The 56757-nt window shown below is 40.5% G+C and overlaps 1 protein-coding gene across 1 annotated transcript; it reads right to left on the bottom strand.

Annotated features, from left to right (window-relative positions):
• Positions 1 to 17952: 17952 nt before the first annotated feature.
• On the bottom strand, positions 17953 to 35390 carry gpr176 (G protein-coupled receptor 176). Its single transcript, XM_034162558.1, has 3 exons — positions 35165 to 35390; positions 24874 to 25126; positions 17953 to 19591 (listed from the first exon to the last, which is right to left on the bottom strand). Exons 1-3 carry the CDS (start codon positions 35334 to 35336, stop codon positions 18364 to 18366), a joined length of 1653 nt encoding a protein of 550 aa, XP_034018449.1. The 5' UTR covers positions 35337 to 35390; the 3' UTR covers positions 17953 to 18363.
• Positions 35391 to 56757: the final 21367 nt, after the last annotated feature.

Genomic DNA, 56757 nt, shown 5'->3' with positions numbered 1-56757 from the left:
CGTGCCCAGTCAAAAAAAAAATTTTTAAAAATGGTCACGTGACTCAAGGTGCCATCTTGGTTCCAAAATAGCATTTGTTGTTAACGCGTCTGCATGTAAATCCAGCTATTTTATTCATTTATTCCCTGAAAATGACGGGTTGTTGTGTATTTGGATGCACAAATAGACACAACAAGGGCTTCAAGATGTACAGATTCAATTCAGATCTGAACAGAAGAAACCTTTGGGAAAATAAAGTCAGCTGTGTGGGATGGAAACTTTGACTTCATCATCAAAGTTTTGAGAGGTAAATTTATTGTTCAGTCCCATGTACAGTAAAACTCACCTAAACCGTCACTGTATAAACCAGATATTCACAGTCACCAGACAAAAAAGTCCCAAAGTTTTTGTATTTTAGATGTAATAAACACCGTGCATAACGGATTTTGTACAATAGATTTTGTATAACGGGTTTTTCGCTCACATAAGATAAAATGTCCATTTCGATCGCAATGTATTTCCATTATAAACCCCGAGCAGTCTGGATGTGCACAGTAACAAAGGTACAAATTAAAGTTCAGCTGTGACACTCACTGATTTGAGTAAAGTGAGACCGGAGTCATTTCCCTGATTAAAAGTCTGACCATTTATTTTTTTTCACACCATGTTCAGACTTGGACCTGAAGCCTGACATGCACCTGTTAAATCAGACACAAAAGGCTGTCATTTGACACTTTGCTGCTTTCACTGCTTTGTCTGCCATCATATTATAACAGTTTTTGCAGTGTGCATGCTGATTAAAAGTGGATCAGAAAAGTCCACTTACAGCACCAAGTCAGTAAAAGAGGAAAATGTACAGCTTACCTTTGATTTGGAGGTGATGATTGTACAAAGAAAAGCTTGTTGAGGGTCAAATTAATCCAGAATAAAGTATAATCCAGAGATGGAGAACTTTAAAACTGTCACATGCGTCAATGCATGACATGGAATTACAGAACTGCAGAAACATAAAATCAGGCTTTAAATTAATTAAATAAATCATTATAAATTGTAACTTTTTTGTAAATTTGATAGCATAACTATTTTTATATTTATTTTGATAAGCACCTGTACCTGGATGTGTTGCAGTATGTAGTTAAATGATTTTAAAAATGTTAAAAACATAAACGGTTCATTCAGTTGTTCCACGCAGTATACACACCATAATCTGAGTTGACGTCACTCTTTCAATTAAGGAACTCTACCCAGATTTACTCCTCCTCTGTTCTGTATTAAACATGTGTAAGATCTTAATTTTGCTCTCTGAAGGACTTATTTTTAAATAACCTCTTAAGTTTGCTGTCTGAGTGACACACCAGGGACACAACTTTAGATAAATAAATCTAAATTTATCTTCCTTAATGCAAACTGAAAGCAAATCTCTACAATTTGACATACTGTAAATTAATTAAAAATATAAAATCCAGCTTCCTGATGAAGTGGTGTAGAGGAGAATTTTCTTAAAAAGAGGACTTGATTTGATAATTTGATGAAAGAAACTTTTGTATTTCTTCATAATTGATGTAAATAAAGTCCAAGACATATTCAGTGACTTGGAAATGTTCATGTTTCTATCCCCTGACTTGTCTGAAGAAAATTGGCAATAAAACTGATTATAATTTACAGGAATTATCAGGTTTTACAGATTTGCTTTCAGTTTGAGTTTGTGGAAGATAATTTTAGAAATTTTTATTCTTTATATATATATATATATATATATATATATATATATATATATATATATATATATATATATATATATATATATATATATATATATATATATATATATATATATATATATATATATATATATATATATGGTTAGGTTCGGGGAAAAGAGTAAGATTAGGTTATGGTTAAGGTTAGGGTCGGGGGTAGGAGTAGGGTTAGGAATAGTGAGGTAAAAAAACCTGTCGTGAAAATTTGACTCATTTTGTCACGGGAGCACCAAAAAAAAAAAAAAAAAAACATGAGACTGGGCTGCCACAACATATACATTTTTAATAAATTCGCTAAAATCTCATAAAACCTTTGTCCCATTGTTATTATGGGGTATGGTGTGTAGACTTTTGAGGAAAAAAATGAATTTCAGGGCATCATAGTGGCTTAGTGGTTAGCACTGTTGTCTCACAGCACGAGACAACAGTGCTCCACACATTGTTCTGTGTGGAGTTTGCATGTTCTCCCCGGCTTCCTTCCACATCCAAAGACATGCAGGTTAGATGAATTGGAAACTTTAAACTGACTGCAGCTGTGCATGCCACTTTGAATGTGTTTGTCTGTACGTGACCCTGCGACGGACTGGCATCCTGTCCAGGGTGTACACCCCCTCACAACCTGTGACTGCTGGAATAGGCTCCAGTCCCCCCGTGACCCTTAAATGGAGTAAGCAGGTATAGAAAATGGATGGATGAAGATTAATTTTGGAAAAAGGCTGTCACATTAAAAAAAAATGTGGAAAAAGTCCAAGATCAGTGTTAGCTTCGCTTTCGTTTTGTTCCTCTTTCATTGCTTTTGCGCTCTTCATCTGCAGGCTGTTCGGTGATAAAGCTCGTTCATCCACCTTTCTGTGACTTTTTTATTTTTTTCCCTTTGTATGCTGTGTGACCGGCCATTAACACACATCTCCTTGTACTCCTGCCGACGGTCTTCATGTTGCTGACTATCCCAGTTCTTTTTAGCCAACCCCCACTCTTATGTCACCTTGTGCTCCTCCTTTTTCTGAAAGTATTTACCAAATCCATTTCCATCATTTTTGCAAAATAAACTATCATCTGTCCTTCCACATTCCTCTCCTTGATCCCATATGTATATGTTCCTCCAATTTCCAACTTCACACTCATCATCTTGTCAGACAGTCGCTTAACCTCCAACACACTCTTAACATACTCTTCCATTAAAATGACCCCAACTCCACTTCTCATCTCATTCACACCATGATACAACTTCAAACCACCTCCGATGCTCGTAGGTTTATTTCCCTTCCACTTGGTTTCTTGTACACACATTATGTCTACCTTTCTCCTTTCCACACTCTCTGCATTTACCAGTCGTACTGCCAACATTAAAAGGCCCGACTCGCACTGACTGGCACCGGTGCAGTGTTAACCCAGACCTCAATGATATGGTATGTAATTTGGATTTCTGACCTGCATATTTTTTGTGGTTCTTTTACGCTGGATGACCTTCCTTTGTCAGGATTCACGGTGTGGGACAAACCGAACGCTGGACACAGACTCGGAGGTGGAGTAATAAAAAGGCTTTATCTTGAAAAAACAGGCACAGGTTCAATACACTGGTAAACAGTCAGCATGGCAAACGGAATCGGCAGATGTGAGACTGAGGTGTGGTCAAAAACAAGCTGGGTTCAGAGGCAGCAAGTAATAAAGTTATCAGAGTTGAGACAAAATCAGAGTAAATAAAGACGCAAAGTCAAAAATGTCTGAACAGATGATCATGGGGAAACAAGAGCAAAGCAAAAAAGCTGGGATGAGGGCTGTGGCATGAGGAGTAAGCTCAACGAACTGGCAAAGAACACAGAAAGATGCCAGGCTTTAATAACACAAGACGTGATTAAAGAAACGAGACACAGGCGTGTGAGAAAGTTCTGGAAGGGGACGTGGTAGAAAGTGACACAGATGAGGTGAGCAGGTGCAAAGGAATGAAATAAAAAACACAAACCAGATGAAATGAAACCAGGAAAACAAAGGTGAGAACTGAAAAGTGAACAAGAAGACAAAGGCTGGAGCTGAAACTAGAACGGAACTAACGTGTGGCAAAAGTATAACAAACAGAAATTACACATAATAACTACAGTAGTAAAATGCAAAATAAAACCAGTGACTAAAGAATTCATAAACAGAAAATCAAAGACAGAGGATCAAAGACACATGGACACAGACAAGAGACAAAACCAAAATGAAAACCCAGACACAGGGCAGATCATGAAAGTATCTCCCCCCAAACGTCCGACACCGACTCGCAAAAAGATACAAACACGGGTGGAAGGAGGAGGCCCGGAGGAGGGAAACATCAAACAGGAGGACCGGAAGGAGGTTACAGGACCCACCCCCCGCCCCAAACTGACGAGGGCAAAGATGTGGAAGAAAGAGACAAAGATGAGGTGATCCAGTGCAAGAGAGTGTAGTAAATTGAACACTAAGCAGAGAGAAATAAACTGAAAGGGGAATTGCAAACATAATGCAAAAAAAGCCTAGGAAGGAACAAAGAGACAAAACCAGGAAAACAAAGGTGAGAATTGAAAAGTGATCAACAAGAAAATTAAAGGCTGGAGCTTAAACTAGAATGGAACAACAGTGGGAAGAGTATAACAAACAGAAATTACAGGCAATGACTAAAGTGGTAAAAACACAAAATAAAACCACTGAAAAAAAAAATAAAAAATCGTAAACTGAACATCAAAGACAGAGGATCGAAGATTGGGACATGGACACAGACAAGAGACAAAACCCAGATGAAAACCCAGAGACAGGGCAGATCATGACATCCTTACACAACCCTACTCATTTATCTGGGCTTAGAACAGGCACAACTTAACAGAATTTAAGGTGAACTGCTCCATCTAACCTCCTCATTTGTCTGGGCTCGGGACCAGGACATAGAATGTACTGGCTGTACTGTACTTAAGTGTCATTGGGCCTCATGTATCAACGTTGCGTACGGCGATATTTGAGCGTATATGGGGTGTACGCCAAAACGGCTGCGCTACTTGGCATTTATCAATGTGGTCGTTGGCGTACGCTGCGCTGAAAATATACACCAGGTCGAGAGGTGGCGTAAATTATACACCAAAATGAACCAGCACTGGAATCCACATAAAAATGAAGATGATCATACAAATACAAATCAATGCATATGTTACATAAATAACACTTTCCTGATTATACTACATAATAATCAATACAAATCCTGCTTTTGCGGGATTGTTATGGCGCACGATCCGTGGCCACAGCGCAGACTGCAAAGACAGCGCTGCTCGCCTTTTTCTCCAGACTTTGAGCCTGGAGCCAGAGCAACATTTGTCAACAACTGTAGTTTCGTCATTCCCTTAATTCGCCCGTATTGCAACCAGGTTTTGTCGTCTCCATTCGGTTGTCACAATAAAATAAATACAGAAATACATTTAAAAAATAAAGAAATCTGACAGATTAGGCGTGTCTTATTAATTGAGCGAGCAAATATCCACATGTCAAGAATTATTGACATGTGAAAAGAGAATACAGTGGTCCCTCGCTATAACGCCGTTCACCTGTCGTGGCCTCGGAGTCTCACGGAGTATTTAGTCCAATTTTGCAGGCCTTTTTTTTTTTACAGTGTTCTGTGTTCTGCGTATCTGTTTATAAGAATCTTGTTGCCCAGAAGAGAAAAGAGCGCCAACAACTACTCATAACTGTGTTTGTCACACGGAAACAAACACCTGCTGTAGCGAGATGTGAGTGGAAAAGGTGCGGCATCAGGACGCAGAGGCCCGATCTGTGACATACTGGAGAGTCACTATTAATAATTTCTTATGTGTCCGACCTCGTTCGTTGATCGTTAAAATTAATTCGTAGTTCTAAATGCCATCATAATTATTTATAGGAAAACGTTCTATTTTTATTTCTCAAACAAATGTTTGGGCCTGAAAACAGTTTGGTATTATTTTCCTACTAAGGTTTGAACTTTGAGAGTGTTTACACACGAGAGAAAAGTGAGAAAATGTTCATGGCTGATTGAGAAAGTGTATAAACTGTGTAATGAGGGGTTTTACAGCTTTGAAATGTCTATAATAATTGTAAAAAATAACGCTGACTATGTCGCGGTTTCACGTATTTCGGGCTATTTTTTAGAACGTAACTCTGTAACACTTTATTGATTATATACTACAAGCCGCGTGGGTTCGATCCCCCACCGTCGTCCCGGCCACGAAGGTCCTGCTGCTTCAATCTGGCATCACGAACAGGATGTGGGTCACAGAGTATGCTAACATGCACCTGTGACTTCAGGACGAAGTCAAAAATGGTGGGGAGATGTGAGATGTGTAGCGGGATGAAAGTCCCGGGTCCCAATTGAAAAGACGTTCCCGCTAGCTTGGCTAACAGGGAGTTCCCCTTTGGCTGACCTGGTAGAGGCACAGTCTTTTGTGTGAGCCGTGTAGGTTCGATCCCCACCGTCGTCCTGGCCACGAAGGTCCTGCTGCTTCAAATGTATATCATACATCATTAATGACTTTAAAAAATAAGAAATAGGTGTACAACTTTGAATTATTTTGGATCTTTACACAAGGTTAAAACTATGCAATAAAGAATAATAATAATACAAGCAAAGCTCGCTCTATGGCACAGGGAGTCCCAAATAGCAAGTGCCAAATTTTGAGTCCACGATGAAACAGGAAATGTCAAATGTCAAAGATTTTCTGGATTGACACTTCCTGGATTGACAGATGCGATCTCATGGAATCTCGCAGGAACTCAGTGTCAAGTTGACACTGAAACAGGAAGGGCCAAATTTTGACTCCACAGTGAAACAGGAAATGTCAAATGTTGAACACTTCCTGGCATGGGTGGAGCTAAAGCAGAGGCCAGGGTTGCACTGGACTCCCCTGAAATCTGATTGGACACAGATGATTGACATATCACAGCACCATAAGTCTGGTTGAAATTTAAAATCTGTGATTCATATTGACTGCTAGGTTCCTCCTGTCCAGTAGTTGTTGCTGTGTAAAAGTTCTAATCCACCTTAGTAGAAGAAGACAAATGTTTGCCTCAGATTTGAACTGAACACGTCGTTTGAACTATGACACCAGAGTTATATTTGTGAGTAAACGGCCGTATTTTATGCCAGAAATGAGGCCCGGGTTGTTTAAAGCAGCATTTCTCCTTTAATTTGGGATAACTTATATATACGTGTTTCTCCAATGATTTTTAAATGAGCAGGCAGCTGTTGATTAAATAACCTCTTAATTTTGCTGTCTGCACACCAGTGACAACTTTAGATAAATAAAAAAGAAAAATGCTTAAAAAGGCAGGGGGCCTGGGGGGAGGGGGGTTGGGGGGTCTGCCTCCCCAGAAGCTGAAAGGTTTTAGCCATGCTAATGCTTCCCTGAAGCATTTGTTAAAAAAAAAAAAACAGTCTGAAGGACCTCAATGACATGGTGAGATGCTGAAGAGCTTCACTCATTCATGTCTGCAGCATATACATATTAACAATAATTTGGTTTGATACAATGATACAATGATTTTTTTATCATAGGCTTGTATGTTTCCTCATTACAGGCTGGAAAGTCTTGAGTTTATATAACTCATAATACAGAAAATGAATTGTCACTTTCAAATGTACTTTAATATAGAATATAAAAGTGTGAATAAAATATGTTTATTAAAAACCTAAACAGCAAAAAATTTTGAAAACTAGTAATTTCATTGTATCATCTTCCAATGAAGTCAAATGTCAACAACTGTTATTCTGTACTTGAATTTTAGGACGGGTGGTGTGGAGCCAATAGGCGAGAAGCAAGGGTAGAAGTGTGAGCGTGAGAGCCAGAAGCCTCAATATCAGAGACAGTGAATCAAGAAGTGTGGCATATTAGTTAGGAGGAAATGAAACAGGTATAAAGAGGATGAAGAGTGGAAAAGTGGTAGGTCCAGATGACATATTTGTGGAGCTACAGAAATTTCTTGGAGAGGTGGCAGTGGAGTTTTTCACCTGACTGAAATTTTTGGAAATCAAGAGGATGTCTAAGGAATACAGAAGTGTATTGCTACCTATTTGTGAGAATAAGACTAAATGTTCATAACTGCAGAAGGTACAGAGACATAAAGTAATCACAACAATATGATATTTAGGGAAAAAGTAATTGAAGCTAAACTGAGAAAATAGGTGTGAAGATTTGTGATTTCATGCCAGGAAATAGCACAACAGATGTCATGTTTGCTCTGAAAGTCATTTCTTGGAGCATGTGCCAGTGGATTGCTTCACTGCATCCACCATACAAGGTCATGGATAGAAAGCACGCAGGCCTATAACTAGTCCATCCCGCACTTATCAAATGTAGCATCTGCCTGTCACAGCCAGGTAAAATGTAAGTATCCGCTTGGCCTTTTTCAGTTTCTGTGGTCTTCACCTCTGCAGCTAGATCATACACAGAGAAGCAGCCAAAACGCACAGCTGATATTCCCTCACTATGCAAGTGATACTCCTTTGTATTTCCTTCTATTGCTCGTTTGGGGGTTTCAACAACGAAAACATGCATTTTCTTCTCACACATCTCCTTTCGGCTGCTCCCGTTAGGGGTCGCCACAGCAGATCAATCATTTCCATCTCACCCTGTCCTCTGTATCTTTCTTTGTCACACCAACCACCTGCATGTCCTCCGTCACCACATCCATAAACCTCCTCTTTGGCCTCACGCTTCTCCTCCTGCCTGGTGGCTCCATCCTCATCATTCTTCTCCCTATATACCCTGGGTCCCTCCTCTGCACATGTCAAAAACATTTCAATCTCTCCTCTCTTTGTCTCCAAACTGTTCCACTTGTGTTGTCCCTCTGATATGTTCATTCCTAATCCTGTCAATTACTGTTTTGTAAACTTTCCCCTTCACTCTTGCTGATTTTCTTTGGTCACAAATCACTCCTGCCAGCTTTGTCCACCAACTCCACCCTGCCTGCACTCTCTTCTTCACCTCTCTACCATCCTCTCCATTACTTTGGGCATTTGACCTCAAGCATTTAAGCTCATCTACTTTCACCACTTCTACTCCTTGTAATTGTACTATTCCACTGGGCTCCCTGTCATTCAGACATTTGAACTCAGTCTTACTCCTACTGACTTTCATTCCCCTTCTCTCCAGAGCATATCTCCACCTCTCTAAGCTAGATTTGTGTGAGATTTTGGTGGTAGCCATCACTCAGCATTTTCATAAATAGACTTCTTATCTATTTTGGCCCTTCTGAGCTGGCAGCATTGCAACCACTTCTCTCTTGTTGCTGTAAAATTGCACTCTGACTGATAAAGAATGGCAGTTGTAGCTAATGTGACAAAGGGGTGATGGGGTCCCCAGCCATGCTTGACAGCATAGCAAATGCTTTCTGAGCACCCTCTGCTGGATAACCCATGTAATGACACCATTTCCAACAGAAAGTGTTTCACTGTCTTGTTTATTTAGTAAAATAAGTTTTACATGTTTGAAAAATAACGCAAAGACCAATATAGTATGTTAATAAGACTCGTATCGGCTGTCATTATCAGACAACCATTATATTTTTCAGGATCGATGTTTAGGTTTCTTAAGAATAGGTTGGATGACTGCAGATGGAGCCCATACCAATAGTCACAGGGCAGGAGACATTTACACCCTGTACAGACTGCCAGTCCATTGCATGACAGACATATATATGTAACATTTTGCTGGTCTGCCACCTCAAATGTATACGGTATATACATAGCAAGTCTGTTTGGGTGACCTTTTTTCTGTTCCTCTTGAAGTTCAAAGTTTTGGGGTTGGTCCACTTCTGTCTGACTGAAGTGAATGAATGATCAATTGAATGACCTGGGGCCTCAGGTACAAAGACTTGCATGGATTTCCTACTAAAACATGGCATATGCCAAAACCCAGAAACTGGCATAAGCACAAAAATACTCAGATGTATCAAAATGTGCGTGGAATTGAATGTGGAACCAAACTCCTCCCTGGCCACACCCCATTTAAATATGCAATTTCATGCAAATTGGCCCTTTGAGCAGGGATTCCCCATGACAACGCATCAGACAACAAGAACACAGAAAAGAAATTATACTATAGATGACTGGAAATGACGTGGAGACGTGCAGGGACAGTTTATTCGGTATGCAGTTAAACAGATTAATCATGAAACTGGACAAATGTTTGTGGGGGCTACGGAGCGTGTGTGTGTGAACCTGACACGCAAAACAGCGTACACACTGATGTTAAAAAGGTGAGGCACGCCTCTGCTGCAGTGTGACATTCACAATTTACACACGTGTTTATTGACAAATATGGAATACAGGAAGCCTGTTAAGAAGCTCTGAAGCTCACCATCGAACAAAAATAAAAAAAAAAACCTTAATAATAATAAACATATTTGAATGTGCACATGCCCAAATGTGGCCACGCTGGTTTACGTTTGGATAAATTACACAAATACACTATTTTCACAGCGAGCAGCTATAATTGCCCCGTGTGGGATTAATAAAGTTGCTTGATTAATTGAGTAGCTGCCATCATGCACGGTGCCAAATACCAGCCTGATGCACATTTGCACATCACATACGATGTGAACGTGTGTGCATTCAATAACTCAGATTACATGGAAACCGGCTCTCGTTGCAAATGGCACTTTGGGATGGGATGTACCTGATGACCTCAGGTACATCCCATCCCATCCATGTGATTGCGTTCCACACAGCTGGCATGGCTCGGCTCAAAGTTGACTGGCACACTCCTGACTGATCGGACAGCTCACACTGGAATGCCTGTTTCCAGGAAGTGCAGCGTGGTCAGCACCTGTGTGGGCACAGACAACCCCTAGCTCCTCGCTGTATTGCGTGCGTGGAACTCCAGTATCAGTGGCTTTGGTAAACATCATTGGTTTATGAGGCAATTATTGTCATTTGCAAGTAAATCCTTACGTTCCCTGAATACACACTCATGTCAGATTGCACTATTTGCAAGGTCCTCTGACGCTAACGCAGCAACTGTTCGTGCCATTTTCCTCATCACTTTGCACATGGTTTTATAGCCATCCATACAATTGCAAACACATGGGTGTGTTAATTGCTCATCACTGTGTCTCTGGTGTGCACATCACTCTGATGACTTCATGTTTTCACACTATTAACGGTTCCCAGCATCACCTTTTCATGTCTACAATGGAACAATATCTGAGAAACGTGCTTACGCCAGGCAGGATTTTTGCGTGACGCATCACACATTTCCACGGTCATTTCACTTTTGATACATATGAACGTTGGTGTGGAGACGGACAGACGCCATGTTTTTGTGCATAAGCACACTTTGTACATGAGCCCCCAGGTGTGAGTGTGTGTGTGGGTGCGCGTGATGTTCTCTGTATTGTATAGGATTACAAATAATCCAAAGCCAGTAACAAACACAGACTTTGTTCACTGATTCAGTTTCTCAAAACCTCATGTGCTCCTGGTCACGTCTCCATTTCTAATGAATGCAAGATTAACCTTTGCTTGATATTTCCTACTATGTAAATGTTTCAATTATGATTGTTTCTGTTCATTTGAATTTTGATGAAAATATTTTAAAACCTAAAAACAAAATAACTTTACAGTTCTATTGCTATTTTTTGGATGTAAATATTTGAAAATACACAACAAAAGATTTCATTAGTCAGCTCAAAGGACAGCCACATATGTTACATGCCTTCAAAAGACTACTACATATATGGGTATATTATGGACTTTACCAGTATTTTACTACTTCATTCCACAATCAAGAATGTCAGTGGAAAAATATCTTTTCATGCAAGGCATTAGCTTTGCATACAGTAAGGGAGAAGCTGCATGTCATTATCTGGATAAGTATTTGCCCCAAATTCCAGTAAGAAATGAAACATTTTCTCCTTTCTTTTGAGAAATGAGGATGATGAATGTCATCACTACATATGCCCCACAGATAGGTTTTGAGATTAATGAGATAGATTTCTTTTAGGTTAGGTGGTGGAAAGAGTAGTGATTGGGGCAGATGTTAGTGGGCATGTTGGAGAATAGAATAGGGGTGAAGAGGAAGTAATGGGAATGTGGAAGGGGAGATTGTGGTAGATTTTGTAAAAAGGATGGAAATGACTGTTGTGAATTTTTACATTAAGAAGAAGGAGCACTGAAGTGTGGAGGAAGGTGCACACAGGTGGCTGGGGAGAGCATAGCTAGACAGCATCTGTACAAATTTTCTTCCTCCTTTTGAGAATTGGTGATGTCAGAACAGCTTTTCTGCTTGATTTTTATGAATATGCATTTATCCTGGCATGATGGAAACACCACCAAAATCACTGTAGATTTTATAGACAGCAGAATACAAAATATACTTTGTCATTGCAACAAAAAAAAAAGAGGGCAGCCACAATCCTGTGCCTGGAGACCAACTCATGGTCTACAGACATTAGGACCTTTCACACTGAAGTTATTTTTTTCATAAGTTCTTAGGATTGTTGGAGTAAGAACCTCTTTTTGTGTTCACATCTCACAAATCTGGGGGTGCTCATTCTTTCATTTTCTATACCTGCTTGCTCCAGTCAAGGGTCACAGGGCCACTGAAGCACCTCCCAGCACTCATTTAAATAACCAGAACCTGTAATTAAGAGAAGGAAAACACACAGAAAAACCCTGATGCAGGTGTGGTGAGCCACATCAGTATTCAGCTTCTAGAAAAGATGACAAATACGACTAATAGCACCATGGTTAAAACCCATGACCTACAAGTTCCAAACACGACCAGCTTCAGGAACGATCCATGATGGAGCACCTGAAAATGTCTTAGGAAGAGATACTCCTGATTGGGGTCTACTAAAAGCAGAAAGCCCATAAAAATCAGTACCTTTAACATGTACACTGAACAAACCTCTCCACTTAGAAGAACTCGTGCACTGTGCCAAATCCAACATCAACATTACAGAGGCTTGCAAAAGTATTCAGCCCCTTGGTATTTCACACATTTTAATTTGTTTATGGCATTTCAAAAGCAAAAACTAAATCAGGCTTCTCAATATAAAAATTTATAAAATTATTGTCCCTTAACCCAAACTCAAAGCAAATCTGTACAATTTGATGTAAATTAATAAAAAAATATAACAGCCAAGACGATGGGTTGCATAAGTAATCAGCCCCTTTGGTATAATACCTGTAAATAATCAGTTTAATTACCAGTTTTCTTCAGACAAATCAGGGGATGGATACATGAACATTTCCAAGTCACTGAATATGTCTTGAACTTTATTTACATCAGTTATGAAGAAATACAAACAGCATGACACTCTGTGGTAGAAACACCTTGGTTATGACCTCATCTCTTGCTTACTTAGGGTCTGCTCCTTTCTCTGCCCCTGAGCAAGGCAGCATCATTTGGAGTTGGTCCCCGGCCGCTGGACTGTGGCTGCCCACTGCTCCTAGTGGTTGAATTGTGTCTAACTGTAATTAGGATGGATTGAATGCAGAGGACAAATTTCTTGGTAAAGGTTTGGGCACCCCTGATAATTTTCATGATTTTCCTTTATAAATCATTGGTTGTTTGGATCAGAAATTTCAGTTAAATATATCATATAGCAGACAAACACATGGAGCAACACAGACAAGAGAACATACAGAATACACAGAAAGGACCTGGGTATTTGTTAGGACCAAACCTACAACAGTCTTGATGTGAAGGTTACAGAGCCTGGTCCCACTGTGGAACCAGGCTCTGTAACCTGGGACAAGCTCAGGCTAAATATGCAAAATATCTACAGTAACTCAATATAAAACAATGCAAAGAACTGTTTAAGTAAACATGGAACCAAAATCAGTTTGTATTCAAACAGCCCATGAAACAATATTTGAAAATCATTTTAGTTGTCAAAAGTGCCTTGTCATTTCAATTTAGGATTCTTCACCATTTTAGTGAAAGTGATTTTCATTAAATAAACAGATTAAATTATCATCGAGTTTGTGCCATATTGTTGTGAAAATAAAAGGCAGCATACAGCTAAATGCTGCTTGAGGTTTCAGCATTAACACAAACATCATGACTTTTTTATTACTTTAGCAGAAGCATCACTCTCTTCAGTGAAAAGCAGCATTTGAATCAAACTCCACTTTTATTGGCGTAGCTGTCAAAAACTATGAGAAAAGTAATGTAAAGGACTCAGAGGTTAACCAATACGCACAGTGGCAAGAAAAAGTATGTGAACCCCTGAGCTGTTACATGTCTGAATGTTACATTAAAAATATGTAAAAAGAAAAGAGTCAGGCTTCTGCATATAAAAAATTCTGAAATAACACCATTAAAATTAATTGTAAATCTCAACAACTTGGCATGAACAGAATAAAAATATAAAAGACAAAATGATGGGTTGCAGAAATACTGTAATTGTCACTTTAGTATAACACAAATAAATCACCACTTTTACAGCCAGTATCCCAGTCCGAGGATGGATACATGAACATTTCCAAGTCACTGAATATGTCTTGGACTTAATTTACATCAGTTATGAAGAAATACAAACAGTATGACATTCTATGGTAAATCTGCATGGAGCAGGCAGTTCTCAAAAACTGAGTGACTATGCAAAGAGACGAGTGAGGAAAGCCACCAAGACACCCCTGGAAAAGCTTCCGTGGCTACAATTGGAGACATTGTGCGAAGTGCAAGTTTTGCATTTTCCATCACAGCTTCATGATGAAGTGGTATAGAGGAGGATTTTCATAAAAAGACGATAATTCAGGCACAATATGCCAGAAGGCACATGGGAGATGCAACCATAGATTTGAAAACCTGTTTTGATGTGTGAAAATACATCTATGGTCTACTCCACTATGGACGTGTGAGTCTTGATGCCAAAACTTGCACTTGTGCACAATTTCTTCAATAGCAGCCACTGAAGCCGAAACTTCTTAAGGGTTGCCTGGATGTCTTGGTGGCTTCCCTCATTAGTGTCCTTCTTATACAGTCACTAAGTTTCTGAGAACTGCCTCCTCCAGACAGATTTACCATTATAGTACCATCCTGTTTGTATTTCATAATAATGGTAAATGAAGTCCAAGACATATTCAGTGGAAACATTGGTGTATCCATCCCTGACTTTTCTGAAGAAAACTGTAAAAGTGATTACTTGGTTCCAGTAAAGGAGCAATTACTTCTACAACCCATCAGTTTGGCTTTTATATATTTGTTTTTGGACTTAATTTCTTGTAGAAATTAATTTTCATTTTGAGTCTAAAGAGCATCATTTTTGAAATTTTTACATGCAGAAGGCTGATTTTTTTAATGCCGTTTCAACATTTAGATGTGTAACAGTTCAAAGACTTACAGACTTTTCTATCCACTGTCATTTGTCCAGCTTGGATTTAGCATCCTGACTATTTATGAATGAAAACATCAGCTGGATGTGGACATTCCCACTGCGCCGGTGCTGTTTCTGTCACTAAGATCAGACTCTCAGACTGTCTTTGTTGAACTATAACATCTGTGTACAGTATTATTTCACAGTATCACAACAGTAATGTCCAATCAGGTGAGGAGTAACAGTCATGGCCAGAGTATTCTTCAAAACTTGACATGTTTGAAATCACTGTTAGCCAGGTTGATCTGCTCTTTTCAATTGCAAATATTATCTGGACTCAAGTCCTTCAGCTCTCTGCAGCCAAAGTAGTAGTATGATAACTGTTAAAAAATAGTCCTTGCTTACTTCCCTCTTTAATGTAGCAACAACAAATATTGGTACCAGTCAGTGATTGCACAGTTTTTCCCGATAGAATATTGGCAGGACGTAGCATTGATTTAGGTTCTTTGTGTACATAGGAAGGGATCGTGGGTAACTGCTTTGGAGTTACAGCTTTACAAATATTTGTACTGCAGGCCAGCTGTGTTTATCACAGTCAAAGCTTCAGTCAGGTGTTACTACTGCATTCTGGATTACAAAAAAAAAAAACAGCCAACAGTAATAGTGCCAGTCAAAATTTAAGCTGTAAACTAACCATTTTAGTTATGGAAAAATCGAGGTTTATACACACACATACAGTCACCAGCCATTTTCATTAGGTACACTTTGCTAGTACTGTGGTTGGACCCCCTTTTGTCTTCAGAACTGTCTTAAATCTTCATGGCACAGATTCCACAAGGTGTTGGAAACAGAGACTTTGGTCCATGTTGATGTGATAACATCACGCAATCTCCCATTCTACCAGTCTGCCCATTCTCCTCTGACCTGACATCAACAAGGTATTTTCATCCACTCACTGGATGTGTTCTCTTTTTTGGACCATTTTCTGTGAAACCTAGAGATGGTTGTGCATGAAAATCCCACAAGTAATTGAACAGGTGTACCTAATATAGTGGCCGATACATATATATACATACATATACATATATTATATTATATATACATATACATATATTATATTATATATACATATATATATATTATATTATATATACGAGGGCTGTCAATAAAGTTACGGTCCTTTTTATTTTTTTCAAAAACTATATGGATTTCATTCATATGTTTTTACGTCAGACATGCTTGAACCCTCGTGCGCATGCGTGAGTTTTTCCACGCCTGTAGGTGACGTCATTCGCCTGTGAGCACTCCTTGTGGGAGGAGTCGTCCAGCCCCTCGTCGGAATTCCTTTGTCTGAGAAGTTGCTGAGAGACTGGCGCGTTGTTTGATCAAAATTTTTTCTAAACCTGTGAGACACATCGAAGTGGACATGGTTCGAAAAATTAAGCTGGTTTTCAGTGAAAATTTTAACGGCTGATGAGAGATTTTGAGGTGATTCTGTCGCTTTAAGGACTTCCCACGGTGCGAGACGTCGCTCAGCGCTCTCAGGCAGCGTCATCAGCCTGTTCAAGCTGAAAACCTCCACATTTCAGGCTCTATTGATCCAGGACGTCGTGAGAGAACAGAGAAGTTTCAGAAGAAGTCGGTTTCAGCATTTTATCCGGATATTCCACTGTTAAAGGAGATTTTTTTAATGAAAGACGTGCGGACGGGTCCGCGCGTCGGGACGCAGCCGCCGCGACGCTCCGCCACAGGAAAAACACCTCTGTTGAAAGCCTTAAGGACAAGTTGGAACATGTCCTGCCTGTTAAACAATTTCTCATATACTCACTCCACTGAAAGCCATCAAAAGCCGCCTGGATTTTACAAATGGTTATCAACACGGAGGTGTTTTTCCTGTGCCGCCGCACCGCGTCGGCTGCGTCCCGACGCGCGGATCCGTCCGCACGTCTTTCATTAAAAAAATCTCCTTTAACAGTGGAATATCCGGATAAAATCGTGAAACCGACTTCTTCTGAAACTTCTCTGTTCTCTCACGACGTCCTGGATCAATAGAGCCTGAAATGTGGAGGTTTTCAGCTTGAACAGGCTGATGACGCCGCCTGAGAGCGCTGAGCGACGTCTCGCACCGTGAAAAGTCCTTAAAGCGACAGAATCACCTCAAAATCTCTCATCAGCTGTTAAAATTTTCACTGAAAACCAGCTTAAAAAATTTTGATCAAACAAAGCGCCAGTCTCTCAGCAACTTCTCAGACAAAGGAATTCCGACGAGGGGCTGGACGACTCCTCCCACAAGGAGTGCTCACAGGCGAATGACGTCACCGACAGGCGTGGAAAAACTCACGCATGCGCACGAGGGTTCAAGCATGTCTGACGTAAAAACATATGAATGAAATCCATATAGTTTTTGAAAAAAATAAAAAGGACCGTTACTTTATTGACAGCCCTCGTATATATATAATATATATATATATATATATATATATATATATATATATATATATATATATATATATATATATATATATATATATATATATATATATATATATATATGAATGACACACACACACACAGTGGGCCATTAGAAAATGCACAGATTTCCATAAATAAAATGGAAATGGTTTGTTCAAATTCTTTAATATTTTATAGTTGAAAGTTTCTTCAGCAGCCAAGTGCACAGTGGCCTCAACCAAACATTTGTCAGACCTACGGTGCACGCACTATTCCTATGCTGGCTAGGTTTTTAAACTATTGATGTACTTGTTTTTTTTGTTTGTTTGTTTGTTTGATTTTTGAACTTCATAAACAGACAATTATAAAACACAACTAAATGCTTATTTGACAATTTTCTTTACATGTAGTTGCATACTAGGCATTTGCATGTTTAATCTTATCAAATTCACGTAAACCTGAAAATGAACCTAAACACAATGTATTATAACATTCAAACAGTAGAATCTGAAAAAGGTACAACAAAGAACAAATAATTCACAAAATTCAACATGATTACAAAAACAGTCACAACAGACACAAAGTGTCTCATTCCATCATTGGCATTTTAGTACTTGTTAAAGGATAATATCCTTGTTATTTGCTACAGAAATCTCTTCTAGTGCCAGTGCATTCTCAGGAAAATTGGAAAGTGCATTTTATATTCATGCTTGATTTAAAAGTCCAACAAGAGCAAAATATATGCTTTTGTGCAGTGAAGTGGGCAAAATGCCCTCAAAGTTGCACTAAAGCTCTCAAGAAGTCACTGACACGGTATATCAGCATCTCTCATCTTGCCTGTTGTGTTCAGCAGTCAACATAAACCAGGAGGTCATGGGTCAACACTAGGAATGGTGCTGACCTTGTTGTTTCTGCTGATCCGCCGTTCTGGCCGCGGCCTGGGCAACTTGGTCTGGATTAATTCTTCGGGTGTGTTGCCCAATGGAGGCAGCAGCCTCTTCTTACTGTTCCTGGTTTCAGGTAGCCACTGAGGCGGCAACTCAAATGGACCGAAGCCAAACTGTGTGGTGTCTTCAGTTTCTGTCGGTGTAATTGGTGCCACTTGTGAGGAAGAAGCATAAGCACATGTGTGTCCCGGAGAGGCCCTGTGCTCTGTGAGAGGAGGAGGAGTACCCTCCTTAGTGATGACCAGTCTGTCCTCACTACTCTGCAAAGTATCCACTTCTTCTCCAATGCTTCCAGATCTAGGACCACCCTTGCTGTCCACTTTTGTCCTGGAACTTTCCCCTGAAGCTTGACAATGAATTTTCTTCTCCATCTCTCTCTCTTCCCCTTCTTCCTCAGATGGACTAAAGATCTGTTGCTGGCCAATGTTGAACATCTCTAGAAGTTGGCTTCCAGAGCGGCCAGCTGTCTCCAGCCCGACTGGCTCACCTACAACATCCTCTCCCCTCAGTGACGCCAAACCCACAATGCTGACCACATTACGACGGCTGTAACGTCTCTGAACCCTGGCCAGCAGGTCCAGCCAACTCTGGCGTGCAGAGCGGTTAACAAGAAGAAAAAACAGTGGGTTGGTGAGCAGAGACATCTTGGGTAGCCATAGAGCTGTGAGATATAAAGAGATTGGGATCTCCTTGGTGCTCGTTAAAATGCTGCGATAAACTACCAGCGCCCCATAAGGAGTACTGCAGGCAAAGAAAGCAGTCACCACTGCTAGCAGTGTGGCGTGCAGCTCAGCCTCTCGTTGTGACACATACGGAATGGAGATGCTGTTCTGAGGAGTCCTCAAAGCAGCAATGATTACCTTCTTCTTCTGGCTGGCACTGAGCGCCCTGCGGATCAGCAGCATGAAGATGAAGACCAGCGCCAGCGGCAGGATCACAGTGGTAACATTATAAATCAGCACATACACCATGTGACCCAGGGAGCGTGCGTTGTCATCCGAGCAGGAGGATGTGACAAATACGTCAGTCACGTTGGTCACAGCAAACACAGGGAGGCTCACCACAGCTGCATGGACCCAGATATAGATGACCAAATCTCTGGATCTTGCATCTGAAATCTTCCTCTCCAGTGGGTAGAGCACAGAGTAGTATCTAAGGACAAATAAATATACAGAAACATTTTCATATTGTGTAACTAGGAGGAAACAACAGATGAGTGGTATGAAAACACAGTATGGTGGAAATACTGCAAACACCCAGACAAAGTATCCTGAATAAAATGAAGGGATGAATCTGAGAGATTTATCCTCCAGCCATTGTAAAGCTGTGCACAGCAACAGTGTCACTGCTAATTCCAGACAACACAGTTATCATTTTCATGCGCAGCACCAGGTCAGGTGATCACACCAGGTCAGATATCACACACCATCCAGAGATGGGTGTGATATCTGCTCCAGAAACGCTCCTGTCCTGTGCACCGCCAACACTTCTGTATGAAATGCTGCCGGTGCGTTTTGTGAATTGTTTCTGTAATTTATGTCTGTAGCATGGCCCAAGCGGAGGGTCACCCCTTTGAGTCTGGTCTGCTTGAGGTTTCTTCCTCAGAGGGAGTTTTTTCTTACCACTGTCATCTGTGTGCTTGCTCCAGGGTTTGGTAAGGTTAGTCCTTACTTGTGTGAAGCACCTCGAGGCACCTTTTTTGTGATTTGGCGCTGTATATTCATGAAAATAAACTGAAAATTGAATCCACCTGATATTCTGGATGAAAACCATCTGTGAAGACAACCAGTGCATCCCCATCTATCTGCCACAGCCAGGTGAAACATGGACCCTCTGGAGGATCTTTGGATACCACTGGAATGACTGTCTCAAATGAATGGCTACTTAAGGAGACATAGATGATGAATGCCATTTGCATTGTGAGAAAACATCAGCGATAACCTTTTGGCCAAGTGACACTTTTCTCTGGGAATGAGACAGTACACTTGAGTCTCAATGTTGTGGATCCCAGCAACTAGAACAGGATGCCCATGTTTCACTTGGCTGCAACAGACAGATGGTTATTTTCAATAGGTGGGGTAGAAGCAGTTGTCTGCTTGGATGGTTGCCATCCAGGAGCCATAAATTAATAATACTGTGTTAATACTGTGCAATAATAGTTTCTAATTCCATAAATGTTTACCTTGGAAAAAATGTTTTTTTCATAAGCTAAATTAGATGTGATCAAATATCAGGAGTATGTATTTAGTTTTTTTGTGGTGTTGTCAGGCTTGTTTGTTGTTTTTTTCAGTTTCTGAATTCTTTTTTGGATAATGCTCACAGATCATTGGTTATCTCTTCTGTGCACAATTTGTCATTGCTTTTTGGCACTTGGTTTCTGATTGATAACTGGAAGACAAACAGGCATAAAATTGGAGCCTCCATCAGATTTCGGTGGTGTCGGTAAATCCATAACAGAAAAATGAGAATGATTGCGGCACTATTCATTTAGATATAATGCATTAGCACAGGTCACCTGCTCATAGGGCAAATAATAAGGTACTGCACTGTATTAGTTATGATGGGTCATTTATCTGTTTATCCAGATCATTCTTTTATTAATTATCTGATCAATCAACCACTTAATGAGTAACACAAGAGTTGTTAACATTGAATGTCAAAGGAATCACCTGTGCTGTTAAGAGACATAAAATACTCTCCATGCTCAAAAAAGACAAGGTACAAGTACAAGTGGCAGTACTGAAACTCATCTTATGGCCCCTTCACACATAATACGACTGAGGCCGAACTGCATATGAAGGAGGAATCGAATGCCACTTGTGAAAATTCGGAGCCGCCCCGAACGCCTTGTACAGCAGTCACCACAACTATCGTCAGTTGGCACAGCACATGCACTCTACATTCGCATGTCGCTCGTGCCAGAAACCCATTTGTATGACGGGCAAGATGAGGTCACACTGCCCTCTGATCGTTCTCACAACATTCACAAGGCATGTCAAATGCAGGTCGAACACATCGGGCCACAGCTGGGGGGCTGCACGTAATTATCAGCCACATCGAACCCTGGCCGAATGGTGCAATTGAGTCAGCCTTCATATCAGTGACCAAATGAAGGTGAATGGCGGGCGAGTACACATTCGACTCAGTCTCGGCCGGAGTCCAGGTGACACCCACGAACATCCAAAACCACTCATGGGGCAATTAGAAAATGCAGGGCCATTTGCGCAGCCAGCAGGAAAGCAGAGTGTATGCGACCACTTTCAAGCTGCAGTCATGGTGACAAACACTCAAAAGGTGGTCAGTGTGTCGTGTCCGCCCCCCAGCAAAACGAATGGTGTGAGTGTGCCCCCCCGCACCATGATCTGACATGCAGCTGAGATGGCGAAGGCTCAAATGGTGGCTGGAGTGCGATCGCTGTCCAGCGCAGCATGCACATCTGGACAGCTGTCATGTTCATGATAGAACAGCTGACTTTGGAACACCCATCATGGCATATCCAGCATGTCCCACTGGAAGTGGAATCACCAGCCCACTACACAACAACAAAAATAAAAACCCAGCTGTTCCAGCTGCATGTCACAGTGCCAGCGCACCATCTGACTGGACAGGCACGTCACGTGTCACGTGATTGCTGATGATCATGGCCCCGGCGTGCCCACAGAGGCAGTCAGATGATGCCACCTTATGCGTGTGCACCAAAGCCATCAGATGATCACACGGGCGTTCACCAAGGCAATCAACATGTCGCAGCTAACCACTGTGTCATCGCTACTCACAGCTGGAGAACACATATCGTGCCATGATAACATCACCTATCAACATGCCACCACAATGCACATGTGTGGGCAGGCTCTCATGGACATAGTAAAAAATAAAAACAGCTCACTGGCCCGCTGCGCCTCACATAACACGCGATCACAATGTCCACACAGTCCGTCCATCATGTGACAGCCTGACTGACAGTGTGTGCAGCATATTTGCCCCACATCCTGGAGCTGTGAGCGCTTTGCTGCTCCGGGCAGGTGGGCATGTCATTGGCGAGCCAGTCATGTCGCAGTTGACCGCTGTGTCATCACTACTCACAGCTGGAGAACACATATCATGCCATGAAGAACATCACCTCTCAACATGCCACTGCGATGCACGTGTCGGCATGCTCTGATGACATGGTAAAAAATAAAAACACATATCACCTTCTGCGCACTGCAGACACCATCAGCCAGGCTGCTCTATGTGAAAATATTTGTCTGATCATGTGAGGCAGCTGGCGAGGTAAATGTCACGTCTGCCACATGAGTTTAGTCCACATGATGTGGTGTCCTTCAGCGCACCACACACTGGACACGCAGAGCTAGCTGATGTGTTCATGATATGAGCGCATCATTCATGTCAGGTCATTAATTCCTTGTTTACATCCATGACCGTGGTTCATGAACACAGAGGAACAGAAGGATGATAATTTCTATTTTGTTCCTTATAACAGGAATAAAATATTTTAACAGACAAAACAAAATCCATTTGTTTCCTCATTTCCAACACAGACTGTCAAGTCATCAGGCATCAATTACACATCATTACCAGGAACATGATTGTCTTATATTTAAACAGTACATTCATTGTTCTTATAATGTTCTGTGCTGTCTCATTATTTGGTCCTTAGACATTTTCTTTGATTTATGTACATTTGTACAACATTTAATTGCTTCTGCTACTGTGTGAGCACGATGTGGTATCACACCTCTCATGTGGTCATACTGTGTTTATGTGCATGCACACAAGCGTGCACGAAACCGTCGCTGGTGGATCATACGGCATCTGTACATGGCTGTCCGACCATCTGTCCCTCCTGACAGCGGCTGGAATTTTTCGAGGTTCATCAATTTTGCATTTTCTGCCTTTTTCGGCCGGTTTCAGCCTCATTCGCCCAACTTCACATTATGTGTGAAGGGACTATTATGGACTCTGAACATTTAAAATTAAAGCATGATTGGGTTGGCCAAATTTATAATTATTCTTTCAACTCAAAAAGTAGACGGATAGCAATACTTACCCACAAATATATATCCTTCACACTTACCAAAGTCATTCGAGATACAGACGGAAGATTTATTATAATTACCGAGTTCTTATTTGGAGAGATAGTAATTATAGGAAGTGTCTATGCGCCTAAGACTTTTGATAGTACATTTTACCCTAAATTACTGGCTAATGTTTCCTCAGTCTGCCCATCTGATGTAGTATTTTAACTGTGAGGGTATTTTAACTGTGATCTGGCTCCAGAAATAGATTACAGTCCACCTACAGCCCAAAATCCCTCAAAAATTGCAAAAGCGATGGTGGACCTTTGCCCAGACCTTGGCCTATTTGACATCTGGAGAGTCACTAATCCCAGAGGGAAAGATTTTATATTTTTCTCACATCCACACCACTCACTTTCTTGACTTGATTATGTTTTTGTTTCCAGCTCAGCCCTCGACAGGGCTGGAAACTGTTCCAACAACACCTGTGTTCTGTCAGATCATTCATCAGCATCTACAGAACCCATGACACCTTATTATGACCTTTTATCTAGAAACTGGTGTCTAACCCCATCTCTTTTTAGTGATTCTGCATTTTTGATATATTTAGTAAATCAGTGGGAACTCTTTATCGCTACAAACGATTCACCAGAGGAGAAGAGGAGAAAGAGGATGGAGAGAGAACAGAAGCTCTTTACAGCAAACACGTGCAACGTCTATCAGAAACAGTGTGAGTCAAGACTGGGCCTGTTCAGTCACCCCCACGTCCTTGGTCAAGGAATGTCACAGCTGTCATTTTAGAGAGTGAAAATATCAGCTATATGTTTTAGTTTTAATGGCACTTTGAGATTTGTTTACAAATGTAAAGTGCAATATAAATAAAATGTATTATTATTATTATTATTATGTAATGCACTAATTTTGAAGGTTTTAGCGTTTTAGCACACATGCCGCAATGCATTATGGGAACATTGTCTGTCTGTCTGTCTGATACAAAACATGTAACAGGTAGGCACTAAAATCCTTGATTTCAGACTTTACAAATGTTTTTACTGTTAACTTTATTCACTATGCCTGAAAAAATGTTACCGGTCTAAATGTTATCGGAACTAAATTCATCAAAAGCTAATTGGTCTGCTGATGGCTTTCAAAGTTATCTGGAAAGCTAATCTGCTAATGAAAACATTAGCTTTGATAAATAGCGGTTAGCGGATTAGCGGAACTGCCCACCACTGACAATGAATAACAATAATTAACAGTAAAATATTATTATTAATGTGGTTATTACAGAAAAAAAACTCTTTCCTTTATGGTTATTTTTCATTAAAGGTTAAAGGAGAAAACAAGTGGACTTCTCCATAACAACAGTTGATATATTAGCATTCTGCAGTCATACTCTTCATTTTTTGAACTGACCTGTCGAGTGCGATGGCAGTGAAAGTCAGGAGAGTGACGGAGCAGAAGAGCTTGTGGAGGAACTTCATGAACTTGCAGAGAACCAATGTATGAAGCCACCAACAGCAGCGAGTATTGGCACCAAGGACGGCGTCGAAGGGAATACACACCAGGCTGGCACAGATCCCAGAGCACGCCAGGTTCTTGATGAAGCGGTTAGTCACAGATTTGAAGACATTCGTGCAGCAGGTGCACCATAAAACCATGGCATTTCCTGCATGGGAGAGAAAGAGGTGACACGCATCAGGGTGAAATTAAACACACAACATGTGTTCTATTTCAAAACTTAACAGGAAAATGTGATTTGTTGTTTTTTTGTGTTTGATTTCTTGTTTCGGTTTTGCGCCATAGTTATAATGCCAATATTCATTTGTGAACTTGTACTGGCAACCTCAGTGATACACCTCCCTCACTGTGCGGTACGAATCACGGTTTCAAGATAACAATACAAATCAACTCACTGGACTTTCCACTCAGGTTTCTTGCTACAGTGAAAGAACAAAACATGTACTTGTTTGGGAGATCCTGTAACTTATTTGTCCAACAATATGGATGTAACAGTATACAAAAATCATAGTTCGTACATTTTCAGGACAATGGAAACACAACTTTAACCCTCAATCGACCAAGCTATTCTAGCGACTGATATGGTAGGATAATTATAGCATCAAATATAGAAGTACTGGCAAATGTGCCAATTAACACAAATCTCAATGAACCGATCAGTCATCCTCTGTAATAATCATGAGCTATTTTCATCCTCACTCTGGGCATTAAGAATCAGTCTCAATAGTAAATGGACTGCATTTATATAGCACTTTTCCATTTGCATCAAACGCTCAAAGCGATTTACAATAATGCCTCACATTCACCCGATGTCAGGATGCTGCCATACAAGGCACTCACTACACACCAGGAGCAACTAAGGGATTAAGGACCTTGCCCAAGGGCCCTTAGTGATTTTCCAGTCAGGCTGGGATTTGAACCAAGGATCTTCTGGTCTCAAGTCCAACGCTTAACCACTAGACCATCACCTCCTCAATGTTTGTGCAATTGTACATCTTGCTATTCTAGGTCTGTTGGCCAGGCTTCCCTGCAAAACAGTAAAATATAATGATTAGAGTTGGCAATTTATAATACCATCCGAAAATCTCAGACACCGCACAAGTTTGGATTATGCTTGCCACACGGATCAGCTGATCCTTGCAAAATTCTATGACCAAATGCAGGACAAATACAGGAAACTTTTTTCGATTAAAATTAGAAATATGGTGCACAAAAATATAGGGTGTCCCAAAAAAATATACATTTAAAACACTCGGTTTGACCCTTAAATGCTACAAACTTAATCACTTATGTTTCTTTTTTACTTGCAGAGACCCTGAAGTTTATGTTGATGCCAAGCAAGACTCAGGAAAATGCCAAGATTAACCAAACTACAGCAAACAAAAATTAATGAGTTTTGGCACCAGACTAGAGTGTCAAACAGGTGCAGCGACTTTATGCTAGACTGACAAAATGCAGGGCCAATATTGACATTGGTATGAAAAACTTTAACCTTTCAGCTTTCTATCCAGCCATAAATTTATTTCCTAGACTTATGCTTTGACCATTTTCTTTGCTGATAAAATGGTGCATATTTTTTGGGACACCCGATATATGTCATAAATGAATGACCCCACTCAATCGCTTGAGGGTTAAAGATATTTAGCCAGAGTTCTTTAGGCTATTGGTTGTAAAGTATTACAAAGACTGTAACACAGTAATGTAAAATATTACTGTTCTAAATTCCATATGTGCAGAAAGACTGCACGTGAACTCAATTGGCTAAACAGTAACTTTGTTCAATCTCACAACAATGGAAAGGTTTGACCAAATAACTCTGTTGACGTCCATTGTGATGGAATGCTCAGGTGGACAGTGCACGCTTCGAAGGACAATAAATCATATCAAGAGGCAAAAATGTATGGATTAAAGAGCTTCATTCAATTCCAGTCAGTGTATCCTGGTTTCTCTACAACTGCCGAAGACCTTGTTACAAGGTTCATGTCACGGTTCATGTCATGTCATGGAAGAAAAGGCTTCGATGTGGTGTCGCTGTTCAAATAACACCACACCTGAGAGGCATGGTGTTATTTGTATGTCTTTTGCTAATGTTCTGAGGTAAGCAGATTGGAGGGGGGGGGGGGGGGGTTCTAGCCTGAGGACCACTACTGGACTGCATGTTCTGACTGAGGTTTGAACCCACAATCTGTTGTTTCAAAGACCATAATTCAGCCATTACACTATCCAGCTGTTAAGGAGGCGATATCATGGAAGACCAAGTCCATCCATGGGATGTACCATTGACAGATAGAGGAAGTGGTTGGCAACAAGAAGTCCGACTAGTAGCTAGAAAAGGCCGGTGTTGCAGACTGAACAGTCCCCCCTACTGATCGGGGCGCATGCATCATTTCAGAGCGTCAGCAGCGATTCACTGATTATCACCTTGTTTCTGCTTAAAACTGCACACCAGTCATCATCCATCTCAGCGACACATATCTGAAGCTTTTGTATAACAATCATTTCCACATAAATTCAGCGTTGTTTCATAATAACCAGTCCCAGCAGAAGACTGCCCCTCGCTGAGCCTGGTTCTGCTGGAGGTTTCTTCCTGTTAAAAGGGAGTTTTTTCCTTCCCACTGTCGCCAAGTGCTTGCTCACAGGGGGTCGTTTTGACCGTTGGGGTTTTTACGTAATTATTGTATGGCCTTGCCTTACAATATAAAGCGCCTTGGGGCAACTGTTTGTTGCGATTTGGCGCTATATAAATTGATTGACTATAATAAAAGGCGGGGGACCGATCAGAACGCGACACCAGCACATCCGAGACTGACTCTCTGAGTCTGACTCTCTACACCCAAGCCGATCAAAGGGAATAATGTGATTATTAACAATTATGCTCGAGATCGGCGCTACATCAAAAGGCGAGAATTCATGCTTCTGTGATTGGCCACTCGGTGAAAACACGATCGGTCCATTTGCTGTTCTATTGAAATTCGCTGTTTTTTTATTGTCTCTTAATTTGCTTCTAACGGCCAGCTAACAGCTCTCATTGCCTGGAATGATGAGATGTATACACCAAACTGACTTGAAATGAAGACCTTGCAGCGGCTCTGTAATCAAACATTTCTGCAGCGCGACTCCACTTTGAAGCATGAACCAATGCTTCAATCCGCTGGCTCATTGGTTCTTTGATTCGCTGCACTTCAGAAGCAGCAAGTCTGCTTTTTAACCCCTATCAAAGCCATTAAATGTGTCAATCGTGAGTCACTTTTGTGTGGATTAAGTCACTAACTGGGACTCTTGTCTTGTTGCAGTCAAGAAACGAGAATCGTCCTCCGTTCAGTTGGCACAGCTCCAAACGCTGCGCCGCTCTCTGCTGAGACAGAGTCCAGTCGGAATTAATAACTTCAAAATGAACTGCCGCTTTAAATAAAATGACACCTCTTTCCAAACGCTGTAATACGGACAATAAACTACAATCGACTAAAACGTTTTTTTCCTCCCAAAATGAGACGTCCTGCATTCTTTATGAATTACATCCTGACGTGCAGCACAGCCAGCTGCAAGAGCTCAGCTCAGATGTATGGAAACACATTCATGCCAAAAATGTCTGAAAGGAATGCTTTTGACAAAACTACAGATTTTGTTTGTTTTATTTATGTCCAGAGATCAAGGATTCAGTGACCAATTTCATATTTATTTACTTTAAGACTAAATAAAATATTGTTGACACAGAAAACCTGTAAAGCCTACTTTTAGTACACAGAAAATTCACAAGAGGTATCGATAAGGAATCAGATCGATGAGCAGAATTGATAATTCTATCGATAACGATAAAATCTTATCAATACCCATCCCTACTTCTGCTCCCTCCGAACACTGGAACTTGGAATGAGCAGAATTCAATTCAATTCATTATATATTTATTGCACCAAATCACAACATAAGTTACCCCAAGTCACTTCACATGAGTAAGGTCTAACCTTACCAACCCCCTTAAGCAAGCACATAGGGAACAGTGACAAGGAAAACCTCCTTCTGACATTTTTGAGGAAGAAACCTTTGGCAGACAAGACTCAGAGGGATGACCAACGTCTTCGACCATATTAACAACAACAAGAATCAGGTGACGAAGCAATTGGCGAAAGGGCAGCAAGTGATATATGGGCAAACTCTAGGAAGCTCTGACGCAGTTTACAATTCTCAACATGGCCCACATGTTCTTCCTTGTTTGTGGAGAAGAACAAAATGTCAGCAAGGGTATGCAAAGATAAAAACATCAAGCAAATTGCCTAGACGATCGTAAACAATGTATTCAAAGACTGCTCGGGCATTGGAAGTCCAAACGCCATTCCATGGAGCGATAAATGCCATTTTCCCTCTTCTTCCTCCCTTTTCCTCACTAAATAATTGTTCCTTAAGTCTAGACTGGTGAAAATGGTGACGTCCATCGTGTTGAAAGGCTGAGGATATGAGAGGAAGAGGGTATCTGTTCTTAACTGTAATATCATTCAAATCCCTATAATCGATGCATGTCCAGAGTGGCTTGTCCTTCATTTCCACGGCGTTTCTGCTCCTTGCGAAAGATATGAGATCGCCCGATCTGCATTCAGTACTTTAACATTTCCCATAATCCAACCGGTGGCCCCCTGCGCTTCCCAGAATGCACTGCAGCACCAGCAGAGTTCCGGCATCTCACAGCACATATACTCAACAAAAATATAAACGCAACACTTTTGGTTTTGCTCCCATTTTGTATGAGATGAACTCAAAGATCTAAAACTTTTTCCACATACACAATATCACCATTTCCCTCAAATATTGTTCACAAACCAGTCTAAATCTGTGATAGTGAGCACTTCTCCTTTGCTGTGATAATCCATCCCACCTCACAGGTGTGCCATATCAAGATGCTGATTAGACACCATGATTAGTGCACAGGTGTGCCTTAGACTGTCCACAATAAAAGGCCACTCTGAAAGGTGCAGTTTTGTTTTACTGGGGGGGTACCAGTCAGTATCTGGTGGGACCACCATTTGCCTCATGCAGTGCAACACATCTCCTTCGCATCATCCGAGAAGAGAACACCTCTCCAACGTGCCAAACACCAGCGAATGTGAGCATTTGCCCACTCAAGTCGGTCACGACGATGAACTGGAGTCAGGTCGAGACCCCGATGAGGATGACGAGCATGCAGATGAGCTTCCCTGAGACGGTTTCTGACAGTTTGTGCAGAAATTCTTTGGTTATGCAAACCGATTGTTCCAGCAGCTGTCCGAGTGGCTGGTCTCAGACGATCTTGGAGGTGAACATGCTGGATGTGGAGGTCCTGGGCTGGTGTGGTTACACGTGGTCTGCGGTTGTGAGGCTGGTTGGATGTACTGCCAAATTCTCTGAAACGACTTTGGAGACGGCTTATGGTAGAGACATGAACATTCAATACACGAGCAACAGCTCTGGTTGACATTCCTGCTGTCAGCATGCCAATTGCACGCTCCCTCAAATCTTGTGACATCTGTGGCATTGTGCTGTGTGATAAAACTGCACCTTTCAGAGTGGCCTTTTATTGTGGGCAGTCTAAGGCACACCTGTGCACTAATCATGGTGTCTAATCAGCATCTTGGTATGGCACACCTGTGAGGTGGGATGGATTATCTCAGCAAAGGAGAAGTGCTCACTATCACAGATTTAGACTGGTTTGTGAACAATATTTGAGGGAAATGGTGATATTGTGTATGTGGAAAAAGTTTTAGATCTTTGAGTTCATCTCATACAAAATGGGAGCAAAACCAAAAGTGTTGCATTTATATTTTTGTTGAGTGTACAAACAATGGCTATCAAGGATGTGGATGCCACTGATCCAGTGAGTTCACGGGCGATCATGATGATGACACGTTCTCCCAAGTTGAGAGGGTTATCTCAACCCTCTCAACTTGGGAGGGTTGAGACCGGACCGCGAGATTCACATCTGCGAAACAGCACTGGGTCGTTCTCCGTCAAGTCAGGCTGGAATGTACTCTGATGGTTTTTACATGAGTGGTGACCCCAAAGCAGAGAATAACACCAGTAGGTACAAGTAACAAACTTTATTAACAGACGCTTCACAAGTGAAGATAAGAGCACAGCAGCAACACAGCACAGTACACTGCAGGGAGTGGACAGATGAATAAACCTGATAAACAGTCAGGATGTATTAAAACACAGTGAAGACAGAGCGCAAAGCTAAAGTACCCATGTCGGAATGAGCAAAGGGGGAATCCGGTGATGGAAGCAGAGTAAAGACACAGTTAATCAACATTTCAGTTTCAATTTATTTTCATTTATAGCGCCAAAGTTGCCTCAAGGCGCTGCCAACATAAAAGGTGACAGTGTCCAAAGACGGCCAACTAAACTCAGTAAACACAAGGGCACGATGGTCAACAGCAGGAAGTCCGTCACAGAGGTACAATGTGAGAAGACAAGCACAGGAGCTGGACGTTCTGCCACTGGAACGAGGAGCTGTGTACAACTAAACTGTGTGTGACTCAGTAAACCTGGAAATGGACGCACACATCAACCAGAAGCCTGTGTGCCCATAAACAGGAAGTAAAGCAAAACGAGCAGAGGCTTCAGAATAAAAGCATCATTAATCAACCAGGAGAAACAACACCGAAAATACTACAGGGATGATCAGAATGAACCATGACAAACTGACTAAATTTACTTTTTTTTTTTTTTTAATATATGCAGTTTCAGAAATTTGAGTTTAGAAGTTTTTAAGGTGTACGTAAAACTATTTCTGCAACGGTACTGTACTGCAGACAATAAAATAATTATAAATGTAAAAATGATAACTTTCTGTTGCAGTTACAAAAACAAACATGATACTGAATACTCAGTTTTAAATATTAATCATTTCAGTTGAGTTGGGGGGGGGGGGGGGGGGGGGGGGGGGGGGCAGTAATTTAAACATGATTGCCATACACCACCAGTCACCACTAGGAGGTGCCCTTGGTTGGGCATACCAATGATAAGACCAAAGACGGTCTTGGACAGATAGATACTTTTGAGAGGTGGGGATGGACCAGTTGACTATCTGGGTGGTTGCCACCCAGGGAACTTAGGCAGTTCCATTGTGTACTTGATGCAACAATCTGCAGGACCAGCACATGCTCTCGGACCTGACGCACTGTTAAAAATTTAATGACAGTTAGATCCATATTATATTTTGACATGAACTTTTGTTTTAAACAAGTAATATGCACATTAAAGAAAATTTAAATTACCAACATACCTTTAGATCAATATGCAGACTTGTTGCTTGGTCTTTTCTTGTCACATGTTCCATAACTGCTTGAACTTTGGACAAATCCAACCCTTGGCATCTAATCTTCTAAAGCTGTTACAAATGATTTGAGATCAAACAGTTGCATGAACCTCGTCTGTACAATAAATTAACTTTTTTTATCTTTACCACATTTTTAAGAAAACATTTTTATGTTGTTTATATTCTAATAGAAACACAAATAAAGATATATGTTTCTTGTCAGGAATATTGGCAGCCTCACATCTGATGTACAGAATTTAAAAAATATGTTGAATGAATGAATGAAACAACAAACCAAAATGCTTTTTCATAGTAATGAAATACGAGGTCTATTAGAAAAGTATCCGACCGCATGCCGCATGGTGCACAGCAACGCCATGATGAAGCCTCACGGGACATGTTCTGGCATGTCCAGGCACATCCACAATTTCTCGGATAATCACTCGATGGAAAAACCACCGACAGCTGTCTGAACGCCATCTCAAAGCCGTCCTGTGAGACCAAAATGGAGGTGTTCCTTTGTCTCGCTCCATCAGCAAATCAGTAGTGATGCGCAATGCCTCCGCTCGGCTTTCCATGACAAAATCTCTTGTTAAAAGTGAAATCTGCCGGAAAATGGCTGATGTCCAGCTCTTGTGATAACCAGAGAAAGTGCACACGATGGTCCAGCTCCACAGAGCCATCCGTTTAGAAATGATCCGGTGGTTTGTGGCTCTCGATGGCGGCACGGAGCGCGGCGCGCCGAGCGTCCTTAAAGCTGTAGTAACAGTCCTTATTCTCTGTGAAGCCCGTAAAATTTTCACCGAAAGCCAGATAAATTTTTCAAATGGTTTCCAGCTGCCAGTCTCTAACAGTTTCTGAAAAAATTCTGATGGAAAAAAAGCCCAAATCATTCCACCATTTCCTGACAATGAAAATCCGCCGAGGGGGTGGACCACTCCTCACTCAAAGCCTGCTCACAGGCGAATGACGCAACCGACAGGCGTGAAAAAACTCACGCATGCGCACGACGGTTCAAGCTTGTCTGACGGAATCACACGTGATTCAAATCCATTTGGTTTTTGAAAAAAATAATAAGGTCGGATACTTTTCTAATAGACCTCGTAATAGATGAGACACTGTTATAGGAGCTGTGAAGAATTTACAATAAATTACATGCACAAACAGTTTTCAAGGATGGATTTGAACACAAGAAAACTGATCAAATCCAAGTTTGAACTCTCCCATGTGCATTCTGGGAAAATCTAGTTGAAATGTCTTGAATTATTTTGAAATAAATCCTCTGCACCATGAGGCTGTGATGCAGCAGACAGAAGTTGCCTAATGGCCAGTTTTTTCCAAATACATCCACAGAAGACTATAACCAGATACCCATCAGAGGAACTGACCTTGTTCTTTTGGTCATTACCCAAAGCTCAGGACCATAGGTGAGGATAGGTGCAAAAACTGATTGGTAACTCAAGAGTCTCACCTTCTGGCTCAGCTCTTTTTTCACTGTGATGATCCGGTACAGTGTTGGCAAGATCTCACATGTAGCCCTAATCCGTCTGTCGACCATCTTACCCCTACTCATGAACAAGACCTTGAATTCCTCCACTTGGGGCAATAGGTCCCCCATAATTCACCCATTTCCAACAGAAAGGGGGAATGTAAAACAAAGATGCTTCTTCAAAGTTCTCCAGATGTTAAAGGGTTTGTTCTCATGTGCCCTCTTAATGTGGTGAGTTACAACATAAAAGCAGTTATTTTTGAGTTATTTAAAGAAAAACTGAATGGGATGCACTGAAACTATTTATCAAATGGGCTGTTTCACACAACTATGTGTCACTGGCACCAAAAAAAAATCAACGAAGTTATGTTGGTCAAGTTATTCATCCATATCTAACTGCTGACTGGATTCTTAAATTCCCAAAGTTCCAGACCTGTCAGATGGTTGCATATATATTTCAAGATTAGAAACAACAAGTAGCCTATAGCCTTTCCGGAAAGAACTTTTTTGATGAAGATAATTGCTGTGTATTAATTATACAGACTAAGATTACTGCAATACCCACACATACTATGTACTAAAAACAGCCGATGGTAAGTACTGTATGTACTCAGTTGACAACTACTATTGTGTTTCTGAATTCTCACATAGTGATGGACTATATGCATTTCTGGAGAGGACAGTTTTTCAGATGCATTTCTGGAGAGGACAGTTTTTGACAGACAGAGTTACACCCCAATATTAAAGACATTTGACTGAATTAGGTCCACGTCCTTTTGTGGCCTCACAGATAGTGATGACATCTTTCAAACAAAACATTATTATTCACATAACACTGATGGTTTGAAATGCACTCTGTTTCCAGAGACGACAGTTTTGACAGACATTTTATTTTTAAATGCCTGTTTCAAGTTGTTTCTATAGGCAATGATTGGGGGGGGTTAGATTGTTATTCAGTAGGCTTTGATTGGGAGATTAGTCCATTTAGTGGTTACCTACTAAATAAATAATACTTCTGACAGCCCAACATAAGTTAAACATCATGGAAATAACAGATATTTTGGTAAAAACTGGTATAATTAGACGTCTGCTGTTAAATAAATGGGGATATCAAACCAAAGACCACTGCTGCTGATAGACCTGTAGTAGTGATCCAAACTAATCTTTGTTGGTCATTTCCAGCTTAAACCAAACTTTATCTTTGAAATCCAGTTATGTGTCCTGATTGTAAGAGCCCAAATCTGCATTTTGAAAGCACGTGCCTTGTTTTTCTGAAGCGCAGAAACGGCTCAATTCGTATTGATTGAACATGTGCACTTTAAATATCAATGAGTCATATTAATGAACAGCATCACGTGCTCCCTCACGTTAACGGGGAGCGCGCTCGTGGCCCTGAACGTGAGCCGACTCACCGAACAGCGACGCGACGAGCACAAGAACTTGGATGGAGGTGGTGAAGTGTCGGTAGGCTTGTTCCTGGAGGAGGCGCTGCTGGTGCTGCGGCCTGCCGTGGACGGCCGTGGGGCTGCTGGAAGCGTTCAGCAGCTCCATCCAGAGGTGTGCAGCTGTGATCGCGCTCTCCATGTTGGATCCTTAAGATGAGCGTGTGAGCGCACAGCTGGTAAAAAGCATGTCGGAATAAATGTGCTCTGCTGCTTATCTGCAAATCAAATAATAATAATTAAAAAATGCTGCGTGAAAGAAAAAGAAAAATATCGATTTATCACATTACGAAAGAAAAAACCCGTTATAATGCGTCTAATCACGTGGAATCGGAGCTGCTGTGGCGAGTTTCCACTGCGGCTGGTGGACAGGAGCGCGCGTGAAATCCGTGCGCAGTGAACATGTGAGATCCAAACAGCGAGTGGGGGGAGTGAGGGGAACCACCGAGCCCTCCACGCACGAAATGTTCCGTGGCACAGAGGACGTTCATTGGTGGGATCGGAGACAAACACTCAGCATCCCGGATGACACGATTCATCACTGACGTCACGACTGAAAGTCCATTCTCACCACCTCGATTACTGCGTGGTATGGCAGCTCAACGGTGAATGACAGCAAACGCCTGCAGAGAGTAGTGAAGACCGCATCAAAGATCACGAGGACGCCACTACCATCTCTGCAGAGCATCTACCATCGGAGAGTCCACAATAGAGCTGCCGCCATTATAAAAGACCCTACACATCCCCAACACGGACTGTTCACACTGCTGCCTTCAGGACGGAGATTCAGGAGCGTGAAATGCAAAACCACCCGCTTCAAAAACTCTTTCTACCCCACTGCCATCAGACTGCTGAATGCTGCTAAGGACTGAGCAGACCCCCTTGGGTCACTACACGCTGTTACTGCATTTTACTGTTATCTTACTGTTAACTGTTAATACTTGAATCTTGCTATTTGCACATTATTTTCATTTTTTTAATGCCTATTTTGACTATTATTATAGACACCCGGTGAGAGCAGCAAAGAAGAGAATTTCATTGCACAGGGAAATACGTTTCTTACTGTACATGACAATAAACCTTTAGAACTTTGAAAGAAAAAACAATCAAAGCGCCCAAATGTGCACAAGAGTCAAAATGCCCACACACGGGCTACTGACAACAAAAATGTAGATGAGTGGATGAATGAGTGACAAGGTGTGACAAACCAGCCACAGGGCCGGTTAGTCACTAGGGGGCGGTAGAGCGCCGCCCCTCCAAAATATTGAGAACAGGAAATATACGACAAAATAATAATAATAATAATAATAAAAAAAACAAAAAAAAAAACAAGAGTATTTGCTTAGAGCAGCGCCCCCCAACACACATACGCACAATTTCTACATCGTGTTTCTTTTTATTTCCACATCTTAAACATGTTTTTAAATAACTTTCTATTCTTTCACACATTTTACACCCTTTTCAAACATTTTAAACGTTTTTAAAAAACTTTCTATTTTTACCTTTTGTCATATTTGAAACATTTTTTTTAACATTCAAAAATTTGTGTGTTTTTAAACATCTTTGATATAACTAACACATTTTAATATAAACAGTATTACATATTTAGTCTCTCATCTAGTCTCACGTCTTGTTTAGTGCGAGTAATGAGTCTGGGTCTTTGAGGCGTCAGGCGGCTGATGTGCGGAGGCACTGTGGAACATCGTCCTCTACTTTCTTCTTTTTTGGTTGCCCCAAACCATCTTCTCACTGGTACAACCGGAATTCCAATGAAGATGGGACGTTTCGTAAAATGTAAATTAAAACCAGAATACAAATGATTTGCAAATCCTCTTCAACTTATATTCAATTGAATACACCAAAAAGACAAGATATTTAATGTTCAAACTGATAAACTTTATTGTTTTGTGCAAATATTTGCTCATTTTGAAATGGATGCCTGCAGCACGTTTCAAAAAAGTTGGGACAGTGGTATGTGTACCACTGTGTTACATCACCTTTCCTTCTAACAACACTCAATAAGCGTTTGGGAACTGAGGACACTAATTGTTGAGGCTTTGTAGGTGGAATTCTTTCCCATTCTTGCTTGATGTACAACTGCAGTTGTTCAACAGTCTGGGGTCTCCGTTGTCGTATTTTGTGCTTCATAACGCGCCACACATTTTCAATGGGCAACAGGTCTGGACTGCAGACGGGCCAGTCTAGTACCCGCATTCTTTCACAATGAAGCCACGCTGTTGTAACACGTGCAGAATGTGGCTTGGCATTGTCTTGCTGAAATAAGCAGGGATGTCCCTGAAAAAGACGTTGCTTGTATGGCAGCATGTGTTGCTCCAAAACCTGGATGAACCTTTCAGCATTGATGGTGCCATCACAGATGTGTAAGTTGCCCATGCCATGGGCACTAACACACCCCCATACCATCACAGATGCTGGCTTTAGAACTTTGCACTGGTAACAATCTGGATGGTCTTTTTCCTCTTTTGTCCAGAGGACACAACATCCATGATTTCCAAAAACAATTTGAAATGTGGACTCATCAGACCACAGCACAGTGGTCAATATAATGTAATCATTCTGCAAATACCATTACTACTCTGTACCATAATTCTCTAAGGTCCAAATCTGTGAGTTTAATGTTAGTTTGCTCATTTGTTTGTTAGTGGAAAAAAAAAAACAAAGACTGTCACTTTTAGGCAACATGTAAAATTACCTGAAGCTGTCCAGGACCCCCACTGAGGTCCTTAGTCTGGGTCTCATTAACATAAGGTCACTGTCCTCAAAATCATTGTTGATTACTGATCTAATTATGGATCCCCCACTTACATATGATTGGATTAAGTAAACCCTGGCTTAAACCTACTGCTGTCCACCCCTTAAATGAGGCCTGCCCACCGGCGTTCACATTTAGTTACGTCCCTCATGATATGAAGCAAGGCCGGGGGTGTTGCTCTAATTTATAAATCTAGGTTTGGTTTATTAGCTGTTGGGGGTCATGTCGTGGGCAGAACAGAGAATCCGATGTTCAAAATATCTGATTCTCCGCTCTGCCCATGATACTACGTATAGCCAAAGTCACAAGAATAAAAATGAGCCGTATTACTTTGCCACTGTATATAGGCCCCCTGGCCCATACTCTGAATTCCTAGATTAATTTGGTGAGTTTATCTCTAACTTGTCAACTAGTGCAGATAGTCTGATTGTGGTGACTTCAACATTCATATAAATAAGCCTTCTGATCCCCTTTGTAAATCATTTATGGAAATTATGGATGTATTATGATTCCAGTAATGCATTCAGGGTTCAACACATTAGTGGAAATACCCTGGATTTGTTTCTCAGTGTTGCTGTTACGAATATTGACATCATGCCTCTTGCTTCAGTGGTCTCTGATCACTCACTTATTAAGGTTACAGTTTCCCTGCCGTGTTTAATGGAACAATAACCTTATTTATCACTGCAACGACACATCAACGCCTCAGCTACGACTGAACTTGAAGCTAGACTGCCTGATATCTTAGCTTCACGTTTGTAAAATGCCCAATCAGTAGACAGTTTTGTGGACAGTTTAAACTCAGTGCTCAAAACTACACTCCACCATGATGGTTCCACCTATATTAAAACCAGCCCCCCCCCCCCCCCAAAAAAACAGCGGCCTTGGTTCAATGATTACTTGCATGACGTCAAGCATAAGGCTAGAGGTCTAGAATGAAAATGGCATAGTTCTAAATTAGAAGTATTCCATCTCACGTGGCGTGATGCTATCTCAGACTATAAGAATGCACTACTGGCTACAAAGCAAACCTATTTGATCTTAGGCCCCCTGCTTTTCTCCATTTATATAACACCCCTTGGGCACATGTTGCAGCATTTTGGGATTACCTTTCATTGCTATGCTGAAGATACTCAGTTATACATGCTCAGTTCTGAGTTGTAACTGAGCACGTACCATGAAAAGTTTACGTAAGTGTGATGTCGTGTTATGACGTGTTATGACTTGTTTTAAGTGAAAACTGTTGATTTTGATGCAATCACGATAAAAGCAGTTCAGCCCTGAGAAGATTCAGTGCACCTGTGGCCATGAGCCATAAATGCAGCCTGTTAATAACAATCTCTGTTCAAGGATCATCTTTGTGCACGATTAAAGGAGTGTTGTTATCAATAAAATAACCTACTGCTGGGGAAAAAACATTGTGGAGACGTTCACAGTGGCAGGAGCCTGTAATCAGCTGCACAGCACACATACACATTTCAGCTCCAAATTCACACTCAAAGTCAAAAAGTTTGCCACAAAACAAAAAAGTGGTCAAATCCTAAACATGCCAGACCCAGAGGTAGACTGTTTTCCAAATGTAAACTCCACACAATCAAAGCTCCCACGCATGCATGCACACGTGATCATCGGCTGCAGCTCCGGCCTTCAGTTGTCTTACGATTGTGGCACGTAAAGTCCATTAACTCCAGGAAATACTGTATCGGCTGTGAAATAAATTGTGAAATCCGAGGAAAATTTGCAGGGGGACTGGGGAGCGCAGCCCCCCAGGAGCTGGGGTCTAGGGCCCGTGGGGCCACAGAAACTGGAAACTGAATTCATTTTTTATCTAATGATACATTTTCAGCATCTCCTGGAAGAAAAACAAAATCTCAAAAGAAGTGCATATTTAAATGATCCTATATTCAACCTTCGATTTGAACTGTCAATGGTAACAGAATATGACATGGAAGTCGGACCTGCACTGTAAAAAAAAAAAAAAACCTCCGGCAGCTGTGGTTGCCGAAACACTACCGTAAAGTTACAGTAAAACATTTTCTTCATTTACTATTGATAGTTGATTTTATGGCTAAAATATGTACATCGTTCCATTTTATACTGTGAAAAAAAAGTTTTAACCATTAAAAAAAATTGTTTTACTTGGAAAATTTACATAAAAATACTGCATAAAACAAAGTTTGCGTCATGATATATGACGGGTTTTTTCCTTGACAATTAACAGTCTAAATTATAAACTACTAATTTATTCTGTAAAAATGACCAAAAATTACTGCAAATATTAAGGTCCATGCAGAAATTCCCTGTAAAAATTACAGTAATTCGATGTCTGTTAGCAATAGCAATGGGTGCCAATGCTGCTGCTTTTATGGTTAAACATGTTTTTTTTCCACATATTTTACTGTAAAAAAACACTGAAAGACCTCTTAACCTAAATACTAAGCAAAAAGATTTGTACCATGAAACATGTTCTTTAACTGTATAATTAGTACTAAAATCCATCAAAATACAAAAATCTAACAAAAGATGTTAGATAAATGTAGTGAAGTAAAGTATGCTTCAGAGTAGAATCGAGAATATAATATAAAAAAGATCAGATGTGCATATTTCTTAAAAAAAATATATACTTTAAATATTCAGCTAAATTAGCATTTCCACTGTTGTCAGAGGATACAGAACTTGACAGACAAGAGTGTATTCTTTGTCATTCATTCTGTTCTGTAAACTTAAAACAAAGAGCATGAATTAATAGTCAAATTACTTAATGTACCAAAACAGTTACAAAAAATAACCACCTTAAACCTTTCAAAAACAAACTTTATTTGATAATTGTGAGGTTGTAAGTAACAAATATTTGAAGTTTTGCATATCACAAGATATCTATGAACGAGAACATCATGTAAAAAATGTTCAGAAGTTCACTTTGAAACTGTTCCAATTTCAAACAGTGTAATAGCTGAACAGACCTTTTACTTACAAACTAACAGACAATTTGCCAAGAATCCTTGAAACTTAATTTGATAACATTTAAGTGCATTTTTCTGGTACAAATCTAACCACAAATTGATAGTGTACTAGTGTTTCATTTTCACATTATCAAAATAAAATCATCCTTGAAGGGGAGCAAAAGTTTCAAATCTTGCATCATAAAGCTAAAGAATATAATATCTCTATGACTATAAGGAACTGATAAAGGTAACAGTTCACTTGAGGGGTACAAGTCATACTTAAGGAATGTTTAATGCATAATTCATGAATTACTACATGCACTACCAAAAGATGGATAATTATTTAATGTTACTCACAGTTAACAGATTATGAAGTCACTATGACTTTATGTGATCACACTTAATAGATCATCAAGTAAGGATTATTAATTCACAGATATTTCATATGTCAATTGATATTTGATGAGATCAGCTTGATTCTGTAGTATAAAGGTTTATGGACAACAACTGCATCTTTATGGCATTAGGCCTAATAGAATTTGTTGGACAACTGATGGTATTATTTTGTTAGCGAATGAGTGTCCTTTACACTCAATTGACCATTTATTGGCACGGTCTGCAACACAATGTTGAGCTTAAAAATATCTGATCATAACATATTCCAACCACTGTGTTGTAAATCGCCCCAAAATATGGTCTATTCCCTTAAATGTTTTAAGGGAAATTAGATGTGGTCCATAAACTTTTATACAAAACAAAAAGAGAAAATAATTAAGCTAATCTTGTCAAATATCAATAAACATATGAAGTAACTGAACTAACAACCCTTGATTGATGAGCTATTATGTTTCGAAAAAACACATTAAGTTTTTCAAAAGGAATTAATCAGGAGTCGTTCATTATTGCATGCAGTAGTTCATTATGAATTATGCATTATTTACTTACATTATTTATTTAAGTTTTACTTAAGTGAATAGTTCACATTAAAAGGGCATTCCTTCATTATCTACTCACCCTGATGCTTACACATTTTAAGACAATCCTGGAAGTAGCAAGTTTACCTCAACTTGTTTCAAGTACAAAACCAGTGCAGTAAAGTCGAACATGTACAGCAAGTTTACCTCAACTTGTTTAAAGTAAAAAACCAGTGCAGTAAAGTCGAACATGTACAAACTGTACCAGACAGTTTACCTTGTGAAACTATACATTTTGTAAAACTTTCAGAAATTTAACTCTAACAACAAAATATCCGCAGTGTATATAACATGCAGTGTACCTTTTATAATATCATCCTTCAGCATCACTGGTAGGTCCACTCATGGTCAGCAAGGTCTGAGATCAGAGTGAGGACCCTGGATTAACTGAGAACACTTTCTTCTTCTTATTCCACTCGACTTTGGTGCCTTTCTCAGGATTTATTGAAAAGAAACACCTTTAAGAAAGAAAGAAATGAACCTCAGGTGGGACATCAAATAAATTGCATTTATTATAACAAGAAAGAAATTTTACCGTTGGAGGAACTCCAGTGTAGACCGTAGTTCTACTGGGTAGTGTATGTTGAAGCAGTAGTAACTGCCAACACCAGGCAGATAGCAGATGTGAAGGAAGTGAGGTGGTTGTTGACAACCTCTTTGTCGATGCTCAACATATATGCATCAGCAGCAAGCAGGAGGACCCTAAGAGTAAATAAAATGAATAAAAACAAAACTTTAATGACAAGGGCTTCAATATCAGCCATAAACAGAAATTCAATGGTACTTATTTCAATACAGGATGAGTCATAAAGTGGGCTGCAAGTATGGAGCTAAATCAAGGCCAAAAGTTTTGTAATCTGAAAATAAAAAAAGATTGAAAAAATAAATTTTGAAACTGAAAATTAAAGTTTTGTTCTTGAATTTTATAATCATTTAAAAAGTATTATCAAAATAAAAAAATAAGTGTAAGATATATATTTTTCAGTTTAAATAAATTTTTGATTCAGCTCTAATTGTTTTGATCAAATAATTTATTTTCATTCATATTTCTTTTTTTCACCTTCAGATCTTTTTTTCACTTTCAAACTTTTGGCCCTGTTCTGGCGTGGGAGGGCGTGGCTTCGATTGAGAGGGGCGTGGAATTGTGAGTGACAGGAGAGCAATCAGTCCTCATGATGTTGCATTCAGGAAACGTGGGTACTTTGATAATGACTCTGCTCCCGTCTCCATCGTTTATTTACGTGGCTGGCGCGTGAAAGAAAATAGAGAGAATGAAAGCTTATTACGAGACTTTAAACCCTCGAGATAAAGCTGTTTATTGTGATCGATGCGTAACAGTTGGTTCAATGGATCCGTATGTTGTACCGGATAGTGAATTTAATGACGATGTAACAAAGTTGACCGCCCGTAAAGCCAAAGCCGCACGGAAGAGTGCTCCGGCTACCGACGGTGTTTAGAAGCCCCACCATTACAGGCGCGGCACTGAGGCGCTGAGAGCGATCCACAGCCACCAGAAATCCACCGAGCTGCTGATCCACAAGCTGCCGGCCAGGTCAGCCTCGACGGCATCCTGCAGAGCATCACAGCGGAGCTCTGAAAGCGGAGGTCGGTCTTGAAGTCCTGAGAGATTTCTCTCACAAGGTGCTGGAAGGGCAGCTTGTGGATCAGCAGCTCGGTGGATTTCTGGTAGCAGCGGAGTGCCACGGTGCCGGGCCTGTAACAGTGAGGCTTCTTCACACCGCCGATAGCCGGAGCGCTCTTCTGGGTGGCTTTGGATTTACGGGCAGTCTGCTTGGTTCTGCTGCTTGTTCCATATTAAAGCTTCCTTCAGATCTGCTGAGTCAGGTCTCTCTGTGTGTCACTTAAAGCTCCTAACACTTCACTACAGCCTGTAAAATGAGCGACCTGCCTCATTTTCATGCGGCGATGCGTTCAGTCTTGTGTGGATTTGGGACACATCAGTTTTTTTTTTTTTTAGGTAAGGTGTTAAACTTTACAATCTTGCATATTTTCCAGTTTTTAAACATCAAAAATGACCAAGAGTGGTCTAGAATTATTTGTAATAGACATCTTTAGCATCACTTTATTTACAGGTATCAAGACAACACAGTGGAGAGAAAGTGTTAAGTCACTATCTATCAAAGTACCCACGTTTCCTGAAGCAACATCATGAGAGGACTGATTGCTCTCCTGTCACTCACAATTCCACGCCCATCTCAATTGAAGCCACGCCCTCTCAAGCCAGAACAGGGCCAAAAGTTTGAAACTGAAGAAAAAAAAAAAGATCTGAAGGTGAAAAAAAGGAATATGAATGAAAATAAATTTGATCAAAAAAAAAAAAAAAAAACATTACAGAGCTGAATCAAAAAATTATTTAAACTGAAAAATAATCTTACACTTATTTTTATTTTGATACTTTTTAAGTGATTATAAAATTCAAGAACAAAACTTTAATTTTCAGTTTCAAAATGTATTTTTTCAATCTTTTTTTATTTTCAGATTACAAAACTTTTGGCCTTGATTAGCTCCATATGCAAGATAACATGAAAGTAAATAAGCCAAGAATACAAATGGGTGTTGGTACAACGGTAGAGAAAGCTTGCAGGTTTGTTTGGTTTACTTACCTCACACAATAAGGCAGGGCGTTGGTGGAACAGTCTCCATCTGAACCTCCTCAGCAAGGGTTGTCTTCTCGACAAAATGGAACAGATGCTCTTCCTTCTCATCAAAATGAGCCAGTAAAAGCACCATCTGTATGACTTCTTCTGAGCAACCAGTCGAATGACCTCTTTCAGTTTGCTGCTTGAGAAGAGCATCCAGAACTTGTTTGCGTTCATGTGCATCAACACGTTTGAAGAAGTTTAGGAGACGTGCGAGGCATCCTCTGTCTCCAGCTGTTCGATGGCAGATCTGTACCTTTCTGGAGTCCGCTGCAGTCCACAGATGTTAGGATCAGCACCCTGAAATTCAGTTTGAGAAATCAGACAATATCTGCAGAAGTACTCAGATGAACTGAAATTTTCTATGAAACCGCCAATTGTGTGAGAGCCTAGGTTGTCTCCAGCAATGCAGTAGAGAGCTCCCTTTACCTTAAGTTCATCTCCCATCGTTATCCCATTTTCCTCCAGTTGTTTCAGATCAGTAAGCAGTTCAGAAAAAACCTTGGCATGGCCAAATTCCTTAAAATCTTTCTCTCTACACAACAAAACCAGCTGCATGTGGTCAACATTTGATCGCACATGGGGGGGGGCATGTATGTCTGTCCCAGCTTGTGTATATTCTGTATTTCTTCAACAATGTTTTGAATTGTAGACTCTGGAAAAAGATGTTGTCCCTGTAGTTTCACGTAAAACATACATATATTTCTCAGATACAGGTCACTGAAATTAGACCCATCCCCAACAGTGTCTTCAGCATCTGACACATTGGCAGCTCCCTGTGTGGTTGCACTTGTAGTGGGACTCTCACACTGTATCTCTGATTGATGGACAAATTACATTTTCCTGACCAATGTCTGTGCTTTCTGGACATGAGAGGTAAAAGATGTTTTTGCAGTGAACACTTTTGCATCCTCTCACTGGGCAGCTACATAACGCCCTTCTGCTATGTGCCCTTTAAGTGAGCAACCAACGATTTAGTTCCCTCACAACTGACGACTCACAAAGGTGAGATGGTTGCATGTTAATGGCGTTAAAGTCGTATCCTGAGTAGCTGTTGGTGTACTGTTGTGGTGGCGATAGAAGTGCGACTTTAAAGCTGCATGTCCAGAAAAGACCTGCTTACAACTTGTTCCAACATTTGAAAACACGTCGGGTTTCACTGCGGTGCAGTTTGCAATGCAAAACATATGCTTTTACCGACGGAACGTTTTCTCCACCTACGTCACAAGAATACATATTAATCAAAAACACAGGTTTATATCTACAACGCGAGCAATGTGATTAGCTAACCAGAGGCTTCAGCAGACTGACCCCGCGTTAGCTTGATGCTAGGTGGCTAAACACACACCGCAGTTTCTGAAAGCAGTCAAACTGAAGGGTACTTACCGAAGTGACTGAAGACAGGTTCTGGCTGGAAAATTCTAAAGAGTACAAACCGCTGATAAAGCTCCTCCGGTGATGACCATGAACTTGAACGGCTGAAGTCCGAAACAAAAAACCAACCCGAACCGGAGCGTGTCGGAGGTTAACAGACGGGAGTCAGATGCGCTGATTGGCCCGTTTGAATTTCAGGCGCGTTGTCAAAGAACACAGAGTCTGTAGAAAGAAGACTTCTACTCAGTTTTGAGATGCTTTTAAATTTAGTGAGATGTTTTGAGATGTTTTTAAATCATTCAAATGGTTTTCTTTATATAAGCTGAATGTGCCTCTGGGTGGTAACTAAAGAGGCATATTGTAGAACTATAGGCAGAGCAGACAGATTGTTTAAAAATTTTTGTTTTATATTTTTACATAAAAATGTAAGTGATCAGAACACCCAACATTTCACGTTAACTAATACATAAACCTGGCAAAATGTATGGAAACTTCTGATTGACTGTTATTCACCTTAGTGATGTTGGCAGTGGGCAATTCTAAAGTCTGTTGGGGCCCCTCGGTCCAGGGTTAATCACCACTATATTATAAATAACCTGACATTTGCCAAAAAATTGCAAAATGTATGCATATGTAGCAGCTGCACTCTGCATTGTGTTGTCATGACTCCGCCCATCCGCTCTCCTCGGGAAGCGACCTCACAAGCTCCAGCATGGGAGTCAGACTCTCTAACCAGAAGGCTAAAACCCAGGGCTCTAGCCTTATGACCAGAGAATCCTTTTGAGCTGTTGGGAGTGAGGTTTACCAACTACATCTGCACAGCAACACCTGCTGGCCTCCATTACACATATTTTATTGGGGTCAGCCCTATGTTCCCACAACCCTATGTTCCCACATTTCTAAGACCGTGCTTATATGAAGGGAAAGCACAGATATTTCCATGCGGTTTGGCCTCTCATTTAGCACGAGATGAGTGGCAAACCCCTAATTACCAAGGGTAGGAATGTAGGAACTGTGGGAACATAGAGCTTAATTCTGAATTTTTTTAGAAAGCTGGGAACATAAGGCTGTGGGAATATAGGCACGCTCCCATTTTAATTCCAAAAGTTCATATGAGAGTTATTTTCAAGATATGCATTTAAAAATTTAAAACATTTAAAGGCAAGATTGTTTTTTTCCTTAGGACAGAAATTGTTCATGTAATTCATTGTAAAGGCCAATAAACAGCTGTCCTACCATATGAAAAACACAACAATTAGCAGTGTAAGTTTTCAGTTTCAGTTTGTTATGGCATAGTTCTCTCATCAGCACAATGGTATAGTCGAATAGTACAATAGTAGTTACAAACTGCATTCTTTACGAGAAATGAATGTAAAAACTGTAGTGTGACCTGTTAAAAATATAACAGCATTTTCCATCAGCATAACAGTTAGTATATTTAACATTTTAGATTTTTAGCTTGACATAAAGCTGTCAGAAATATTAAAGCATATGCCTTTATTAACACAAAAGTAATAGTGTGTGTGAAATAAATGCAAAAAACTGTCATGTTACTTGTTATAAATATCACAGCATGTTTCTGTGATCAGCACAACAGTACATACATTTAACTGTGAAATACTGTATTCTTTTCAAGAAATAAATGCAAAATTCACGGTATTGAATGTTATACATATGACGGCATTTTTCCATAAAAAAAAACTGTGCAAGAGTAGGGGAATGTATTTTTTCAAGAGAAAAAAATTAAAAAATACAGTTTTTTGCTGATTAAACGTAGTTACAGTGATTCAGTGTTATATAAACACTATCAAACTGTTCTGGAGATTTACAGATTTTTACTGTTATGATTCACATTTATTCACGCAAAATTTACGAACATTTTTTACGTGTGGAATGCTTTCACTTTTAACTGTAAACCAAATTATGCATTAACTCAGAACAATTAATCTACATGAAATCCATGACTGAAAAGACTGTTAAAGCATTTCAAAAACCACAGGTACAGCTTGGAGAATATTTTGAAAATCATGGTAAAATATCAATAACATACCTAATGGTAAAAAAAGACATTCTTGTGTAAATTCCTGAAAATCCATTCGAAGCCACAAATTTTTTTTTTTCCAATGAAAGAAAGTTGAGAACTCTAGATTAATAATAAAGTCACATAATCTTGTCTAAAATCCTGTTTGAACAGCACAATGTTTTATTTCCAGGGAGCGAAAAATTCTTACCATGTTTCCTGAGGCACAGTTTGCTTTTCCCGTTTATCTTTCAGATGTGTTCATGAAGCCAGCACCAATTCACAGATTCTTGTCCTTGTCAAACTTTTTCAAAAAGTCTTTCTCACCATCTTCCTGCCCTCTCTCCGCATCACTCCGTGACACATGCTGCAAATTCCTCTTTTAAAAAACTTGAGATTCTAAAAGTTTGCGATGTCCACATGCTAGTTTAACTTAAGCGTCTCGCAGAAGCCACACAGCAGCACCACAGAAACCAGCCAGCTTATGACAACCGTCATAACAGCCATGCTTTGAGTGGCAGTTTTCCTCCACGGAGTTCAAAGATGCGCGGACACCGATTGTATCTGTAACACACAGATCAGTGGTCCGCGGGCTTAAAAAACGTGCACGATGTTGTAAAAAAAAGAACGCTTTGTGATAGGTATTTTAAAAACCGCAGTGACGATCACGATTACAGAGTACAACACAACCCCCCCACTCCCCATGATGAAATCCGCGGAATTCCTCAGATCTGCTGAGTTTTCACAGCCCTGATGTAGTCTTGAGTTTTTTTTTCTTTTTTCAGTGTAACAAATCCATCTCAGGAAGTCTGTTAAAAACAGCATCATGTAGATGTCTCACGTCCTTGTCCACAGCTTCAGTAAACCAGCATCCACACCAACAGCGCATCACCACACTTTAGGTTCCAAGATCCAACACTCTGAAAAAGTTAAGCGTCTCGGGTGAAGTGTGTCATCTCCTGTCTGTAAATCCGAGCCATCACTTTAAAACAAAAGCTCAGGAGTTTAGTTTTCAGACAGAGCAGGTTCGTTTCCCTCTGTCAGTCAGTCATCGGGGATGTTTCTGCTCATTCTAAAATGTACGTCAAACCACCAACAATGCAGAGAATTGCCAAGGTGATACATTTTAAAGAAATGCACCTGCTAACCCTCACTGTAAGAGGAATAAAATACATCAGCGATCACTAATTATGAGCACGTGTGTGGAGACACTTACAATCACGACTACTTTTATGATGTCTTGCTAAGTGGGGCGTTAAAAACGTGCGACATGTCCTTGAAATTGGACAGTCAGAGGGGCGGCGGTACAGGCAGGTGTCAGGCTGAGGCGAGGTCAAAAAACAAGCACTGGTCAATATACAAGGAGATAAAGGCCATGAGGTGAGAGTGAAGTCAAAAACAGAACATAGTCAAAACACAGCAAGAACAAAATGTCTGGAACATGGACTAGAAAATCACAACGAAGTGGTGAAGACATGAGGGACAGTGAGGCTTAAATATAAGGCAGAGCAATCAGGGTGTGAATGTGCAAACAGGTGCGGGGAAAGTTCAGGAATGGGGCGTGGTCAAACAAGACAGGTGAGACATGAGTAGAGTGACAGGTGGGTGTGACTACAGAAGCAGACTCACAAAGTGACTGAAAATCAAACCCAAACCAACAGGGATTAAAAAAAAATGAAATGCCTAATGCCAAAAAAGAAGCAAATATCAAAGACAAAATAAAATACCGACAAGAAAGAACAGAAAGTGGTCAACAAGAAAATAAAGGCAGAGACCAAACTAGAACAGGACTTAACAAGTGGCTAAAGAATAACAGATAATACAACTAATGACTACACAGAAAATAAATGAAAAACAGAATAAAACCAGTAACAAGAGTAATATTGCACAGAAAAGAGACAATCAGAACCAAACCAATACGAGACTAACAAGTGACTAAAATATAATGACCAGATAAATACAACCAGCGACTAAAATCATGAACAGAAAATCAAAGACAAATGGCACACAGATAAAACAAAAGACAAAACAGAACATGAGCCCAGATTCAGGGCAAATCATGGCAAAGGTCAGATTAGACTAACGCAACTCGTGACCCTCGGCATCACTAATCTCGACATAGTGCTTATTTGTTTCTTCAAGTACATAATTGTAAGAAATTTTTAAGAAAATCCTCCTGTCTACCACTTCATCATGAAGATGGATAACTGTTGATACAAAAATGCATCATCCTGAGTGCTGTCACATAACCAGCAGGACCCAGTGATGTGTGCTGTGGATTTGTGTCACTACACCTTACAACGATTAATTAAAAGTAAACAAGAAACTACCCTTAAATTTTTTTAAAAAGGCATTTTTCCCAACAGAGCTGCAGTATAATCAGCATAAGACTGATGTGCTCAATGAATTTGGTGACACACCTGAATTTAATATTTTTCTAGTGTCTTTTCATTTTTGCACTTTGTAGACGCTCCCTAAACTTCCGTTTTCTCAGCCACCTGCTCGTTCACATTAATGTTAATTTATTAAATGTTACTTTTCCAACTGATAGATAAAAATAGGTTGTAGCTTGTTGTCTACCTTCCTGAGGTTGGAAATTGGTGTTGTTTTTCTCCAATGTTTCTTTTAAGATTTATCCCACATACAGTCTGCTCTCAACACACATTTGCAAACAATTTGGCATGAAGAACATCCTATATAACACACTCACACCTCGATTCTCTAAACCTGAAATACTGCAGTGTGATTGGCTGAGTGAAATCTGAAGCGGATGGAATTCAACAAAGTGTGACTCGACCTGAAGTAACTGTGATTTACAGAAAAACATACCTGTAATAAGAAACACCACAGCAGAATGTTTCTCTTTTTGCTTCTCCTCGTCTTGTCTTTTTCCCCTTCTGTCAAGTTTGTTGTTCAACAGTTTGACTGCAGCCCTGCAGACTTCCGTGTCATAGCACTCATCTGGAGCCACGCCCCTCATTGCCCTTACATGGCAAAAATAAAAGCTCACGTCACATATCATAACTCTCCTTTTCTCACGTGACCAAATGTCCGGTTTTGTTTCTCACAGGAGTATTACTTAAACTTACTGTGCAGGTGAAGTGCACTGTTTTTACAGCAAATTTATATACTTCTGTATCAAATAAAGGTGTGATCTGAAAAAACAGTTTGTGTTGTGGGGCTACCGTTTTATTATGTAACTAGATATTTGCAATGAAAAAAATGATGTGGGTGTGTGGTGTGTGTGTGTATATAGATATATATATATATATGTGTGTGTGTGTGTGTGTGTGTTCTCCACTCAGATTGCAATAGCCAATCACAGATTAGCCTTCCTGTCCATCATTTACCTGTATTTTGGCATGCCTGGCTCCAGAAAGTTATGTTGGATCCAAAGGGATCCAAAAAAAGATAGGACCAAAAGGTATATTGGATCAGTTCCCACTGACCAATAGCGTTAGAGCTTACTGCCAACAGCTAGCCAATCAGAGCGCGGCACACAATTATTCATGACGTGGCAGAGGTCAGGAACTTGCTGACAGATGTTGGTTGAAAAAATGGCAACAAACATGTTAATAACAGCAGAAAATCGTCTGCCAGCGAGGTTTGCTGAGTTCACAGAGGAGGAACTGGTGGAAATATTGAACTCCAAGGATGCCAAAAACACTAAGAAGGTAGACAAGCACGTTACTGATGTTTTAGAAGCATTCATATGCTGTTCACAACAAAATAAATTGATCTAATTTACTTGACGCTTTGTTGTTTGCTTAATTTGGGAGGGGGGGGTGGAGAACATAATTGATGGATGGATGGCAAGTCATCCAACATAGAGAATATTGAATTCAGAAAAGTTATATTGGACGAGGCGTAGTATATATATATATATATATATATATATATATATCGCGTATATATATGCAGAGAGAGAGATTTTTTCAGAGTTAAATATTTAGAATATTTAAAATTCAGGTGCTTGCTAGATATTTTTAACATATTGATGTGCTACATGTGCGCACACAGACAGACAGACAGACAGATATGTGACTGGAGGACCTTTGTGGCCAGGACAGCGGTGGGATCAAACCCTGGACTGCTCTAACTAAAGACCAGAACTCTACCAGGGGAATTCCCTGTTAGCAAAGCTAGCGGGAACATCTTCTCAATCCGGTTTACCTTGCCATAGATAGATAGATAGATAAAGTTCTTTTATTGTGGTGAGTGATCTCAAAAAGAACTGAACAGGAAATGGACTTCAAAGTTTAGATGTATTGAAAAAGTTTCTACACTGATACACAGTCATCTGCAGAGCTGGGATCTTTTTCCAGATCACATGCAAACACCTGGAACAAAGAGCCCAGATCTTTCTTCTCCACTAACTTTTAATCCTTAGTGGAGGACGCCCATGTGGGTGGGCGGTCCTTAGCCCGTTTTTGATTAGTGGCTATGTGATTGGCTGCAAAAGTGAAGTCGGCGGTTATAGGCGGGTGTCTCCTCACATTGCGTTCAAGGTTGTTATGTAAAAAATTTTATAGTGTGTGTCTGTGTGTCGTACATTAAATTGGAGTGTTCCATCATGCTGATTCTTTTCCAAATACGTATATGTGAATACTTTGGTTTTATCAATTAAACATCTATAAAAAGATCAGATGGTTTTATCAAATACAAGGACATTTTGTGCATCAGCCATTTTGAAAAGCAGTTAGGTCAGATAGTTACGAGGACATTTTGGATGTGCGTCAGCCATTTTGTGTTATGCATCATGGAACAACAGACAGATAGACAGATAGAGCTGAACTAATGGCCAGTTTGCAACCATCATTTCAAGCACTTGACCACTCCAGCCTGCAGAGCCGCCGAAGAGCATTGGAGAACAATTTTGAACAGAAATCTTTATTTAAAACCATCTTATAAGGGGCTGGAAAAAATTGAACATTGTGCACCATCCGACTAGGTGCATTGTGTTAAAAGCAACACGACACAGGTAAAATTCAAAAAGAATAAATCTCTGGAATTTAAAGCATACAAAACCAAACACAGGTAAGTCACCAACTTTCACCCCCTTATGTGGTTCATAAGAGTCCAGATTCTGGTTGAAGGTATCTTGGACCATTCTTCTTTAATAACAGGTTTGTTTGTTTCCGAGCATGGACAGCCCACTTAAAAATCACACCACAGATTTTCAATAATATTCAGGTCTGGGGACTGAGATGGCCATTCCAGAACATTTTACTTGTTCGTCTGCATGAATGCCTTAGTAGATTTTGAGCAGTGTTTAGAGTCATTGTCTTGTTCAAAGATCCAGCCCCGGTGCAACTTCAACTTTGTCACTGATTCATGAACATTGTTCTCAAGAATCTGCTGATATTGACTGGAATCCATGTGACCCTCAACTTTAACAAGATTCCTAGTACCTGCACTGGCCACACAGCCACACAGCATGATGGAACCACCTCCAAATTTTATTGAAGGTAGCAAGTGTCTTTCTTGGAATGCTGTGTTCTTTTTCTGCCATGCATACCACCCCTTGTCATGTCCAAATAACTCAATTTTAGTTTCATCAGTCCACAGCACCTTATTCCAAAATGAAGCTGGCTTGTCCAAATGTGCTTTAGCATACCTCAAGTGACTCTGTTTGTGGTGTGTACACAGAAAAGGCTTCCTCTGCATTATAGTATCATACAGCATCTCTTTGTGCAAAGTGCGTTGTATAGTTGAACAACGCAGAGAGGCACTATCTGCAGAAAGATCATCTTGTAGGTCTTTGGAGCAGGTCTGTGGGTTGACTATGACTGTTCTCATCATTCTTCACTTCAGTTTATCTGAGATTTTTCTTGACCTGCCACTTCAGCCCTTAACTAGACTGTGCCTGCAGTCTTCCATTTCCTCACTATTTTCCTCACAGTGGAAACTAACAGCTGAAATCTCTGCGGTAGCTTTTTGTATCCTTCCCCTAAACCATGATGATGAACAATCTTTGTTTTCAGGTCATTTGAGAGTTGTTTAGAAGCTCCCATGTTGCCACTCATTAGAAGAGATGCAAAGAGGGGAAACATTTGAAAATGGCCACCTTAAATACCCTTTCTCATGATTGGATTCACCTGTGTAAGGAGGTCAAGGGTCAGTGAGCTGACCAAACCAATTTTGTGTTCCAATAATTCATGCTAAAAGTACTCAAATCAATAAAATGACAAAAGTGCCCAAATTTATGCACCTGCCTAATTTTTTTTTTTTTTATTACTTGAGCAGAAATGAGGTGTTAATTACATTAAATTATTTTCAGGATTACACATCAGGTTATGATTGGTTGATTTTACTATCTATTCATAACTACGAGTGCAGTTGCTTTTTTCTCTTTCCCTTTTTGTGACAATCACAGCTCTTTGACGACTGTGTCATATCTAACAACGGGGTCAACCCGCCTCCTCACAAAGAGCGTTTCTGTCCCCACTTTGTTCAAACTTGCTCTCAGACACCTCTTGGATTAGGCAAAGATTCCTTGCTGGGAAATTTTATCTTAAGTTAGGAGCGCTTAGAGATGGCTTTGAGTTGCTTTGCGGATACGAGCCCTGAGCTGTCCCAAATCAAGGATGCATCATGAATTTTGAAATGAAAAATGCAACAACAACACTGTGTTGCAACTCAAGACCTGCCTGCAGGAAGAATGGGACAAAACAACACGTGAAAAAGACCCTTTCATGGATACTGCTTTTGCACTAAATCATGATTAATATATTTATTTATTAACCTCATTACGAACCCTGAATTGTCCTAATCGCAGTTTTTTTTTAATGTGGCAGGCCTGAAATGCAGGAATAGATGTACAGTTGTGCTCAAAAGTTTACATACCCTGGCAGAATTTTTTTCTCCATTTTTTCAGAAAATATAATGATAACTTTCACTCATGGTTAGTGGTTGGGTGAAGTCATTTATTGTCAAACAACTGTGTTTACTCTTTTTAAAATCACATCCCCGTTCTTAATACTGTGTATTGCCCGCTTTAACATCACTGACAGTTTGGAGTCTTTTGTGGTGGTTGTGGACAAGGCTCTCTGATGGTGAAGGTGCCACTGAATATGTTTTGGATTTTATTTACATCAGTTACAACGAAATACAAACAATATGACACTGTATGGTAAATCTGCATGGAGTACACCGTTCTCAAAAACTGAGTGACTGTGCACGAAGTAGGAGTGAGGAAAGCCACCAAGACACCCAGACAACCCAGAAATACACTCAACAAAAATATAAACGCAACACTTTTGGTTTTGCTCCCATTTTGTATGAGATGAACTCAAAGATCTAAAACTTTTTCCACATACACAATATCACCATTTCCCTCAAATATTGTTCACAAACCAGTCTAAATCTGTGATAGTGAGCACTTCTCCTTTGCTGAGATAATCCATCCCACCTCACAGGTGTGCCATATCAAGATGCTGATTAGACACCATGATTAGTGCACAGGTGTGCCTTAGACTGCCCACAATAAAAGGCCACTCTGAAAGGTGCAGTTTTATCACACAGCACAATGCCACAGATGTCGCAAGATTTGAGGGAGCGTGCAATTGGCATGCTGACAGCAGGAATGTCAACCAGAGCTGTTGCTCGTGTATTGAATGTTCATTTTTCTACCATAAGCCGTCTCCAAAGGCGTTTCAGAGAATTTGTCAGTACATCCAACCAGCCTCACAACCGCAGACCACGTGTAACCACACCAGCCCAGGACCTCCACATCCAGCATGTTCACCTCCAAGATCATCTGAGACCAGCCACTCGGACAGCTGCTGAAACAGTCGGTTTGCATAACCAAAGAATTTCTGCACAAACTGTCAGAAACCGTCTCAGGGAAGCTCATCTGCATGCTCGTCGTCCTCATCGGGGTCTCGACCTGACTCCAGTTCGTCGTCGTGACCGACTTGAGTGGGCAAATGCTCACATTCGCTGGCATTTGGCATGGTGGAGAGGTGTTCTCTTCACGGATGAATCCCAGTTCACACTGTCCAGGGCAGATGGCAGACAGTGTGTGTGGCGTCATGTGGGTGAGCGGTTTTCTGATGTCAATGTTGTGGATCGAGTGGCCCATGGTGGCGGTGGGGTTATGGTATGGGCAGGCGTCTGTTATGGACAAAGAACACAGGTGCATTTTATTGATGGCATTTTGAATGCACAGAGATACCGTGACGAGATCCTGAGGCCCATTGTTGTGCCATACATCCAAGAACATCACCTCATGTTGCAGCAGGATAATGCACGGCCCCATGTTGCAAGGATCTGTACACAATTCTTGGAAGCTGAAAATGTCCCAATTCTTGCATGGCCGGCATACTCACCGGACATGTCATCCATTGAGCATGTTTGGGATGCTCTGGACCGGCGTGTACGACAGCGTGTACCAGTTCCTGCCAATATCCAGCAACTTCTTCGCACAGCCATTGAAGAGAAGTGGACCAACATTCCACAGGCCACAATTGACAACCTGATCGACTCTATGCGAAGGAGATGTGTTGCACTGCATGAGGCAAATGGTGGTCACACCAGATACTGACTGGTATCCCCCCCCAATAAAACAAACTGCACCTTTCAGAGTGGCCTTTTATTGTGGACAGTCTAAGGCACACCTGTGCACTAATCATGGTGTCTAATCAGCATCTTGATATGGCACACCTGTGAGGTGGGATGGATTATTTCAGCAAAGGAGAAGTGCTCACTATCACAGATTTAGACTGGTTTGTGAACAATATTTGAAGGAAATGGTGATATTGTGTATGTGGAAAAAGTTTTAGATCTTTGAGTTCATCTCATACAAAATGGGAGCAA

Source organism: Thalassophryne amazonica, chromosome 21 (assembly GCF_902500255.1).
Source record: "Thalassophryne amazonica chromosome 21, fThaAma1.1, whole genome shotgun sequence".
NCBI classification, from domain to species: domain Eukaryota; kingdom Metazoa; phylum Chordata; class Actinopteri; order Batrachoidiformes; family Batrachoididae; genus Thalassophryne; species Thalassophryne amazonica.
This window is presented reverse-complemented; position numbering and strand designations above follow the sequence as displayed.

Bases quoted from the DNA above. Each gene is read 5' to 3' on its own strand.
- gpr176 (XM_034162558.1), bottom strand. From the start codon at position 35,336: ATGGAGAGCGCGATCACAGCTGCACACCTCTGGATGGAGCTGCTGAAC. The intron at 25,127-35,164 runs GTGAGTCGGCTC...TCTCCCATGCAG, and splicing joins GCTCGTCGCGTCGCTGTTCG to GAAATGCCATGGTTTTATGG. The intron at 19,592-24,873 runs GTCAGTTCAAAA...ATTTGTCCTTAG, and splicing joins ACTGCCATCGCACTCGACAG to ATACTACTCTGTGCTCTACC.